Source organism: Polypterus senegalus, chromosome 10 (assembly GCF_016835505.1).
Source record: "Polypterus senegalus isolate Bchr_013 chromosome 10, ASM1683550v1, whole genome shotgun sequence".
Lineage (NCBI taxonomy): Eukaryota > Metazoa > Chordata > Cladistia > Polypteriformes > Polypteridae > Polypterus > Polypterus senegalus.
This window is the reverse complement of record NC_053163.1, coordinates 128,683,705-128,755,793: the sequence shown is the minus strand read 5'-3', so window position 1 is coordinate 128,755,793 and position 72,089 is coordinate 128,683,705. Positions and strand designations below refer to the sequence as shown.

The following is a 72,089-nucleotide window of genomic DNA, read 5'->3' as shown; positions in this document are numbered from 1 at the left end:
TATAAAAAATACATGTGATTTGTGGGTTTGTTATCAATAGTTAAATTACTTTGTAACTTTTGCAATTATAAATGGTTGGATTGGCATCCCATTTGGGACGGACAGAGAAATCTTACCGGCTGGGAGACAATAGTAGATGGATAAGTGATACACAAGTGGATGTGCAGCCCAGCCAGATTAACTCTTAAGTTTGGGGCGATTACATAATGGATGGGTGGGGAGCAATTGGTTAACAGGGGCTGTTTATCCCGCAGGTGGCAGTGTTACTTTGTAGGGTGGTCCAGATCTAATTATGCAACTTTTAATGCAATGCAGGAAAACCATATAAGACAAAATAATTGTTCGAAATATCTTGTAATAAATGAAATGGACTTACATTGAAATAATTCACTGATTTTTCCATGTAATGTCCCACTTGTCCTCCATTCAGTTGTGAATTCTGTATGTAATAAACTTAAGTTATATCGTAATGAAAACTGCATAATTAGATCTGGACCACCCTGTCGTATGACCCCTATTTAGACTCCTGCAGGGTTTCATGGGACCTTTACCTCGGAAGGACAACCATGTCGGGATCCCAGGGTACCACCAGAGGGCGCTGCTGGCTGACAGTCTCCCTACTTTGGGGAGCATCTGCCTAACCCAGAAGGGCGTCTGTTATGCTCCCGATATAATTGGCATCTACAGTAACCAACGGTGGACAACAGAAAATGGTATAAAAGCACCCATGGAAAAAAAAATAGCGCTACTTGTGTTACAAAATCTACACGTGAAGTCATCCACTAAGCTCACAACATCCCAAACCATATTTATCCCACAGGTGCCCACAAGCACAGGGCACTCAGAAGGTCTTTATGTTCAGACACATTCGCGGGGTGGGTGTCTTAAGAATTTGCTGGACTGACCTTCACCTCCAAAGCAGGTTGCTGACTGGTCGATCAGCCTTTTGTTTTGTTGGAGATGAAAGCGTCCATTAACAAAATACTCAGCAGAAAGCGGAGCCGCTGGCGTCCCTCTGTCATGCTAAGCTGTCCTTGTATCATCACTTTCGTTTTTGACACCGAGTAAGCACAAATGCCGGCGTTTTAGATTATTTCATGACATGAAGGAATGCCTCTTTGAATGACCCGGTTTAATTTTCCATCCATCCGTTATCCAACCCGCTACATCCTAACTACAGGGACACAGGGGTCTGCTGGATCCAATCCCAGCCAACACAGGGCGCAAGGCAGGAAACAAACCCCGGGAGGGCGCAAACACACACACACACACCAAGCACACACTAGGGACAATTTAGAATTGCCAGTGCACCTAACCTGCATGTCTTTGGACTGTGGAAGGAAACCCACGCAGACACAGGGAGGACCTTACTGCGAGGCAGCAGCGCTACCCTCTGCGCCACCATGCCGCTCCCTGTTTAATTTTTTCTTATCAAAACATTACAAATCTAATTTGGGAAGTGAAGCTCTCTGTGGACAACTAGACACAAGGAAGGAAAAAAAGAAGGAAGCGTCTCGTGGTGGGGCATGAGTTGCGACAATTCTAAGAGCCTCTTACTGACAGAAGCCCTCACACGTACTGTTTTACTTAGCAATTAAAAGTAATGTGTGTGTTTGTTTTTTGTTTTTGTCAAAGGTAACCGTATTGACCAGGGGTCTCCAACACGTCGCTCGCGAGCTACCGGCAGCTCTCTAAACAGTTAATGAATCCAACATAAATTTTAAAACTTCATTAGTCAAATTAGGGGTGGTGGATCTTTCCAAGAAAATCATATCACGATCCAAAATCTGAATTGCAATCTTTATCTTTTCAAAGTGGCATGCACTTAAGAGAATATCCGGACTCCAAGTCATCAAGACTTAAGTAACACTTTATTTTAAATATCAAACAAAGTTGAATTCAATTGTTCTCTCGTGCGTTACTTAAGCGGGGTTAAGGAACATGCCCTGAAGCTGGCAAGTGAGTGAGGAAGGCCCCTCTCCTCGGTCCGTTGTGTATCTCTGGGATTCGTGCAAATAAATCGGTTCCGCCCGATTTTCCTCATCTCGCACCTTCCTCTATGCTGGAAAAAATATTGCTCAGTTTGGAGGACTCAGAAAGCATTTCTGCAATATATAAAATTATTTTACAGTCCCACCCTTTCAAAGATCCAGGAGGACAATGGGAAAAGATCTCTCACTCAACATATCAGAAAAGGAGTGGAAGGTATAGCAATGCAGAGAATTCACTTGAGCTCAATATGCGCAAAGCATACAATTATTCAACTTAAAATTATATATCGAGCACATCTGTCTCGCTTAAAACTGCCCAAAATGTTTCCAGGGCAAGATCCAACCCGCGAATGCTGCAACCAAGTCCCAGCCTCACTGGGTCACATGTTTCGTGTCTGCACCAAATTAACATCATTCTGGACAAAAATGTTTAAGTGCCATTCAGACAGCCTTGGCGTCACAATCCCTCCTAACCCATTAACAGCTGTGTCTGGGGTTCTTCCAGATGGGCTTAAAGTGGAGAAGGACAAACAAAATGCGATTGCCTTCACTACGCTCTTGGCACGAAGGCGTATTTTGCTAAACTGGAAGAATCCTAAGTCTCCTCTTTTAAGTCAGTGGGTAACTGATGTTTTATGCTATTTGAAATTGGAAAAGATCAAATTCTTACTTGGAGAATCTTTGCAGAACTTTTTTCAAAACCTGGCAGGATTTGATCAATGATATTGTAGAATTAGATCTTAAAGCACTGAGGAAATAGATTCTCTTCTCATTTTTTTTATTCGCCTGTTAAACTCATCAATGTATGTATTTTGACCAGCTTTAAGTTTGACTTCGTTGGCCATGCTCTGTTTCTCATGGGTGGGAGTTGGGTTGATCTATCTGTATTGAATGATTACAATAAAAACAAAATAAAAAAAACAAATGGATACCGCAAGTGAACTATGATGCATAGCGAAATGAGAGAAGTCATCAACCGGAATGTTCAAGCAAATTTTAGAAAAAAACCCCGATCCAAATCATCTATTTTTTTCTGAAACAAAGGTAATTTTATTAATGTTAGTCCTTTATCCCTGTAGTGCCAAAAAACACTTTACGGGATCGTTCAACAACCAAAAGATCTAGAAGAATCTAATTAGAAGCCAGTTCAACTTGAGACACACAGGTACTGTATATGCTTTACAAGAAATAAACTGCATTGAACGAATTTCAGCCTTTGGCATAAACGTTACAACGCAGTTCAATTACAAGACGAGTTTTTTTTTAGAAACCAAATGCAGCTAGTTTTGGTTGCATTTGAAATTCTATTAGTGATGTTATAATCTAATCGATTATAATGTGTTGTATTGATTCGGGGGTTATGTTACACGGCCGCTGTGCAGGGTTAGTTTCGTACTGGTTAATCGCCCACTACGATATCCTTTAGGGCCCAAAATCATTTACGGCGCCCCTGATGCGAGCGGACTGAGGCTGCGACCGCGCGCACGTGGCAGATTTGAGCGCAAGCGCTGGATTCTGCTGAGCCGGTGTAAGTCACGTGACTTTTGGCAGCCTTCAGGTCATCGCAGTGATTAATTCGTTCACATGATGAAAAACTAAGCTTTGGTATATTCTAACTTAATCGCAGATATAACGTTTATTTTGCTAGCCTGGTAATGATTTATTCTTTTGTTACGATTTGATTTCCTTAACTTTTATTTGAATTATTTCCTTTTGGCAAGGTTAGTTTCATTAGACATTCAACCTAACTGTGACACGCTGTGTTCTTATATTGTCAACTTTTACTGTTGTAGAGGAAGGTCGATTCCTTGCCCTGACTATTGGCGATCTGTCAAACTGAGCAAATCATACAGGCGGAAGCAGAATGAAAAGAATTCTTCAAGTTCAAGATGACGATTGGAGCGGATGGCACATTTCTTTTTTAAATGATACCTCACTTTGATTGTAAGAGGCTGCTGAGACTTTCGTCAGAATATCACGCGTAGCTAACAGCAAGCTCTCCCCATCTAAAAGCGAAAGCTCACTGACTCATTCATCACTAGATCTCCTAAACCCAAGTCCTAGAATTGTGAAATTTGGCATGGAGGTTTGTCTTATAGGGTTTAGGTGAGAGATAAGAAAGGAGTTTACGAAACCCCTACCATAAGGCGGTGAAACTACCCATCCGTGTGGCCGACAATAAAAACACTTAGACATAAAAAGATCATATATGAGAGTCCAGTTGATGGGTGAATTGAAAGCACAAGAGTTTAACGAGCTATTATTGAAATTAGGAGACGGTAGAATAGAGGAGAAAGACGGAAAAACAAAGAGCCCAGATAAATTAGACGACACAGAGATATCAATGGAGAAGATAAAACTTACTTTCTAAACCTTTTTATTAACGCTTTAAAATGACAAAGTCGCCGAAATTAAAAATTGTCGTTCAGCAAAGCTAAATACACACGAGATGCCGTATGATTCAGTTGACTCGGTAGCTGAGATTGTTCGCTGTTCAGTGGAGACCCTGCGGATCCTCCTTCGCACAAACTTATTTTGAAGACTGGAGCGCCACTTGTCTTTTTGAGAAAATTAAATCCTCCTAAACTGTGCAGGGGCACAAGACTGCAAGTCAAAATACAGTATAATTGAAACCATATATCTTTACTGGCTCTGGTCAGGGAGAAACTGTCTTTACAATGCGTATTCCCATTTCCTTTTCAATTCAAACACCTGAAATTTCCAATTAAAGTGTGTTTTACAAAGACTCTCAATAAAGCACACAGTCAAGTCTCTAAAAGAGTGGAGTGGATTTAAGGGATGATTGCTTTTCTCATGGCCGGCTTTATGTGGCTTGCTCCGGACTGAGTTCACCTCGCTCCCTATTCATTCTGACACCATACAGAGAAGTATTGTAGATGCTTGCTCAGTATATTCGCTCCTTTTGTGTGATTCTCTTATACAGCGCAGACTTGGTGCATACTCAAAAACTGAAATAAAACTGTGTCCTTATTTTTATATCAGCCAGTTTATTAAAATAGATCTTCACGAGCGAAACCGCGGGTATTAGTTTGCCTGGTTGGATTCTTCAGGTTGCCGGTTCCATCAAGTGTTGCTACAGAGCGACGGGGTGACGCCACTTGAAGTGTTGGCGAATAGCTTATTCCATCCCATCCCACAGAAACTCGATTTGGCTGTTGGACTAACGCCATAAATACGACCATTCCAGGACACTCCTGACCTTGAACCTTGGGAAGAAAAAAACAGTCGCGGATTGATACTCGGCTCTGACGAATTGATCGCCCGATCGGAAATGATTTTCAAAAATTCTGCAGTATTTAGCATTGATCTGGTCGTACCCGCAGCCCAAACCCCTAAATCACACCGTATATCGTTACATCGCCTCCTTCCATACAGAACACAGCTCGAACCAGACAGGACAGACCCACACACTCGTGAGGTTCGCGGATTAGCGTCAGGCGTTAGGCCCTGTGATTCATCCAACCTTTAAAAATGTTCCAATCCTGACTCCCACAATTCCTTGTATTTGAGTTGTCGACGGCGAACTCTCATTGGCTAATGCCCCTCTTTGGCACCGCTCTTGTTTTTTGTTGTTAGACGACTATACAGGAAACTCCCCATAAGCACCGTGTATCGCCGGTCTGTCAAATTTGTTTCTGTTGGATGGATTTTTTCCCCTCCATGTTGCCCCTCTCTTGATACACTGGTGACACAGCAGGTCTTATAAATTGGGGAGTGAGGCGTAATATCTTCTGGGTAATAAACTTAGGAGGGTTTGCCAATTATATGCAAGTCTACTTCCTGCTTCCAGTGTCCCACTGCAAAGGCAGCCTCCCACCTCAACGGTCCTACTGAAAGCAGGGGGCTGAAATCCCAGATAATTATTTACACACAATGATGTACCAAGAAAGCCTGTGGTTTCAATCCCGTCCATCGAATTTGAGCTTGCGTGTCAAGTGAATGTTGCGCATTCGTTAATGTCCTCACAACTGCGAAACTTCTGAGTCACATTCTGCAGAATTACTGCCGTTTGACAGCACCTGCTGCTTACTACAGTAGATCTGCATGACATAACGTATGAAGGATCATTTGTTGCATTTGACTTCCATACAAGCTCATTGCAACTGGTTCGCACCAAATTCGTCCCGTTAAAATATCGGCGCAGATTTAGGTGCGCCGACTCCATTTCTGGAATTTGACTTTTACCCCAAACCCTTTCCGCGAAATACATATTCAGTGAACAACGCCATTTCGAATAAAACATTTCCAATAAGTTACGTTTGTGTTATGGCGTAAGCACATTTCATGCCCAAAATAGCGATTTCAAACATATTTTGAGTTGTAAATGGCGGTCTTTCTTGTTCTTAAAGTTAGTCGAGGTGTAAACAACCATTTGCTTCGCATTTGTTGCCTTGTCCTGGGTACGATATTAAAAAGTGCATCCGGCCCTGCTAGCGTTTCTCCAACCTGCAGCGAAATCATGGGGGTGGATGGCAGGATTGGCACTCCAGCCTCCGTTACCGATTCCGAGATGACAGGCCGGACTCCCTTCAGCTCTCCGCGGGAGTAGCTCTGCTGCCTCGCACTATTAACGGCATGGGGGAAAGTCCTTGAGAGTCTCATCACTGGAAGAGTCGAAACTGCCGGAGAGCCAATGGGATCAAGCGTGTCGGGGGTCAGAACTGGTGTGGTGCTGTGGGGTCACCCGCTGTCCGGCAGCACTCGGGTCCTAACTTGAGGAGGCCCATCCGGGTAGTCGCGTGGAACGTCTTGTCTCTCCGGCGAGACGATCATCTTCATCTGCTGTCGGAGGAGTTCCGTAAACACTGCATTTCGGTGGCGGCCCCCTCTGAGGTGCGCAGACCTGAGACTGGCCAGATCTCTGCACGTGGGGTGCACCTTTTATTGGTCTGCTCGGTCTGATGCTGCTGTGGTAAAATGGCTTTTTCCGATGGTGTCCGATGTCACACCTTTCAAGGAGCATATTATGAGACCCGGATTAAGACACTCTCTGGGTGCCTTGTCTGTTGTCTCAGTGTATGTTCTGACCACGGTGAGTGATATCTTGGAGAGGGAAATATTTTATTCGCCACTTCGTTGGAGGTGACACTCCTCTGGTAATGGGTGACATCATAGTGACAACTGGCGCAGACAGGGCTGGCTATGAGGATTGTCTCTGTCCCAATGGGTCTGGCGACCGTGGTGAAAATGGCTCCATGTTCTATGAGTTTGCAAAAGGTCAGGGGCTGCGGTTCGCTGGACCCTGGTGCCAGCACCCTGAGCCACATCATTGGCCTTGATGTTCCAGTACTGGTGGTGCAGTGAAGAAGATCAATCATATCTGCTGGAGGCTCTTGCAAACCTGTAGGGTCTACAGAAGTGCCCAGTTTGTGAATTCTGACCACAGACTTGCTGTTGCTTCTCTGAAGATCCAGCTTAGGTCCAGCAGGCTACCACCTACTAGGAAAATGAGCCTGGATCTGGCCAGACTCCAAGACCAGGCTGTTTCTAATGTGTTTTGCATGCAGTTTTTGTCAGCAACTAACTGACTTGGGTGCGACTGTTGATCTTAATGTGATGTTGGAGGCCTTCCATGATAAGACCCTGAAGGTTGCTGAGGGTTGTGTTGGTGTTACCAATGTTTCCAAAAGGAGGTGTTTCATCTTGCAGGGCACCCTGGATGTCATCGACGGGAGTCACAGCACATGGTTTGATGGCAACTCTAGTCTGTACCAGGAACTGAGAAGGACGGCTTTGAGGGCAAATAAAGAGGTGTTTGTTAGAGGAACAGGTAAAACACCATCTGTGGTCTAGCAACCCACGCCCTGCTTACAGAAGAGATAAAGCATTTGACACATCAGAATCTGTTTGGATGACACTGCAGTTGTGACCTGCTGGGCTGGCTACTTTGAGCAGTTGTTCAAAGCTGATCCTCCGACTAGGACGTTGGATGTCTCTGGGTCCACGGATCTTGAGGCTGATCCTCCAATTAGGTGTGAATCACCCAATCTCGCTGAGATTGCACAGGTTGTGAACCAGCTAAGGGGGGATTGAGGCTGTAGGGATCTGTGGTATCCGGGGTGAACTTCTCCAGGCTGGTGGTAAGGCTGTCCTCCTGGCATTGCAAGCAATTTTTGCTTCCATTTGGGAGACTGGCATCATCCCAACAGACTGGAAAACAGGACTTGTCATCCTTATCTGGAAAGGAAAGAGTGACAACTCTGTTCTAGGTGCTGGGTAAGGTCCTTGCTAGAGTCATCCCCAATAGGATCCATGATCATTTGCTCACCTACCAGCGACCGGAGCAGTCTGGTTTTACGCATAAGAAGTCTACCATCGACCACATCTTGGCACTGAGGGTTCTCATGGAGCGCAAATGCGAATATTGGCAGAGTTTCTTTGCAGTCTTTGGCGATTTTAATAAATCATAACTCTGTTGATAGAGTTGCCTTGTGGGACATCCTGAGACTTTGCGTGATCCCTCAAGTTTGCTGGATATCATGGGCGGCCTGTACACTGGTACTGTGAGTGCTGTGCAGAGTGGAGGCAGGACCTCTGTGTTTTTCCCAGTTGATTCTGAGGTTCGTCAGGGGTGTGTTCTGCTCCTACTCTGTTTAATGATTGTATGGACTGGGTGTTGGGTAAGGTTGTGGGGTCCAGCGGCTGGGGGGCATCTGGTGGTGAAGAAAGATTCATGGATCTTGACTTTGCTCACGATGCTGTGATCTTCGCGGAGTCAATGGAGGCTCTGATCAGAGCTCATGAGAGACTGAATGAGGAGTCCAAGTGTCTGGGCTTGCGAGTGTCCTAAATAAAAAACAACATCCAGGCCTTTAATGACCTCTTCGGCAAAGCCTTCAGTAGTGTGTCTGTCGACCTTCTCAAGGGGGTCACGAGGTTACTGGAAAGGAGTGTGTGGCGCTCCCAATATCTATGCAAAATGACGAAGGTCCAAGTGTTTAGAGTCCTGGTGCCTCCCATCTTGCTATACGGTTGTGAGACATGGATGCTATCCAGTGACCTGAGACAAATACTGGACTCCTTCACTACCGGGTCACTTCAGAGAATCCTTGGATACCGCTGGTTTGACTTTGTGTCGAATGAGGCACATTACCTGCATTGTGAGGGAGCGTCAGGTACGGCACTACAGCCATGTGGCGCGTTTCCCCGAGGGTGATCCAGCTCGTAGGACCTTCATTGCTGAGGACCCAAGTGGCTGGACCAGGCCAAGGGGTCGCCCACGTAACACCAGGCTGCCGCAGATAGGAGGGTGGGACTGGGTCACGTGTCTGCCTGGGGGGTTGCCAACCGGGATCCTGAGCTGTTTTGTCGTTTGGTGGATGCAGCAACGTGATGTACCAGTGCATGCTCCCCAACCTGACCTGACCTGTTGCCCTCAGTCAGAATATATACAGTATATTATTTTTTTCTCTTTGTATTCTTTTGAAATAACCAGGTGTTTATATTGTCTTTTTATTGTCCAGAAAAGATGAAGTTGCTTTTTAAAAGCATTTTTCATTTTAAACTTTCAAAAATGGGTGGCACGGTGGCGCAGTGGTTAGCGCTGCTGCCTCGCAGTTAGGAGACTCGGGTTCGCTTCCCGGATTCTCCCTGCGTGGAGTTTGCAAGTTCTCCCCGTGTCTGCGTGGGTTTCCTCCCACAATCCAAAGACATGCACGTTAGGTGGATTGGTGATCCTAAATTGGCCCAAGTGTGTGCTTTGTGTGTGTGTGTGTGCCCTGCGGTGTGCTGGCACTCTGCCCGGGGTTTGTTTTCTGCCTTGCACCCTGTGTTGGCTGGGATTGGCTCAAGCAGACCCCCGTGACCCTGTAGTTAGGATATAGGGCGTTGGATGATGGATGGATGGATCTTTTAAAAACTGGTTATGACAGAGCAATTCTGGATTCTGCGCCCAGAACTCTATGAATAATACCGAAGACTTTAATGGGCGCGCATTTTTTTTTTTTCTGTTAATGCCGACAAGTGTAACGACATGTGGCTTGAAATGTGTACAGTATGTGTATATTGTGGCGTCAGCGCCGAGAGCCACCATGGCTGGATTCTCTGTTCTCTACAGCAGTAGTTCCCAAACTCAATCCTGGGAACCACTGTGGGTGCAGGTTTTTGTTCCAACCAACCTCCGTTTTTCGTTGGATTCTTAGCTTAATTAATCCAGCCATCCATTTTCCAACCCGCTGAATCCGAACACAGGGTCACAGGGGTCTGCTGGAGCCAATCCCAGCCAACACAGGGCACAAGGCAGGGACCAATCCCGGACAGGGTGCCAACCCACCGCAGGGCACACACACACACACCAAGCACACACTAGAGCCAATTTAGAATCGCCAATCCAACTAACCTGCATGTCTTTGGACTGTGGGAGGAAACCGGAGCGCCCGGAGGAGACACGGGGAGAACATGCAAACTCCACGCAGGGAGGACCCGGGAAGTGAACCCAGGTCTCTTAACTGCAAGGTAGCAGTGCTAACCACTGCGCCACCGTGCTGCCCGCTAGCTTAATTAAGTCATTATTATTTTATTTTATTATTTTTTATTAAAATGTAATAAGCAGTTATATGGGGAAGTTGTAGTTATATTGTTAACAGTATTTTCATCCTAATTTTCATTCTGCTTTTCCCGGTGTTCTGGTTATTTCATTGATTATTTACTAACTAGCGGGTCTGACACAGAAGTCATTGCAGCTTTCATCATCCCGGGTGCTGGTTTTTAATTGTCACTATTAGGGTTAAATAAAGGGAGCAAACTGCACAGGAAAAAGGGAAAATAACAGGAAAGCAACAAAAAAGAGTTAAGTATTTGTAGCATTAGAAAAAAATATTTCAAAATGTCTTATAAATGTAAAAACCACAATGTTGTGTTTTTCTGAATGCAGAATAACGAGAAGAGTAAAAATGACCAGCTAATTAAATGAGATCAGTTGTTATTGATTATTATCACCGATTGTGAATCTGGTTGGAACAAAAGCCTGCAGCCACAGAGGGTCCCTTTCATGAAGTTTGGGAACCACAGCTCTACAGGACTCTGGGATGGCTGGCTATCCTTATTTAAGACGACTGCTTGCGTTTTTCCGCGCTAGTTGGACAAACACGTGCGACTGTGCATAGAGCTGCCGTTTTTGTAGGCTCTCCTGCTGTTGATGGTGCAATGCCAGCTCGCTCTTATCCCTGGCTGATGTAACTGGTCCAGCAGCGCCGTTGCAGTATGTATACACACACGTAGTGGTAATGTTTTGCATTCGGGTTGAAATGTTATCAGATTAACTCGTTGCTTCTGTGCCTGACAGTGCTGTTAAATGGCCAGTACGTTTGGCGGTTGAGGAAGGGCCCACAGGTACAGCTCTGTGTTCTGTCGTTTTGTACCGCCTTGGCGAAATAAGCTACACATGCAAATATTTACACTTCTAAAAGTGAAAACGCCGAAATGAATATAGCATCTTTATGGTATTACTCACCATCAGCCTTTTTTTTTAAGGTTGCACATGCCAATCCTGCTTGTTTTACACTCACAATGCTGAGAGGAAAAAAACAGATTAACATGGGAAAGCATTGGATTGAGGCATTGGATACCTTTGCTCCTAGTGGCTTAAACGACAAATAATTTTAATACGGTCCGTTTTAATTAACTTTATTTATTTATTTATTTAAAAAGGTCACTTTTTGACTCTTGGATTAGAATAAAAGTATACTGCGCATGCCCAGAAGCACATTTCGCTATTTTGCGTGGTTCTGACGTGTAACGGCGCCCCTTTGCTGATGTTATAATCCCAGACCAGAACGACTGGTGCCCATGAATATGCTGTGTTCAAATGTCATTAATTAATCCTATCCGTTATCTGCTGATCTCTGCAAACCCGCATACTGTTGCTGATAAAGCGGTTGATCAGGCAGGCTTACATGGATACTGGAGTTAATGCCGTCTTTTACTTGTATTAGCAGTGGATCTCGCACGTATTGGGGTCTCGCCTTCTTCCATCAGGTTGGTCAGAGTTTGTATCGGGGAGAAGTAAGGCCAGGAGCGCAATAAAACAGGAAGCTAAAATTCAGTCGTATCAGTGGTAGTTCATAGAAGCGTTTCCCAAAGTCTCTTCATAGCAATATAGAAGCTACACATTCTGAGGAACTTAAAAACAGAAGTGAAAACTGACTAGCGAGCTCGTGATTCGAGTTGGCTGCAGTTTGCGCAGCTCCGGCCCGGCCTCTGGAGATCTGCTCTGCAGAACTGCCGGCTTCTCGTCACCTCGCGCACAAGGGGCGGAGCTCGCGGCAGCGGTACAGAAAGCCCCTGGCGAGCCGGTTTCGTTTTCAAATCGAGTTGGACGCTGATCTGCCATGGGGTATTTCTTGGGACTGTTGTTGTTTGTGCTTGTGGCGGCTAAGTGTAGCGAAGGCAAAGGTGTGTGCGATCAGTCCCCTTTTAAATGGTGCCGCTCACAGGAAACCGTCTCCGCCTGCCAGGTGAGTTCAGTTTGACAACATGTTTGTTTTGTTGGGACGAGTTTCTGGCTAAAGAAACGGGGTGCATGAATTCCAAAGACGTCATCGGCCCCGAGGAACGCGATCCTCAGGGTTATGAAACTGTAAAGTTAACTTTAGTTTACATTTCCTTTGAGCGGGTGATGGTACTAAGTTAATATTCTTATCACTATTAACTAAACATGTTCTTCGTGCATTTTTTACAGTCGAAACCTGCCCGTAAACATTAACAGGAATATCATTTTGTGACCTCCTGTAAAAGCAGGAAATAAAATATGTGAAGTGACATTAAATGACATTTGCCCCTTCCTCCGTCTTATCCGGCTATCTTCATATCTGCTCAGTCTAATTTTGTCCTATAAAACTTGTGTACAAGTCGAGGACCAGTCCTGGACAACATGCTGGTCTCTTGGGGAGGACGGACCATTCTCTCACATTCCATTGTCAGTGACATGGGGACAATTTAGAGTGCCCCCATCTGTACCTTGTCAAACCCACCCATTTCACCTTGGGTACAAGGACAGGACCAACCTGGACCACATGCCAGTCTATCGCTGGGCACAGAAGCTGACCTTTAGACTCCATGCTGTCTGCTGACCCGGACCAAGGAGCTGTGAAGCAGCCCAGAGTCTTCATTCCTTAATGATAGCCTAATTAACCATATCCCGATTCTTTAATATGGCTAATGTGCTGACAGTGGAAGCAAAACAAGGTGACATTCTGTTTATGCCAGAGAGGAGAGGGAGGAATCAAGAGACTGAGACTGGACAACCTTTGCAAGTGCTGCTGCTTTCTGGTGTCCGCTCAGTTTCTGTCATTTATCCAACTCACATAAAATGCCCCCCCCTGTGCTCCGTGTTCATCTCCTAATAGACGAAGGAAAGCCCATGGAGACATGTAGGAACCTACAAACTCTGCAGCCGATGCAGCATCAAACAGAAGAACTAACCACTCTGCCACCCCACCTCCAAATGTCACTGTTAGCGGTGCATTCCTGTTCATCCGTTTTATAAAACTGGATTATTCAGATTGCAGTTCAAATTCACCGAGAAATTCTCACTTGCATGCGTGACCAGCGGATTCAGTAAGCAGACAGTTGGACGGATGGATCAGTCCGCTCATTTTCAGGCTGCTGGTTATGGTAAAAAAAAAAAAAAACAAACAAAACTGGGGAGTTATTTTTTAAAATGGACGTGTGTTAGGGTCTTACATGATGCCATTTTCATCCCTCGCTCACTCACCTCTGTATGGAGTTTGCACGTTCTCCTCGTGCCTGCCTAGCTTTGGTCCCAGAACTCCTGTTCGGTTCATTGGAGACTCTCAAGTGGTCTGCTCTTGCCGAGTCTCCTGTGGTGGACGGTTTCCAGTCCAAGGCTGGAATGTGAGGCACGTTAGTGGTCTGCTGGGCACAGTAAAATGTCAACTTAATGAATGTGTGCCATGTCGCCACTCTCTGGCTCCCTCATTAGTGAGTAGGACGGTCTTACATTCAATCTTCTGACTTCCTTACTTGCCTAAATCTCAGATGCCAGTTAAAGAAGCAAAGCGAGCCGAAACAAATGATATGCTGTAGTATCTCTGGCAGAAGAGGTCTTGTCTAATGGACAGTATCACTGCAAGTTCAAGCCAAGTCCTCTTGATTTAACTCATTTTTCATAAACAGTAAAAGCTTGGTCTGCGAGTGTTTTGCAAGACGAGCTACAGTTTTTAATACATTTTAACAGGATCAACGAGCGAGGACTTGCAATACCACTACGTATACGCTTTGTCCGCGAGCGTCACGTGGGGATTGTGGGTAATCGCCTCCCATGCTCGGTCTCAGTCGGCGTGCGGGTGAGCGTAATAGCGTATACTGCTTAGCTTACCATAGCATGGTGGCCACGTGTGTGTGTGTTTGTGTGTTGTAACGTGTGAGTCCCTGTCATGCACCCCAAAACACGAAGCTGAGTCTCAGTACTTTTCGACATCAGCTTTATTCAGCCTTAAACAGGAACAGCACGGTTATTTATTGTAGCGGGATCTGCCACGAACTATACACAGACACCGCAATCCTGCAGGGTCGTGGCAAGTTATACTGTGCTCTTGCCTTTATAATATTCCTTGCATCACCCATCGACGGCTGGCGTTTATAGCACGACCGCGATCTTTTCTGATTCACTTTTACGGCGAAGTGCGACAGTCCCGTTTGGGGTGGGGTTGTGTGGAATCACAAAAGAGTTTAGAAACCTTACGGTGCGTAAAGTATTTTTTTTTTTAATTTGTGTCCAAGTGTAGTGACTCTGTCTCCAGCTGTCGTTGAAGAGGCTCCTTGTTAAAGTCGCAAAAAAAGAAGATTCCAGTGAGCCAACAGAAAGCAGGGATTCCGTTAGTTATACTGAAAGTCATCCGACACAATAATCCTCCTCCTCCTCTCCCTCACACCAGCCACATTTCTTTTCAAAGTTAACATGCAGATTAATATGTTTTACTTATTTTTACTTTATATTTTGCATTAATTATTTTTATACAAATATTTGTGGGGAGCGGCATGGTGGCGCAGTGGGTAGTGCTGCTGCCTCGCAGTTTGGAGACCCGGGTTCGCTTACCGGGTCCTCCCTGCGTGGAGTTTGCATGTCCTCCCTGTGTCTGCGTGAGTTTCCTCCCACAGTCCAAAGACATGCAGGTTAGGTGCACTGGCGATTCTAAATTGTCCCTAGTGTGTGTCCTGCGGTGGGCTGGCATCCTGCCCGGGGTTTGTTTCCTGCCTTGCGCCCAGTGTTGACTGGGATTGGCTTCAGCAGACCCCCGTGACCCTGTAGTTAGGATATAGCGGGTTGCATAATGGATGGATTGATTGATATTTGTGGGTTGTGAAACAAATTATCTGAGTTTCCATTATTTCTTATGGGGAAATTCACTTTGATATACGAGTGAGTACTTTGGATTACAAGCACATTTCCACAAACCGAGGTTCCGCTGTATATAATTGGGTCTTCACGTGCTTCTTAAAGTAGTTTAAGTCGTGTGTTTTTCAACTTTGACGAAAGGCTTAACAATTGCTGGGCAGCAGTAAAGTACCCTCTTCAGAGAATATTTCTTTGTGAAGCTCTGGCTGATATTGCAGGCCTCGACCAATGTATCTTGGCATGGAATGGATGGGTGCGAACCAGGCGGCACACAGTGTAGTGCACGGGTCTTCAACCATTTTCCCCCTGAGAGCTACTTTTACAAAACAAAAATGTCTGAGAGCTACTCCTGTTTTCTAACGTTTATTCTCATAGCTCATTTCAACCCAAACAAACTGAATAAACTGAATAATCTTGTTTTGCCTGAACAGTTACAAAATGTTGGTGCCCACAACTCACATTTTGCATTAAAACATCACAAAAAATATGTAATTTACCTGCAAGTTCATTTTGTATGTCTGTATGTATTTTCTAGTGTATTTCTCACACTATTGAATTAAACATGAATGCTGTCAAAACAAAACAATGCAATTCCAAATACACAGATATGATTATTCATTTGTCATTTTGTTCCAGGTCACTGTTTCACTTCACAAGAGTATTCACATGTCCAGTTGCATGTGTGATGTGTTTTTTAGTTAGTCAGAAGACTCAACATGAGGTGTATGGTGGAGTGGAGCCACTGAGGTTCACTCTTATGGAGTCATTGAAATGTTCATCTGTCAGTCTTGATCTGAACTTTGATTTCATGACATTCATGTCAGACTCACAGAGGTATGGAGACCCAAACAAAGCAGACATTTTCAGAGCTGCTTGGTGAAGATTCTTAGAGTTATCTGGCTCTACTAAGCTCCAGATATGCTGAGAATGCTGTTGAGACTTTAACTGCACATTATTTTGAAGGTTTACTAATATATAATATGTAAAACCCAATCTCTGTCTGTTTGTCTGTCTGCTTTTCATGAGAGAACTGCTTAACAGATTTAGATCGGGTTTTTTTCTGTAATTTGCTTGAACACTCCGGTTGATTTTGCGACTTCTCTAATTTCGCTATGTATCACAGTTCGCTTGTGGTACCAATTTATTTGTGCGAATCTGAGAAAAACATAGCGGGCCGAGGAGAGTGGCCTTCCTCACTCCACTTAGCTAGTGAATTCAACTTTGTTTGATATTTAAAATAAAGTGTTACTTAGATCTTGATGAGTTTGAGTCCAGATATTCTGAATGCCACATTGAGAAGATGGATTGTAATTCAGATTGTGGATCGTGATATGATTTTTTGGAAAGATCTCCCACCCCTAATTTGACTAATCAAGTTTTCAAATTTATGTAGGATTCATTAACCCTTTGGTGAGCTACTTGGGGAGGGGCTGCTACCGGTAGCTCGCGAGCGATGTGTTGGAGACCCCTGGTTTAGTGCCACAAGAAACCCTGACAAGACAAAAATGACTTTGGCATCCTGGAGAAAAGGAGACTAAATCAGTTGTTCTCCAAATGATAGTTGGTTTTAGTTTGAGATTGAAGATTTAAGTCCAAAAGGGTAGCCTTGAGGTACATTTCCATTATATTAGTGTTAAGAAGTGCTTGGGAAATTAAGAGTGATGAAAGTATAACAGAATTAAGAACTGGTTACACTGGTGTGAATAGTGGAAGAGCACCTCTCTGTGGCTGGAAAATGAAAATGCAACTTCATTCGAAAAGTGTGCCTGTTCTATTGGTGTTAGCGGTGGGATTGTGTCTCATATTCGCATATCAGAAACGTTTTGAGAACAACAGGCTGTTGAGCCTAACAAAGCCCATGAATCCTGTCTCCCTAATTTCTCCAAACCTACCACTTTGAATCCTCCTGAATATTGCATTATAGTATAGGGATAGCGTAACTTGATTAAAAACCGACTGGCAGAGTAATGGCTTCCCAGCAGAGGAGAAGAAGAGCAACTGTAGCTACTATCATTGGATTTTCAGATCATTTATGATGTGCTTTTCTCAGCCATCATTTATAGGAGATCCAATTCTGAGCTCAGTTTTTATTTATTTTCCTCAGCCGGTGCCAATTTATATTCTCGTCATTCACATTACCCTCCGAGGTCATAACCCACAGGAAATGATGCGATGAGTTGAAAGGTCATGCTAGGGCAGTGTTTTTCAACCTTTTCGCTGGAGTGGAACCCTGCGCGAATGGTTACCTTGCTCACAGAACCCTGTGCGATTATCCACCAGTATGTCCTGCATCATTAGGACTTTTTCGGTGGAACCCCGGTTGAAAATCATTGTGCTAGGGAATTCTTCCTCACCTTCCTTCTTACTTTTCAAAACCGTTAATGTCTTTGACTCTCCAACTTTCTGATCCGTGCCCGATTTTATTTTATGTCTTGTGTTTTAGTTTTGGTACTTTGCTGGGATAGGCTCCAGCACCCCCCCGTGACCCCGGATGCGGGTTAGAAAATGACGTGACGTGACTTGGCAGCTCTCTTTCCGGTGTTGACCCTCTTTGGTTTCCTGACTACTACTTCTGATTGTGTCTCAAACCTTTTTCTATTTATTTATTTGCTGGTGTTACTGGTATAATGGCAGCTTCCTCCAATACACGCGTGTCCTTCATTAGCTCAGTAGGCTAAGCAGCTCATTTATTCTCTCTGCGTCCGATCGGCACCACCTACAGCGGCCATAAAGCACCCTGTTGTACTGTGGCAGCTCTAAGACTTGACCTTCCTCTTGTGTTAGGGTCAGCACCGACCTGTTTTACTTTTTAAATGCATAAAACTACTACCTAATTTTGTTTATTGCATCAAGGCTTTTTGACTTTGTCAGGAATCTGTATTTAATTAAAATAAAAAAAAAATAAAATAAAAAATGGTACTAAATTATAAAATGCTCTGGTGAAAATTCGTACCTTTGTGTTGGTAGGGTCAGTTTTGACCCAGTTCTAATTTAAGGTTATAAAACAATAGTTAGGGTCAAAACAAAAATCACAAACACACTTTGAGGGCCTTCTCTCTTGGCCTGTGTGTCTCCTTACCTGAACAAACAAAACAAACTAGAGAAAAATCTGACAAGTTTGCTCCCATCAGGGATGTCTGGGAAAGGTGGGTGCAGCTCCTTCCACCGATGTTCAAGCCAGGGCCAGAGGTAACAGTAGATGAACGTTTTGTCCCTTTCCGGCAGTACATGCCTAGTAAGCCTGGGAAATACGGCATAAAAATTTGGGCAGCCTGTGATGCAGAAACCAGCTATGCATGGAATCTGCAGATTTACACAGGCAAACATGCAAGTGGCATTCCTGAGAAAAATCAAGGAAAACGTGTTGTCCTCGATATGACTACTGGACTGCGGGGTCACAATATCACATGGGACAGTTTCTTTACCAGCTATGACCTTGGACAAGAACTTCTCAGGTGGAAACTTACCATGGTGGGCACAGTAAAAAAATAAATAAATAAATAAACCTGAGCTGCCTGCCGAAATTTTGCAGGTGAAGGACAGAGCTCCACTTTCTTCAAAATTTGCTTTTACAGACACCACCACGGTTGTTTCATATTGTCCAAAAAGTGTGATACTTATGTCCACTTTTCACAAAGACGCAGCTGTGTCATCAGCAAGTGACAAAAAGCCCATAATTCTCTTGGACTATAATAAAAACACAGGTGGAGTGGACAACCTGGACAAGCTGACTGCCACCTGCACTTGCCAGAGAATGACCAGGAGATGGCCAATGGCTGTGTTTTATAACATTCTAGATGTGTCTGCATACAATGCATTTGTGATGTGGACCCACATTCACCAGAAAAAACAAGCGGAGAATGTTTCTTGAGGAGTTAGGAAGTTCCCTTGTCAAGGCACACATTGAGCGAAGGAAACGGGTTCCCCGAGACCCAGCCCTGCAGCCTTGGTCAGACCGCTGCAGAGCTCACGTAGCACTCCTTCCACACCATCAGCAACACAAAGAGCACCAGTGCCAGCGTCCTCTTGGGCCAGCACTGCCTCGACATCAACCTACGCAGCCACAGCCACAACCCCACTGAGGCCACCTAATTCTAAAAGAAAGAGCTGTCAGGTCTGCCCTAGACAGAAAGACAGAAGACAAACGTACTCTGCTTGAATATATTTGCAAAGAACACACTAAGAGTGTCACTTTTTGCACACACGCATGTTCTCGCACACAAAGACGTGTTTTGGCACTAGTGCCTCATTTCTATTTGTTTGATTTGCTCGATTGTTCGTCGTTTGTTTGACCTTACAAATCCACATCTTGAGATTTGCTTGTTTAGCTTTCCATTTATATTAAAAGTTATTTTTGAAAATACTTTTTTGCCTTTTTCTTTGAAATAAATATATATGGGTCAAATTTGACCCGTAACAACATAGATGTTACTATAGTAATTAATATTATAATAAAAACAATATATATAACAAATTTATTTAAGAGATGTGTTCTAATACCCCTCAGTAATAGTCAGGTAACATAACAACCTTTTATTTATTTAAATAATTCTCTTGAGGTTCATTTAATCATTTTTTAAAATTGAAAACGAGAGGTATGCTGTTAAAGTAAAAGCTCATGAGGTCACAGCAAAAATAATCAAAACATTCTTTTAATGGACAAGGAAGCGTAACAAAGTAACCAAGAGGTAAGAAATCATTGTTTTGAGGGTAATATGGCTGATTAAAGACACGGGTCCAAACCGACCGGTTAACATAAGAGAGAGTGACAGAAAGCTAACATACATAAGAGGAAGGTTAATAATGACTTTATCACAAGTCCCAGACCCCCATATGTGAGTATGTGTGCCTATCAGGTAAATAAGTGATGAGTATACGTACAAGTGCTCCAAGCAGACCCTTCATGCTTTCAGGATATTATTTCTAGACTGTATTGTAGTAAAACAGAACTTTGTTTCATTGCTTTTCAGCTTTTAAGTGCTCCCTTCACATTCCAGCTGCAGTTTAACATTCTAGTCTTGGCAGCGAGCTGATCCGATGAGGTGCCCCCATTTTACAGATTTCCATTCATGGCGTCGGGAGTCACCAACTCGTCTCATGCAGCGTTGCAGTTTAAGCCACTTTTGCATTATTGCATCACGGGTTACTAGAGCCCACCTCGACAGCGAGCAGTGCTGGACGAGACCCCAGTCTGCAAAGGGCTACACACACCCACACTGCACCGTTTCAGCGCTGGGCTACCTCAAGCCTGAATTTTGATGGTCTAAGTCAAGAGTTCCCAAAGTGGTCGATATCGTCCCCCTTGGGGTGGATTTGAACTTTCTAGGGGTCGATAGTTTCAATAAATAAATCTGGGGGTCGACAACAGCAAAAATAGACCCTCTTACTACTGCTATTTGTTTGTTACTTCACAATATCTATGATTCCGATAGGTAAGTAAAATAATTCAAAAAAACATTTTATTGATAAAAACACATTGCATACCAAACTTGCGGATGAAAAGGTAAAATGTGTCATTAAAAGAGTCGCACGTACGAATGCATGAAAATACATGTGGCACAAACATGTCTGTGCATCTGCGGTGGGTTGGCGCCCTGCCCGGGATTCGGATTCAACGGGTTGGAAAATAGATGGATGGATGGACGTGCATTGTCTTATCGAACGTAGCAAAGCAAGTGTGGATATGAAAAACCGCTGCATGTCCGCCCTTTGCTCGTGGTGGGACGAGACGACGGATATTCGATATTAGCAGAATCTTATCAGTCTTTCATAAAACACTAGAAATTGGTTCTTATTTGTGATTTGAACTTTGAATATAATTATTTATTGAGGAGCAGTACTACGAAAAAGAAAATTGGAGGACACAGTTTATGTATTCGAGTTTGAACAAAAATCTTCTGTTTTAAGTAAGTACGTACTTTATTGTTTTAATTTTTTATCACAGGGGCTGTCGAAATTGTTTGTTAATAAAAGTTTTTCTTTTTTCCGATTACAATATGACTGAACCAAAAAAGAAATACAGACAGTACAGCTTGGACTATTTGTACTTATTTTGAATTTACATATTGATTTCATAAATGTCAAAAATGCAAAAAAACTCTGCTCGTATTTTTTTGCTTTAATTTTCGTCAGTGCAGGTTTCGATATTAAATGTTGCACAAGACGATGCCATATTCCGTAGTATTTTATCTTTTTCAATCATTACATTACAAGTGAGAAAATGAAAAGTTTCATATATAGTGAAATATTTAATATCGAGTACTGTACAAATGTATTACAGAGTGCGGCAGAAATAACTCCCACATTTCAGAGGGGGATTGAAAAAAGAAACGTTTTTGGTGATACCTCGTAGCATTATTTCCCAAATGTAGATCTAAAAAAGTTTTTTTAATTTAAGTTTTAAAAATTCTATCGTCCAAATGGTGGCCTTGACGGCTGATACACATTTGGAGCCATTCTTGGAAGTTTTCCATCACTCTCACTAGCATGTCGGGTGAAATTCCTTCAATTTCTTCTTGAATAGCCTCCTTTAGTTGGTCCAAGGACCGAGGACGATGTTTGAAAACCTCCTGTTGCCCTCACTCTTTGAACCCAACAGCAAAATCGTCTTTCGGTCTGGAACACTTTCATTAGAACGTAAACCAAACCGCGTGCGAAACACCCTCTGTGTCGCAGCTACAGATTCGCCATTTTGGGAAAAAGCCTTGATGCTCACCCGACCACGGCATGGTGACGACTGAAAACTTTATGATGTACCGTACCTAACGGAACGGACCGCACCCCTCTACCTGCTTTGGGGACCCCACAGTGATTTTTCAAAATGTGGGAGTTATTTCTGCTGCACCCTGTAGTTTGAGTAAGTAAAGTAAATGACTAGGGGGTCGATGGTTTTAAAAGTTTTTGGTAAAGGGGTCTGCGGCCGAAAAAAGTTTGGGAACTCTTGGTCGAAGTTAAAGAATAAATGGATAGATTTGATCTTTGAAGGTGGGAGGTTTGTCTCTCCAATACAAATTGCTAGAAGCCCCTGCCAGCCGTGTCGAGCAAGTCCTCCAGAAGAAAGTGGGGTTGTAAGCCAAGGTGAGGCAGGTCCATGTTGTGCCTGCTTCAGCCACTAGGGGGCACAGGGGAGTTGTGTCCCAGTTTAAGAGCCGCACTCCTCTGCTGCAGCCTAACATGCCAAGCAGGCCTTGTTTCATTCAGAGTGGAGGGAACAACACAAGCAAACTGTCTTTTCTAGCGCCGTCCTCTTGTGAATATTGTCCTAAGCCACTTTACAAGTACTGAACAAGTCAGGTTCGAGCGCACTTCTTAAAAGATGGGGTTCAGGCAGGTGAAACGAGTCACTCGGGGACACACAGGGAGCAAAAGGCAAAAAACGGAATTGGCAGCCTCGTTGGCTGTGCTCTAAATCCAGCAGCCCTGGGCTGCCCAGAGAAAGCGAGTTTTGGAAAGACAACCTTTGAAATGAATGTCCACTTAAAAGCAGCAGGTGTCCTTGGAGTTGTAAGAAGAGGACGAGCCCAGAGGTGGATGATCTGCCACATGAGGGGAAGAAGAGAAAAGGAGGAAGTGCAACAAGGAAAAAAAAAAGACCTACGACTCCACATCCAAACTGCCACTTCCTCAAAGAATAACGGCGTACATATTTAAAAAAAAAAAAAAGAATGGTGCACTACAGAAAAGAAAAGAGAAGAAAAAATAGCAGGCAGGCCCCAACTCTCCTTTAGTGATTGTTTGATATTCATCGAGTGCCTGTCCATTAGAAAAACATCTGATTTAAAAATGTTTTCATCCATCCCTCACTTGTAATGTCAAGGTCGCATGGAGCCACACTCGTATCCCAGCATGCAAAGCAGAAACCAGGCCATCGCATGGCCAACACAATTGACCGAAAAAGAAAACCTAAAATAATTAAAACAACGAGAAAGCTTTACCTTTGGCATAGTTCAGGAAAGTGGAGATGGCAGCGTGGCTTCGAGGTTAAAGCACTGGACGGGTATCCAAATCTTATTATGTGATATCATCTACTGTTTTAAATCCTGCTCCGTACTTCTAAAATTTTTATTTTTATGCTGCATTGAGGGTGGCGCAGTGGGTAGTGCTGCTGCCTCGCACTTAGGAGACCAGGGTTCACTTCCCGGGTCCTTCCTGCGTGGAGTTTGCATGTTCTCCCCGTGTCGGCGTGGGTTTCCTCCCACAGTCCAAAGACATGCCAGTTAGGTGGATTGGCGATTCTAAATTGGCCCTAATGTGTGTCCTGCGGTGGGTTGGCACCCTGCCCAGGATTGGTTCCTGTGTTGGCTGGGATTGGCTCCAGTGACCCTGTGTTCGGATTCAGCGGGTTGGTTCTGTTCTGTGTATTGTATTGTATTGTGTTGACTCCCTTCTGTTTGACACCCACTGCACGGCCAACCTCCCTGGAAAGGGGGGTCTCTCTTTTTTTTTTTTCCTACAAGGTTTTTTTTTTTGGAAGTTTTTCCTTTGTCTTCTTAGAGAGTCAAGGCTAGGGGGCTGTCAAGAGGCAGGGCCTGTTAAAGCCCATTGCGGCACTTCTTGTGTGATTTTGGGCTATACAAAAAATAAATTGTATTGTAAGCTGCACGCTGCCTGAGCGAGTCAAGGTGATTCCTCTCGCTCCAGTGGTTGAAGCCTTCAAACAATTGTACGCTGGCTCCAAATGAGCGCCTTGTAAATTGTTCACTGGCAGGATTCACTGAAATGAAAGGCATTTTCACTGCATGAGCTGCACCATTTTTCAGTTGCAGTGTATGTGTACTGTGACCACTCGGGGGCACCCAGGAAAGCATCCCACAGTCAAGCCGTGCAAAACGTACATTTTAGAATCTTAAGTCTCAGAAAGTAGGGTGTTGTACCGTGTTAGCCATTATGAGTGTAGTGAGAAGTCAAGCAAATGACGCCTTTTATTGGCTAACTAAAGAGATTACAATATGCAAGGTTATGAGGCAACTCAAGCTCCTTGATCAGATTGCAAGATGAAGAAGGGCCTGAGTTGCCTCGAAAGCTTGCATATTGTAATCTCTTTAGTTAGCCAATAAAAGGCGTCATTTGCTTGACTTCTCACTAAGTCTCAGAAAGAAAGACCAAAAGATCAGTAGCAGGCACCAGATCCACCCACGCTGCGCTTCCCCCTTCCCGTCAAAGTGGGCCAAAGATGGCGGTAGTTAGGCTACAGGCTACTACTTCAGGGTGTGTGTCTGTCAAAGCTACCCACAGCACAAGGTGGCGCCATCCAGTGGCAGAACACTACATCAGGGTTAGGTGTTCGCTCCCCTCAGAGTGTAGAACATGGCGCCGACGGACTCCCTAGACCACAAATCAGTTAGCTTAGCTTTATGTTACACGGCACCCTTAACAGTGAACTGGATAAGAAAGACAGACAACAAGAGGGAGGAAGAAAAGGTTTTGATGCTTTACAGTGAAAACCCCAGCACGTCCGGTCACCCGAGTCTTGCTCACTTATTGAATTCTGTCTTCCTTATCACTTCTGTTCCAGATTATAAAAACATGAAATGGTGGCATTTCTCTTGCTGGGGGATTTCCATAATTAGCAGTCTGCCCTGGCATGGCTATGTGATGAAACAGGCAGGCTGAGAGAGCTGGCGAGCCCGAGTAAAGTTCACATCCACTTCAGACTCAATGTAAATAAGAGGTGGACAATCTGCTGATATGTCTGAAGAAACTGGTGGGACTCAAAATGGCTCCATTTAAAGAGCCAACGGACACCAACTTGAACCTGACATCGCCTAGTCAGTCCTGGCTCTGGGCATCAAGTGAGCACCTTTGGCTTGGTGCTTCACCTTTACTCTCTTACTCTCCCTTTGCTCATCACCCAACTGTTTGTAGGTCCATAATTGATCATAGTGTTGTGAATAATGCAACACAAAATAGCAAAACGGGTGATGACTTCCAAAAAAATCGCAAACCAAGAAAGAATCTTCACTGACCTGCCAAAAGAGAGCCTTGCAACAGGCAGGCTTTGACCTACACAGGCCCAAAAATGGGCAACAGGCTTTATAAAGTTCAACATACTTCACAAAATACACGGAAACTGTCGCTGAAGGGAAGAGAGCAGATTACACATCTGGGTGAGAGCCTTTTGTTAGTTAGTAAGGATTTCTGAAACTGGTAAGAAGTATTTTCCTAGTTATGTTAAAATGTTTGCCTCCATATTAATGCATATTAATATCTATGGGAGATTCTATCATAACGACCACAAGCGAAACTAAAGTAGAATATTCAAATTATGTCTTGTTCCTCTGACGGCCATACCCTGCTCCAGTTTTATTAGTTTATTAAGGTGCATGCAGAGGATGGGCTCACTGGAGCTTGGGGCAGGTGAGGCCTCTCATTTGGGGTACTGAGTGCCAGCAACTGCAGCAGGTGATGCCTCTCGTTCCAGTTAATGAATGCCAGCTTATTGGGTGGGTGATGGCTCTCGTTCCAGTTAATGAATGCCAGCTTTTTGGGAGGGTGATGCCTCTCACTCTGGTTAATGAACGCCAGCTTATAGGGTGGGTGATGCCTCTCATTCCAGTTAATGAATACCAGCTTATTGGGAGGGTGATGCCTCTCATTCCAGTTAATGCATACCAGCTTATTGGGAGGGTGATGCCTCTCACTCCGGTTAATGAACGCCAGCGCCTGGTGCTTCTCGTGGTTACTGGCCTCTCATGATAAAGTCCCTGCAGGAGTTCTTGCCACCTCCTCTACCTGCATGTACGTTGTGTAGACAACTTTGTATTTAAAAGTGAACTGTAAAATGGTACAGGTAAGTGGGTGAATGTGCCCCTGCGACGAACAGGTGGTTGGTTTCCACCTTGTGCCCATGGCAGTGGTTTCCAGATAAGCGGTTTAGAATGCGTTTGCAGTAGAAGGTATTTTTTCCCCTCATGAAAGACACTTTGATCTGCATTTTGAATAATAAAAATACCCATAAGATATCCATCAGGAGCGTAAATGTGAGCAAAAATAAAGTTTGATAGGGACAGTGGAGGTTTATTTTCCTCGCATACACCCCCAGTTTTGCATGTTTCATATTTTAAGTACAAGCACCATGTTTTTTCATGAGTTTACCCGCCAGAGCATTTAAAGGGTGCCATTGAAGGAGAGTTCAACGTTTACTGAGAAGCACACGTCAGGTGCCTCTGGGGTCTTAAAGCGAGCACCCAGCTCACCTCTTGCAGGTCATTTCTCGCCTTTTGTGTCATGGTGGCTTTATGTTCCTCATCTTCTTGTTTACTGTCTCAATTCTCCCAACCCTCACATGGCAGCCGATTTTTGCCACGATACAGAAAGTGGGTGTGTATGGTAGCAGCTCCTTTATTTAACCCGAGTGTCTGTCCTGGGAGACACAAGCAGCCACTCAGAAGTGGCCAGAGAGTCGACACCACCAGAGCGCCACTAACACACCATCCCACCCTGACGTGACGGTGTGATAAGTCTGAGGGGGACAGCTGTGCCCATCTCTCTTGTGACTTGGCGTGCTTTTCAATGACCCTGTAGTGCACCTGAGAAGCTCAGGCCTTGGAATTGCATTTGTGTGCTCTTTGTAGAAGTGTTAGATCAAGGGGGTCCCTGAGGCCGTTGTGCCCTCCGGTTTTTACTCCAGCCTGTGCTTAGGCCTGTCAGTGCTGATAGCAGAACTTGTCATTTATCGTATGGCTTGTTAGTGATTTTTATTGTCCCACATCAGGTCATTTTTATCGTATTGTAGATCATTCCCTTTCAGAGGATATCGTCCTAATAATTTGTGGCCCAGAATAGATCACAGATTCTCAGTTTTTTTGTTTCTCCTCCTTCGTTTCTTTCCATTTTATTGCCGTATATACTCACATATAAGTCGGGTCTTGAAACCCGAAAAAAATCGATCATAAAATCAGCCCCCCGACTTATACGCCCATTCAAAATTACGACACTTAAAATGTTTTCTTTTTTTACATCTTCTTACCTCCCCCAATCTCACACCACTTTCTCAAGATTTTGTTGCAGCAGGGCAGTTACCAATTTCTTTTGCTACTTCAACGACATTTAATTGAAAACTAGCTCCATATTTTCTTCTGATCGAACGCTCCATCACAGACGAGGGATGCTCTTACGATAAAGGTGTATGAGGGTGTGAGACACAAAAAACACAAATCAGTGCTAACGTCACTTCATAATAGTTTGGGTATTACCGTGGGGTCACGTAGGCACAATACATAGGAAAAAAAAAAAAAAAGGGGGCAGTGCGCGCCGTGGTTACTCTCTCAGGTGGGCGTTAGCATATCATAATCTCTTGTACCAATAGCGTGAGTTTTCCGCACTCGATTTATACAACCGACATTCTAAAATACCAGAAATTATACTTTAAAATCAAGTCCGACTTATCTACGGGAGAACGTAAATGAGCGTATATACGGTATATGAGATCCTTCATGATGGACGCACACTGGTGTGAATGGTACCAGGTTAGCCGGTGAAATGCTGGCTGTTGTGTCATTTGAACCTCGTTGTTAACTGGAAGTCAGTTAAGATAACAAGAAGAAAATGGAGGTGCTAAAAACTAAGTTGGGAATTTTAACAGTTGAGTTAACAATGATGAAGCACTGATGAATGATTAACACTGATCGGTCGCCAGATGATCGTGGTGCTGAACGCGTTTGTGTAGCTGATTCTCCTATGGCAACGTTTGCCTGGGAGGACCACCACTTGCAATGACAAGAGGTACAAACCAGATTGGGTTGCAGTGCGACCTCCACCGCTGCCCCCGAGCAGCTGCTGCCGTTGTAGTCAGGGATGGTGAAGACGCGCCGGGAGTGGCTACAGAATCACCAACCGACATTTTGAGTTGATTAATGTGTGAAGCGATTGCTTTGTGTGCTTTTCAGAAAACGGACTGGCAGCCGCTCACCCGCCAACTTGCTGCCCGCGACTTTGCAACCAGAAATGGCTAACACCCGCCGACAGTGCACCGCACATAGCAACAGACAATTTGTGTTGATTTATGAGAGAAACTATTATTTTAAAATGATGTCTTGTGTATAAAGCGCACCTCCAGTTTTAGCAAACTAAAATGAGTGAAACTTGCGCTCATTATAATGTTACGATTATATTCTTGAGATGATTCATTTTCAACATGTCCACCATCAGAATCACATCACGGTTTGTATACGTTGGTTTTCAGTAATCCTCCGAGTCACATTAGTTATTATGGTGTGCAGTTCATCTAAAGGATGTCGTTTGGTTGTGTGTTCCTGTAATGGGGTTCTAAGTCGTCTTTGGACCCCAAAAGGCCGCGTTTAGCTCGGCCAACCAAAGGATGCAGTTTTCGTTCTCTTCTGTTGAAGATGCTGGTCTACTGTGATTCTGAAAAGAGTGTGATGAATAAATCAATGAACTAATTAAAATTAATAAATTATTACAAATGTATTATTAAACTATTTGAAAACAAACAAATCATGCTTCACAATGTTCTTTTCACATTGATTTTTATCATCCAGTTTTAATAATTTCATCAGCGCAAGGACTTTATAATGGACCTCATTTTTAGCAACTCTAAAATGGCCTCTGATGGGTGTGGGTGTCCACATGATTGGGCGCTGGCATCACGTCACAGTTTGTGTTCTGCCTGGTTGTCTCCCTGCAGTTCTGTAATGGACATATCGAAAGGAAAAATGGACGGTTATGTGTTAATTGTAACCAGAACATGTAGACTCGCCACCCACTGTAGTGAATAAAATGCATGAAGGCCAAAACAGAGTCAGCGTGGGGATGTTGAAGGTGGTAGTGAGCCATCTGGGCAATCAAGGTGGTCCGTTAAAGACGGTGACTCAGCACCCTGCTAATTCTGGTGCTGTGAATCGGATGAAGATAAAGGCTTCCACAGCCCCTGCAGCTGCCACGCCACCTTTCTCAAATCCTCTTTTTGCATACATTTCACTTCCATCCTGATGCTGAGATTCAGTTGTTTGTACAAGTGGAGCTCATCAACTCATTGCCTTCTTGAAAAAGTCATTTCCATGTCAGTTATTTAAAACACTTTCTCCGCTTCATTGATGCAAGACATGATGAGAATGTAATCAGCTGGCTGCAGCAAATGACTGTCTGAGTGATCTGGGCTGCAGTTTCTTCATTTATGAGAGCCATTGTTGAAGTCCAGTGCCTTTCACGGTCATCACCCGTGAATAGTGTTACAGCTCGATAGTGGCTGTGTATTTATACAGGCAAAGCGCAGGCCGGCTATGTACTGCGGAGCGCCTGAGCCTGTCCCGACAGCTTTGGGCTCCACGTGTGATCTGGCCCAGGACAGGATGCCAGTTCATCACGACGTCAACTTGCTCTGCACATGTTTGGGGTCTGCAAGATAGCCAGCGTACCCAGAGAAAACAGAGAGATTCAGGGACAGTATGGCTGGCAATCGAACGCAGGACGGTGGGAAAGTGAAGTAGCATCTCTGACCACTGTGCCACGTTCATTACTATTCCTATGGACTTATATGGACTCTGCTAATATTCAAACTCTAAGTGAATGAGATTAGCTAAGGATGCGCACGCCAGTTTATCATTTTAATTCTGCACAGCTTTGGTCTCTGTTGAGTGTGCTAAATGGATGGATGAATTTGGATGGATGATCTAACAGAAGTGGGTGGCACAGTGGGTAGCACTGCTGCCTCGCAGTTAGGAGACCTGGGTTGGCTTCCCGGGTCCTCCCTGCATGGAGTTTGCATGTTCTCACAGTCCAAAGTCATGCAGGTTAGGTGCATTGGCGATCCAAAATTGTCCTTGGTGTGTGTGTGTGTGTGTGTGTGCCCTGCGGTGGGCTGGCGCCCCACCCAAGGTTTGTTTTTTGCCTTGCGCCCTGTGTTGGCTGGGATCGGCTCCAGCGGACTCCCGCGACCCTTTAGTTAGGATAACCGTGTTTGGTTCTGTTGTCTCACAGCTTGGAGGGTTCAGGTTTTAGCCTGACCACTGTCTGCGTGCCCTCCGAACGGCCCACTCTTCATGTGTCTTTGTTGATTTTCTATGGAGATGTCAGAAACTTTGTACGCACCAACAGCACGCCTGCACGTGCCTCTGATTTGGCCCAATGTGTGTGTGTGCTCTTTCCAGGTGCAACCGTGAAGTGAACAAATCAAATTAGGAGCATTAATAGGGGAACTGGAGAAGCCTTTGGCCTACGGTACAACTTCCATGGCTTCATGTGTGCCCACATGCCAACAGAACCAACAAAAAGGTCTCCTTGTTGAAAACTAATTTTTCCTATGGTGTGCAAGTCTTTCATATCTAAGACTCTGTTCCCTTAAATGTCAGTGTGGCATTATCATCGTCATTTGAGAAGCCTTTCCACACATCCATGTGTAAAGTTGATTTTGATTTTATCTCCCACTCAATTTTGATTTTTTCTGCCATCTCCTTCCAGGCTGAGCAATGGTGCCGAGCTTCAAATGACACTGAACCGCCGGCAGCAATGGTGGACGTGAGCCTGTACTACGAGAGCCTGTGCCCGGGGTGCAGGGCCTTCCTGGTCTTTCAGCTGTTCCCCACTTGGCTGCTGCTCTCCGAAATTATGAACGTAACTCTGGTTCCTTATGGGAATGCAAAGGTGAGATATGATGTCTGTCTTTCATTTATTTATCTTTGCCCTTTATTTTTTATAGCGCCTTTTGGTCATACTAGGGTTGGCAGTGTTATCCTAAGCTGCAGTAAGGATGAATTCTGTCACACAAATGTAGTGTCAGTTTAATTAGTGTTAGTGTGTGAAAAAATGAATACAGAAAGACTCCTGGATCATAAACTACAATGACTGCAACACGAGTTGCTCCCAATCTGTATAAATGTCCCCTTCTTGACAAAAATATAAAAGTTAAAAGATTTGCTTTTATTAAACAGAACATTTGATTTAGGATGAACAGGAACACTGACTGACATCAGTAGGTGCCAAAGTGGATGGACGGGCATCTCGGCCAGGCTGGTCATTGGAGTCTTTCCTGGCCAGGAGGCCATAGTGAATTGACGGGGGGGAGATTGTCTATCCAAAATAATTTCTCCCCCAGCTCAATAGATGGCAGTGCTCGTCTGGCATGGACCCAGTATGGACACCCGCAGGCATCCTTGAGATTCGTTGTCCCTGTTGGAGTCTTTGGGTGCCACCAGAAGGCGCTGCAGAGAGAAAAGCTCCCTTTTTCGTGGGGCATCTGCATGACCCAGCAGTGCTTCCACCATTCAGTGCTATGGCACCAGATGTGCTCCAGGGTCCAACATAAAAGCAAGCCATCCAGCCTCCTCCAGTTAAGTCAAAGTCAGGAGGCAGAAGGCAACACTCGCCTGGAGGAGTGGAAGGAAGGAAAGGAGGGAAGGAAGGAAGGAAGGAAGGAAAGGAACAATATATTATCGGTGGCCGTGTAAGTGCATCTCGTTCATTTGTAAAGGTTTAATAGACAAAAACCTTTATTTGAACCTGGGACCGTGTTGCTTCCGTTTGATGGCTGGGGGTTTGGGGTTTGGTGACACCCCCTAGTAGTTAAACATCATATATGCCTTCCTCTTTATCCTCATCAAGGATAAAGGCATCATATGAAGTATCTTGATGGTTGTGACAAAAGAAGAGCCAAACAAGACACAGGGGCCCGCACAATAAGAAGAGGCACACTACAGAGCTGCGTTTTGATGTTGTTTTTCACAGACGTTTCACTGGTGTCAATAAGCACAAAACAAAGCTCCGGCACTGCCCAGGTTTAAACATATCATCGGACGACGTACTGGGAGACGGCAAAATGGGCTTAACTGAGGGATTGAATGGCATTATGTTGCTTGTCAAATGAATGAAGTTCTTAGGTGCCACCTCGTGTCCTGTAATGGGGTGTGCCTCCCTTTTTCAAGGTGTTTGTGGCTCTGCCTCTTCCATCTTAAGCCCTGTGTCTCAACAGCCTAAGCACAAATTAAGAGGCTAAACTGAGGAGGCCCACTTCAGTATAGCGCCTTTCCACCAAAGACATACTTGCATGTAGTACAGGCAGGCCCACTCTTTCCAGGTGTCTGGCCAAGTCATTTTCGGGGAGTTTCATTTCACCTCCTATTATTGTGAGCATAACCATTTTGTCAAAGATATTTTTTTGCATGCGCTATAATTACGAAGAGATCCTTGAAGAGGCAATGAACTATGAAGACAGCATATTTTTACAGCGGCATCTGTCCATCTGCCCATGACCACTTAGATACTACAACAGATTTCATTTCATGTAGCACTTCTCATCTGTCTGTTTATCCAGTTAATCGCCATAAATACATCCATTACTTTGGTCATTTCTAACAGACTCACACAAACACAGTCCTGTCGCCTAAGACTAGAGATCCTGTAGATTATCTCCAATAAGCATACAAAGAGAGATATGCAGAAACCTTCCAGCGTACACCACTAAAAGGTGCAGGCAGACAAATGGCTTCATTTCTCGAATCATCTCTGACAAGCCCTGATTGACTGGTCCACAGATACGTTCACTCCTGTAATCTTCTCTAGCCAGCTCATATAGTTTGAGGGCTTCCTTAGCGGCCCCTGTGATGGCCTGGCGCTCTGTTCAGGGCTGTTTCCTACTTTGCACCCAGTGCTGTCAGGATAGGCTTTGGCTACTGGCTACCCGGTAGCGGATAGAGCGGGTTAAGAATCAGATGAGGTGTGTCCCGAGAGTCATCTTGAACAAGGACAGATTCACAAACAGTTTCATTATTATAATATTCATAACACAACAGTCAAAGCATCACCGCTGAATTAAGACCTTCTGTAATTATACATACATCACAGTAGAGCGCAAGGCCACCTTTTTATATAAAATGTAAATATCATTACACTCAAAAATCGGGAGTGTGCTCGGTGAGGGACAGTGTTGTGTGTTTTGTGTCTGGTATTCCCATATTTAAGCTTTGTCTTTTAATTTCAGGAGCAATTTGATGGTAAACAGTGGCAGTTCACATGTCAGCATGGAGAACAGGAGTGTCTGGGAAACCTAATTGAGGTGGGTCATGCCATCACCTAGCTGTGAAAGTTACTGGGAGCTGGTTGGGAAAGGAGGTGACACCCTTGACTACGGGGCACCCAGCACCCTGCCCTCCCACTGGGTGTCTGCGCCTTTGTTACTGTCCTTATGCACTTTGATATGGTTGTTAATACCCATTTCTCTTGGCAGACATGTCTCATGAACGTACTGCTTCAACCCTCCGAGTATATTCCCGTTATCTTTTGCATGGAATCATCTGAAGATGTTGTCAACAATGCAGAAGCGGTGAGCCTACAGGATTTCTTCTGAATGAGCAGGAGAAATCATCTGATAAGTTGTTCATCTTTACAATTTATGTGAAAAGTAACTCAATTCTTTTGACTGAAAACAATTTGCATTATGTCAAAAGGAATCTGCTGTGAACTTAAGAAGACACCAGCTAAAAGTGTATGGTGCTGCCATCTACTGGTGTCCTCCTTAATCAGTTTAAGTTGCTCTCCATTCTGGGCCACCAAGTGCCCATCTTAAATGGTGGAAGAGTGGAGCAAAGTAAGCGTCTCTCTGGACAAAGATGGGTGAAGCATTCCACCTCCTGCTCCTCCAATTCCTCCCTAAGCTGTACTCAAGTGTTCCTTCATTCCCAACATCCCTAATTTCTCAATTACCAGATACAGCCATGTGGGCTGCAAACGCCTGCGCCTCACAAGTTCTGATTGGAGTCTATTGATGAGGAGCAGGCTGCCTGATGTTGTATTCACTGTGTGTGCTCATGGTGTGTTGTTGGTACTGTACTATTGTCAATAGTCTCTGGGAGACCTGCAAGTAAGAATTTCTAAGTACCACAGACACATAACAGCAAATGTTAACTATTATTGGCCAGTTTCAAATCTCTTCACTTTAAGTCTAAGATGGCTGCCTCTCAGTACCAAATGGTTGCTCTTTCTTTTGGGTCATTTCAGTGTCTGAAGCTGTACCAGCCTGATGTCCAGTGGGATACCATAATGAACTGCGTGAAGGGTGACCAGGGTAACAAGCTGATGCATGCTAATGCGCTGATGACTGATGCCCTCAAACCACCACATGAATATGTGCCCTGGGTAACGATCAATGGGGTAAGTGAACTCTGCTTCGAAACAGAAGGGAAACTCGCAGAAAAATCATATTACACCTTAAAAGATAACATCTACTTGCACTTTATGGCTTTATAAAGAACCTTTTAGAAACACTTACAGTTAAAAACTGGTCAGGTTGAGAGATCAGCGCCAGTTTAGACACTAAATGTCAGCTTCCTTCTTTAAACTCATCGGTCTGGAAATCTGCAATGTCCCTTTGTGTTGTCACCTCATCCACTTCTATGTCCTTCATTTTTGTATTCCATATTCACGTTAGTGTTTGATGTGTTTTCTTGCCCATTCATGAGTAACAACAACAGTAACTTCTTTCTATAGCAGATTTTCATACAAATGATGTAGATCATCAAAATGTCGAAAAGAAAAACAAGAAATTAAATTATATAAAAATAATAAGGAATAAATACCAAAAATAAACCAGTATGGGCTTGCATAAGACAGAAATATAAGTAAAAGATAATTGGAGACCTTATATAAAGTATTCAAGACATTTCATCTTCATAGCCCACTCAAACCTGGCTAGATTGCCAAAGTGGATAATGTGATTAGTGAGCCAAAAAATCCACTAGTTATCTGTTTGCTTTTTAAATATAATACCACCACCACCACCACTACTACTACTACTACTACTACTACTACTACTACTACTAATAATAATAATAATAATAATAATCACCTCTGATGATCACAGGGTCCATGCTTTCTGCCTAAAGGATAGTCCGTTATCCAGGACACCACAGGCTCATTCACTTGCATATCTCTTGAGCTTACCCCTTAACTGGGATGGCTGGATGGTGAAGGTGCTGGAGGATTAAAAAAAAAAAAAAACACACAGTTCACACAGTGCTGCCAGCTTTGTTCAGGTAACAGTGAGCCTTGTGGAGCAGACAGATCATTGTACCCTTAACTAAAATATCTGACTGATAGACCACCAGGACCCACTGCAATCTGCCTACCACATGAGGACTCTTAAGTCCAATACTAGTCTCTTAAAGGTCCTCATGATTCAAGACACCATCAGACCTTACTCTTATTCTATGTTAATTAATGTCTTATTTTAATCCTTACTTTGTCTTTTTTCTCTTCATCATGTAAAGCACTTTGAGCTACATTATTTGTATGAAAATGTGCTCTAGAAATAAATGTTGTTGTTGTTAATAATAATAATAATAATGTTGTGTGTGTGTCTGTCCATCCTGGAAGTGAGTAGTGGAGTCAGGGTAAGGGCTCCACCTCCGAGGAAACAGACAACTCTCTTAGCTGCTAATAACACAAGTGAGGTGAGCACATCAGCAAAATTAAACCTCCAAAGAAAGATAGTTGCTTAGCCGCTAATGCACAAACAATGCGAGCACGTCGGCAAAACAAATCCTCCCAGAAGAAGATGCCCAGAGTAGTTCCTTTCAATTACCTGGCATCTCTGCGTTTTAATTTTTTTTCTGATGATTTCAGTAGTCTCTAGGACCCCATGCTTTACACAGCTAGTAATAATAATAATAATAAGAAGAAGATGTAAGATACCTTTATTGTCAATGAACAATATAATAAAAATATCATTTGGAGTAGGCCTATAGATGCCTTAGATAAGAGTAAGATATTAAAGAGTAGACATTAAACTACAAGAAGCACAAATTTAAAAGTGAAAATTAGAAGCACAGTTACTGTACTATTAACAGTTTCAAATATACACAGAGTAAAAGTAAAGGTAAATATTTAAGCATAAATAGAGAAATCATAAATGAAGTCACAGTGAGAAGTGCAGTCAATGCAATGGTCATGAGTTCCACATGGGTAATGTATAAGTGTGTGACTATGTGTGGTTGATGCAGAAGTCTCTGTTACTGGAAGGTGCATTGATTGCTGTGCATTTAATAGGCTGATTGCTTTTGGGGTAAAAGCTGTTCTTTAGCCTGGTGGTGCAGGCATGCAGGGCTCTGAAGTGCCTGCCAAAGAGACAGAGGTGTAAACATGCTATGGCCGGGGTGTGTTGGATCTCAACAAATGTTCTTTGCTTTTCTGCTGCGGCGGCTAGTGAAGATATCTACCAGGGAAGGTAGCTGAGTGCCAGTGATTGTTTGAGCCGTTTTAATGATACGATGTCGGGCCTTTGTGTCCTGAGAGATGCAGCCAGAATACCACACTGTAATGTAGTATGTGATGACGGACTCTATGGTGCACCTGTCAAAGTTAACCAGCCGCTGCTATTAATAATAATAATAATAATACATTTTATTTATTTATCACTATTCCCAAGCTCAAAGTACTTCACCCAAATTCAAAATGAACAACAGTGCACATACAACTTTGGGTACAAATAATACCTATCGTGACAGATAGGGGGCGCTATCGCTCCCTTGAACCCCTGTCCACGACTCCAGACACCAAAAGAAGAGTTAGAGTATCAGGGTAAGTTAAGTGCCTTCCTGAACAAAAGTGTTTGAAGTTGTTTCTTCTAAGAATATATCAAGTTAGCTGATCTCATTAATTTAGGGATGACATTCCAAAGTCTGGGTGCAATAAAGCTGAAGGCCCTGTCACCCAAAAAGCACAGGCTGGTTTGGGGCAGAACAAAGTTACCACAGCGGGCGGTCATTGGGGGTGAAAGGGAGTGTAGTGATGGAGGTGGTTACTGATGCAATACAGTACAAGGCCGTTTGTTATAGGTTAATAGAATTTTATATTCCGCTCTATAAGTGTTGCATTGTCTCCTCTGCGTAAGGACCCTTGCTGCAGTGTGTTGAACTCCACTGGAGCTGCGACAAGAAGGGGTACCTGCCAGTAGGGAGTTTCAGTTGTTGATGTGGGATGTGATAAAAGCATGGACAAGTTTCTCAGCATTAGAAAAGGAGAAGAATGAGCAAACACATGATATGTTATACAGAAAAAAAAACTTTCTTAATGTGAAGAAAAAGGAAGAGAGGAATCAAAAATGACATCAAAATTTGCTGCAGAAGATGAAGGTCTTATGAATTGCCAAGGATGATTGAAAAGCAGCTCATTTTCTTAAGCTGAGCTTTAGTGCCAATTGTTAGTTTAAAGAGTTCTGTTCCTTCCAGGTTTTAATTTCATTGAGGTAAGTTGTAAGCTGAGAAAGCTCTGATAAATTTTCACTTTTAATATTGACATAGATCTGAGCATCCTCTGCATAAAAATAATAACCCAGTCTAAAGCTACAAATGATATGGCCAAGGAGAAGCATGCAGACACAGAAGAGCAGAGGGCTGAGGACAGAGACTGAACTGAACCTGCTGTTGCCAGAACTACTGGAGGGCAGTGCCAGAGATAAGCAGCATGTTCTCCAGTCTGGAGAGTAGAAATCATGCTTGACAGTATCAAATGCTGTCTAACAGAATCAAAATGCTAATCTGTTTACGGTCTGCCAACATAAGCAAATTATTAGTTAATATAGTCCAGCCTTCCATTTTAAAACCTTCTTAACCAAGTTCAGGTTTATTATTTATAACTGTAGACAGGCCATGGACATATTGGTTTTGCTCTTTAGTTGTGGTCAGAACTGGCTCTAGCATTTAGACAAAGATGTAAATGGTGCCTGCCATTCCTTTTGCTTTGAGTGGAATCATCACTGCTGGATCCACACATAGAAACCTGGATACACGAGAGAGGAGACCGAACTGGGGACAGCGAAATATTGATGGTTTGGATACCAAATTTGAGAATACAAGTCTAAGAATAATAAGCTCTTGAGGGGTGCCATTTTAGAAAACAAGTAGATATTGAGGTAATAGCAAACTTAATTTGTTTATTTCTTGCTTTTATGGCTTTTGTATAGAAAAAAGATTTTTTTTTCACATAATTATATTTCCACTTAAATGATTACATTGTGTCCTATAGATGTCTTACCAAGGCAGACAGAACTCTCTCTCTCTCTCTCATATATATATATATATATATATATCAATATAAATACAGTGAATGCTTTAAACAAGAAACGTTTATTGCAGTGAAAGATTTACAACTACTAGTCACCCTCAAAATACTCTCCTGCATTTCAAATGCACTTATCCCAACGCTCCTGCCACTTTGCGAAGCAGATCTGGAAGTTTCTTTAGTTGGGCTGTCTGCCTGGATATCCTCAATGGATTGAAATCGTTTGCCTTTCACGATGATTTTCAATTTAGAGAACAGCCAGAAGTTGCATGGTGCCAGATCAGGCGAATAAGGTGGATGTAGACGCAGCGTAATGTTTTTATTTAACAGAAATTGTCGTACTAGGAGGGATGTGTGACAAGAGTGTTGTCATGATGAGGAATGAAACCTTTTCGACTTTTCCCTCGGTTATTGATGTTGAAGGACGTCCTGATCTTTTCTCGTCTTCAGCCAGTCAGATCCATTACAAAATCGACCAAACCACTTGTAAACAGTTAATTGTCGGTGCAGTGTCATCATAAAGTGATTTTAACATCTGATTGGTTACCTGAGCTTTTTGCAATTTGAAACAAAATTTCATGTTAATGTGTTGCTCGATACCCATCATTAATGACAAACTTGAAAAACATACTTGAACGTAACAGTGGCTCACAAACGATTGACCGTATCAAACAAGTTAAAACTTGTCACAAACTCGGCTCTAGGATGGACGTGTCAGAACCTTCATTGAATTGTTTTGCATTGCTCTTGGATGGTGCTCTGCATCAACATTCACCGCACTTTTTGATCACACCTCGTATGTGTATATATATATATAAAATGTCATTCAAATTAATAAAATACATTTACAGATGTAAATTCAATGAAACTGAAGAATCTTAAGACAGGAATTTTTACTGTATCCTTGTGTATGTAAATAATGCAATTTAACTATCCAATCAGTCCACAACCTTTATTCCTGCAAGAAGTGGGCTGTGGGGAGCTGGTTTTAGAATGCCAAGAACAAATCACATAGATGGTAGGGAACAACAGAGAGCAATATCTGCCAAGTTTTAATGTTAGCCCATTTGGAAGATCTTTTCAGTTTGAATTAAATCAGCCTTAAGCAATCTGTTGAAGAGCTGCAATTTGATTGTTTAATTGAATGGTGTTTTGTCAAGCCTGTGTCTTCTGTGCCACAGTTTGAGGATTATTATTATTTATCATTATCATTGGTGGTGTTGTTCATGCCATCTTTGGATTGTGTAGGGTCATCACTAGTATGCGAAAATAATATAAAGCAATACAAATAGACAGTCATATTGAGTCTGGATGTTCATAGGTGTGTATTGCTTAAAAACATCCACCCACCCTAATTTGGCTAGGTAGAACCGGTCCTGGCTGAGGTTCAAATCTTGGCCAAGTCACTGTTTGTGTGTGGCATTCATGTTCTCTCTGTGTCTCCAAGTCTACAGAGTTTGCCCTCTGACATCCCAAAGATAAGTAGGTTGGATTGCTTGCCATTTTGATGGACTAACGGTGTGTCCAGGGTCAGTCTCTGAATTGCCAAAATAAGCAAATGAACCTGTAACAGAATAGGCAGGCTCTGAAAGTGAAGAAATCAAGACGTATTTAACTATTACTTATAAAAAGTGAGTGTTTGTTTTTAAGATTTATTTCTTAGATGACAGTGTTTGCTTGTGATTAAATGTTCAGGAGACAGGGCATCATTTGATTGTCTTTATTCTTATTGCATCAGGAGCACACAGAGGAGTTACAACAGGAAGCCATGAATTCACTTCATACTTTGGTCTGCAAAACCTATAAGGTGAGTATTTATGGATCTCGGATCTCTTTATCAGAGTGATACAAAGAAAGCAATGTAGATGTGGAGTTCAGGGGGGCCACAACAGGAGAGTTTGAACTAAAAAGAGAGCACTGGAAGCTGTAGGGTTAAGTTGAGAAATTCTAGGGGAACACTAAAAAATATCAACTGGTTTAGCCATATGTGACCTACAGCCAAAATGTGCTGAAAACAATGGCGTCTAATAAAATGAACAATTATTATCTGCTGTAATAATAACATTCAGCAGCTGAAATCTCACCCAGATGCATTCCAGTGTGACATGCAGTGGCTAGTTGAAGTTTATGTTTATCAAAAATGATACAATTGACAGAGAAGTGGATATCAGATGTGTGAATTGTATACCAGTAATGGCGTACTGCACACGATAACGTGTAGTGAATACACTTGAGTGTAGTTTTCATCCTCTTTCTGTCTCTGTTTATCATTCGTTTGCTCAGATGTTGATGCGCTTGCTGCTTCCTGAGCAGCTCCTCTTTCCTCCACCTTAGCGGCCCGCTTCTTCTCTTCTTTCGTCTGCATCTTTTTGCGTTAAAACTGATTAAGTCAGTGTTTGTGTTGCAATTACTTAGTACGTTTTCTTAAATTTTTCACTTAAGCTGGCACTTAAGTGTTCAATCTGTCTCAAGAATTATTTAAGATATGAAGAGGTAGGGGAAGTGACGGTGAAGGTGGTAGGGAATGAGAACAGCGCCGATACGCATGCACTGCACGGCCACCCTTCTGGCCACTTCCGAGAGTTGAAAATAAAAAGAGGAATAACCTTGGAGGTTAATCATCACCCCGAAAGCGGATAGTAGATGTCACGTAGTATATGTGTACCAAATTTCAGGGCAATAGATCATATGGTTTGCGAGCTACAGGTGATTTAAAATCCTGGACAGCCACAGTAGCGTATTATATGTAAAGATACTGCTATTCCATGGACAGATCATAGGTACTTTATGAAAAACTGAAGAATACAGTCCAAGAGCTGTGTGATACTCCCCATCTTCTCATGTAATGCCTCTGGGCCCAATGAGTCCTCTTCTTCTTCTTCCCAGAGATGTTGGTGGGGCACACTGCTTTTATATGTGGGGTACAGCCTCTTTGTAGGCCACACTCCTGTTATTTGTTAATCGTGCACACCTTTGACCCGTCTACCGATGAAGTAGAAAGAAAGCAAATGACCAGAGTGAAATCCACAAAGATTAAATAACCACTTAAATGACAGCTTAATACAAGAGAGCTCTAAAAAGAACCAAAATCTGAGATGCCCCTACAGCCTCAGTAAATGTCACTGCTAATTTGATGGGTTCAAGAGAACATGGACCTGTACATGATGACACCAAAAAATACAATGAAAAGCAGTGAGGCTATTGTATCTCATGACAGCTGTATGCACAGGAAAAAGAAAAGAAAGGAAGGAGGAAGACGGGTTATAACAGACAGGCTGAACTTACATACAGATCATAACAGGTCAGTTAGACAAACGGTAACAGAACGTGGAGAGGAGCTCACGCTCTAAGTAACTTATAAGTGTCTGAAGAGCAGGATGAAAAACTCACCAAAAAAAATAATTCTAAATAATTTTATCAAATGTTAAAGTAAATACAAATAACCCAAAGTGGGATTTTGGTTGAAAATTGACAATGTACAATAACACTATGTTAAGCTAACAGTTGTTAATGGAAAGACGATACAGTATGTGCAGGTTCAGAGTTCAGAAGCACACTTCTGCCAGTTTCCTGGTCCATGCAGCATTTCCGATGGTCTGAGTGCTGGCCCTACATGGATCCTCAGTCCAGACACTGACAGTCCTCTCTGAAATGGTGGGATTACACCTGATATTACACCTAGCATAGCACTCTCTTGCTTTTTCTGTCCTATGTCTTCACGGTTTGTGTTTGAAAATAGGTGTTGAAGTAGAACCTCCTTGTTAAAGAACACCCATTATTGGATGAGGTTACTGTATCTTTGGGGGAGCCTTACTCTAGAACAGTGTTTGTCAAAAAGATGTCCATGGATCATTGGTGGTCCATGAGCGTGTGCTTGGAGGTCCACAAGCTAACCTAATCATCTTGGCTCTGAGACATTGACCACACAGCACCCCGTCTGACTTTCCTGCAGATATAAAAGGTATTTTAGTTCTACGCCACTCCTTCCAAAGTGGTCCTTTGGGAACCCCCTTGCCCTAGAGCCCTGATAGTGTCACTGAGCCATTAAGTAATTCACCACCACACATGCTAAATGACACTCTTAGAACACACACGTGCCAACATGATAATGTGATCCAAATAATCACAAAAACACAAGACTTAAGAGGAACTCTAAATGGCAGCAATATACAATTGGTGTATTTTCAGTCGTAAAGTAATTACATACAATTATAGCTTTTTGATGGTGCTCTACAGGAAACACACTATATAAAATACATTTATATGGCACATTTCAACATGGAAATGCACAATATAGCATCATGGCTTTCTGGCTGTATTCTACAAGGAAAGTTTAATGTGTACAATCAGAACATTTTGGCAGTACTCTGTAGGAAAGGCACTAGCAGCAGTCATAGCTTTGTGGTAGCACTCTGTGAGAAAGGCACTATATCTCATCTAGGAAGACTAACTTTTGGTGAGCAGTATTTCAAAAGATTTTCCTAACACATCCTTCACTTATTTTTTCCTTCAGGGGCCAAAGCCAGCCGAGTGTGGAGGATCCGCAGTCCATCACAAAAATTACTGTCTTAGTTGAAGTTCCTTTCCAAGATGTATTAATTAACAGAAAGCTCCACCATTTAACACCACCTTGTTTAATGAATCATAAAGACAATGGTCATTTTTTTAAATGAATTCTGCTCTGCAACTGGACACTACTAAGAGTTTAGGACAAAACCATCGCCACTTGCCTGTGGCATCAAATTAATTGATAAACCTTTCAGGTGTTTACTTTTGCCAACTGTAATGAATTTACCAATGACAATAAATTCTGCCTATGATTTTTTTTAATCAAAGTTTTTCTTAAGTATTGTGGGTGGACTACTTTAATAAAAACAGTGGGGAGACATGGGGTAGGATTAATCTGCTGTGAAGCTGTCTGCTGTAAATGCCATTTGATTTGGGCTCAGTTCATACCTTTTGGCCATTGCTGCCATGATTGGCTCCACCTCCCTGGGACACTGGATGAGAACACAGGAGTTCAGATAATGAATGAATGAATGAAAATACTATACTTTAATAGGACCTCTGGTTGGGCTGCCCACTATGTATTAGGTGTCTGTAGGTGGAATCCACTGAAAACTCTAAATACAAGTCTATTTGAATTAGGTGTCTTTTGAAATGCATTGCTTGTCAAGTATTTTTTTTTTTTTGTAAAGCTCTTGCCATACATACTTTTGAGAGTTAAAGTATTGAGAAAGACCAACAGCCTCTTTACACAAAATTGTGCATGAAGAATGTATAACTTATTGATGTTCTGATGTCAGTAGGCAACTTACCGGTAGTTGTATTCATTTCCCCATTTGGTATCTAAATATTCTCAAGCTACTGCCACCACTTCTTTCTATTGGAAAGATACAATTAATAGGTTAAACTAACATAAACTTGCTAGTTCAGGAGTGACCAAGCTATAATTCAGAATGGCTTCCTGGCCAGGCTTAGCTTTGGACACAAGTCGGGAACCATCAGGACAGGCCCGGGGCCTAAGAGATGGCCCTGTAATTAAAAAAGGGCTTACAAATGGAATGAACAAAAATGTTCAGGTGAGGCCTACATCTGGACTTAGAATTTTGGGGGAAGCTAAAGGAAACTGACATGAACCAGAGTTACTGTGCAGAGACAGCATACTGGACATTTCTAAACCAGCCTAGAGTTATCTGAGCAGGTGGCATGACTTTCTGACTTGCCCCTATTCTTGACAGTACAATATTCAGTGCTTAAGAAAGACAGGGTTTAGAAGGTGGATAGGAGTGTGGGTGGACATCTGCAAAACTGTGGTCAAACATATGTTGCAAAAGCAGACGACCAACACGGAAATCAGCTCTAGGGGGGCAGTAAACGATCACAAGTGCTAACATGGCAGATGGCGAGACAGCATAAAGTGTGATGGGGTGTCACCAAGGGGATGTGTCTGGGCTTTTTCGCTGCTAATTTGATGATGTTTTATTGCTAAAAATGGTTGAGAAAGGCTCGGATGTTTTCAACAAATAATGGACATGTTTTATTTTTTAACCATTCTTCTAAAATATAGCCCCAGAGTGGAATAGCAAGACCTTTTTCACTACATTTAAATACAGAATCACAACAGGTTAGAGATGGTTTACAAACAGACTTAATTTGTAAATGTTTTTACTTTCCCACAACTTTTACTTGATCCATTTTTTTTAAAAGGAAAATTTTACATTCATATGATGCACTTGCTTCTTCCTGAGTAGCTCTTGTTTTCTCCACTCTAGCGGCCCGCTTCTTCTCTTCTTTCGTCAGCATCTTTTTGCGTTGTGTTGCAATGACTTAGTTCATTTTTCTTAATTTTTCACTTAAGCTGGCACTTAAGGTCGGGGTTATACTTCATGTGACGCGACGCATGCTGCAGCGGATGCTCCTGCTACGCAAGCGTTGTACTGTTTATACTTGTGCGCGTACTTTACATAAATCTAAGAGGAATCCACCAGGTGGCAGTGTGAGATATTATCACTGTGAGAACAGGTTCGGCATCGCTGAGTTGTGAATTGCCTGGAACACCCATTAAATTCCGATGACGCCTTAACGCAACATCTCTGAAAAGAATGTTTAATGATTAAATTCATCAGTCCAGGGATGTGTCCATTTCAGCTAGCATTGGGCATGAGGCAGAAACAATCCTTGGGCGAGGCATCAGCTCATCGCAAGGTGAACACAAGCACACACATACATTAGCGTCATTTTAGTGTAACCAAATCTGCATATCTTTGGAAGGAAACCGGAGTACGCTGTGGAAACCCAGAAGGAAAACTACATGTAAACTCCAGGCAGGGAATATCGGCGACGTGACTCCCTGTGAGACAGCAGTGCTAACACTCCGCCACCGTGTCACCCTAGAAAAGCCCTAGAAAAAAGACGGCACAGAAAACGGTAAGTGAGACGTTTAAAACGTATCGTGTCATTACGATCTGGAATATGCGACGCTTGAATATAAAAGCACCATGAATACATCTGTGTGTCGCCATTTTGCTTCACCACATCGAACCATTCATCAAACATCGAAGAGCGCACACTGATCTCGTAGGATCTGCAAAGCAGCTTTCTGTCACTTGTAGATAGTAAACAGAGACTCTGACGTCACATTCCAACTTTTTGCACACTGCGCCCCCGACTTTTTGCTGATACTGTAACTCACGCACGCGCTGCATTAATTTCCGAGGACCTGCTCAGAGGACGCATCAAATAAACGCTGGGAACGTGTGGCAGCCAGGATGCGTGCGAGTATGTGTTCTGAGCATGAAGTATAAATGAGCCCTTAGTGTTCAATCTGCCAAAAGAATGATTTAAGATATGAAAAAGTAAGGGAAGTGACGGCGAAGGTGGTAGGGATTTGCACCTGTTCACATGGGCTGCAGGGAGTTGATTCTACAATAAAATAAAATAAAAATAAAAAGAGTAATAAAAGTCATCACCCCGAAAGCGGACAGTAGACGTGATGTAGTATATGTGTACCAAATTTCAGGACAGTAGGCCAAGCGGTTTGCGAGCTACAGGTGATTTAAAATCCTGGACAGACAAACGGATAGCCATGGTAGTGTATAAAAAGACAGGTATGAACAAAATGTAATTAGTGCTATAAAATAAAAATTAATAGCCAATTTAAACAGCCATACCCAGATGTTAATAAAAGGCAGTAAAGAAGAATTAGGAACAAATCATCATTGGAGTTAAAAGCCAAAATGAGGCTGAAGTGTAGAAATGCCTAGAAAACAGCGTAAAGCATTTCATGGCTAAAACAAGAATGAGGCATGACTTTACCCAGCAACGTGGGTATCTGATGATTGTCAGAGTATGCGACTCTTCCAGCAATTTTCAGTCATAGCCTTGATTTACACAATCAGCTGGAGGCAGTCAGTCATGAAAGGTGACATATGCAGTGACTCACTTCAGCACTCTACAATTCACTCTGATACAATTAAACAGGTTTGACTTTGTCTTTATTCATAGTGGGGAGCTCTGTGTGTGTGTGCATGCCTTTCCAGAACCACAATGCATAGAATACAGTGACAAGGAATAAGGAATGTGGGTGTTTAGGACCTCACAAATAGAAGAGAAGCTTTTGTGTCTGATTTCTTGTATTTTATGTCACCAAAAAAACGGAAGAAAGATTAAGAAAGGGCAGAGATTACAGCTGAATTTGAAATACCTGTTAATCCTTCTTACAGTGCTGGCTCTGTAGGGCAGCGTGCTATTAACTGTCACAAAAAGAGGCCTTCACAACTATGCTCAATTAATAAATGTGACATGAACAGCGATTTGCAGTCACCTAATTTGACATGGTCTGGTGACGAGATCAACGCTGTCGGTACATCTGACATACCCGTATGTGACATCAGTTTTAGTTGGCACTAGTCAATGTGCATCCTCTTGGACTTCTATTAACCCAACAGACCAATGACTTCAATGGAAATAAAAATGCTAACGCACAGCCTGGAATGACAAAGGCCTGTGAATGGACAAAAGAACAATGGCAGCCACTTCCCAAATACGGCATTTCTGTTTCTTCTGTTCCTTGTGGAAGAAAAAATAGACTTAGAGGTCACATAGTCATTCAGGAAAAAGTGTTTTGATATGTTTTCCATATTAAAATATACCATTCATCTAAAAGAAGACAAAGATGTAATACACAAAGTGTACTAAGAGATAACTAAGAAATCATTAGATGATGATTAGATAAACAGCCAGAACAGACAGTTGTTGCATACACAGAAAGTTCAAGGGTGGCAGCTCCACCCAAAGGGTATAAGAAGAACCAGAAAATAATAAAATAGATTTTTATTTTATATAAGTCATTTTGGTGTAAACCAATGATCCAACCAGAGTAAAGTATATGCATTGATTGACACTGTGTGCAAATCCAATAGTTTAGAAAATGAACTTTTATCCTTTGTTCCTGTGACCATTCTCATCATACTGTAAGGGACTGCTGTGACGGATGCTCCCTCTTCAGCATGGTGCTGCAAAAGTATTAATAGACGAAGATGGACGAGCTTTTCTCCTGCCTGATTACTGACTCAAAAAGGTTAATCAGACTTATCCTAATAGAGGATAAGTTTCTTTCTTTAATTAATATATTTGATTTCTACCAAATTCTTCAATCAACTTAATAGCTCTCGGAGTCAAGACACACTAAACACATTTTTTCATAGCTGTTCCCTGTTAGTGTATGTGCCATTGTGATCTGCAAGGATCATTTTCAGTTATTCTTAAACTAGATGATTACCTAAAACAACATCTACACAAATGTCATTAGAAAAGTGCTTAGAATCTAGATATAGACTACCTTTTCTAATGTACAAATTAAATGGGAAATATGTAAAAAAAAACAACAAAACAACAAAGTCATTTAAACAGTGAAAATACCAGATAACAAATCAAAATGCTAATCAAAACCATTGTCAAAATAATGAATCCGAGGTCTTAACCATTACTTAAGTGCCTGGCGAACGCTGATATCAATTAAAATTCGTCTGTTGTCATATGAATCCAAAAGTGCTACGTGCTGCCATCATAAACAGGAAATATGTGATGTTGTCAAATATAACCGTACGTGACCAGTAATAATATGCGGCATATTAAAATGGTAGTCCTGTGATAGAATACGGTGTCAAAATGCCACAATAAAAATTAGACAATAATGAGAAATTACCTAGATGGAATGAAAACACATCTTTTCAACAAAAGCAAAGTAAAAAACATCTGAAAAGCAACGTACTTTAACAAGCAAAATGAGTTACGGATGAAAATAGTGGTAGAGGCTGAAGAAGTGTGGGGATACGTTTTAAATCAGGGGTTGCCAACTCCGGTCATGAAGGACCACCATGGCTGCAGGTTTTCATTCTAACCCTTTTCTTAACGAGTGACCTGTTTTTGCTGCTAATTAATTTCTTTTGAACTAATTTTAATTGACTTGCTGTTGAAAACTCAGACCCCTTAATTGTTTCTTTTTCCTTAATTAGCAGCCAAACAATAATGAGATACAAACCGAGCCAAAACAACTGATGTCCATCATACAATATCTGAAAATAAAGAAAGAGATCACAGGAAAGGTGATCTGCTCAGGTCCACAAAACATTTCAATAGAGCTCTTAGAAAGAGAAAATCAACAATTTTGGAAATGTCTGCTAATGCACCACAAGAGCAGCAACAAAGCCACAAAATTAAAGAACGGGTTTAATTAATGACAAGACTCATTGCCTCATTAGGCAGCTGGTTGGAGTCTGAGGTCCTGACTCAGTTGGTCTTCTGTTGGTTCCCTCCCTCCACATTTCATTTTTATTTGGGTGCTATTTAAGAAAAGAAATGAAGCAATTCAGAGGAACGATCAAGAAATTCAGGGGAACAAATCTTAAAAAAGCAATTCAATTAAAATGAATTCACAAGTTAATTAGCAGCACAAACGCGGCACTCATTAAAAAAAGGGTTAGAATGAAAACCTGCAGCCACAGTGGTCCTCCAGGACCAGACTTGGTGACCCCTGATTTAATTCAAGTGCATGAAGATACTGGATAATTTTACAAATGGCAGCAAAATATACTGCTCAAAAGAATTAAAGGAACACTTTTTAATCAGAGTATAGCATAAAGTCAATGAAACTTATGGGATATTAATCTGGTCAGTTAAGTAGCAGAGGGGGTTGTTAATTAGTTTCAGCTGCTGTGGTGTTAATGAAATTAACAACAGATGCACTAGCGGGGCAACAATGAGATGACCCCCAAAACTACAGTCTGGCTACAGTCAGTGTCACTACTGGTAGCATGAGGCGATACCTGGACCCTACAGAGGTTGCACAGGTAGTCCAACTTCTCCAGGATGGCACATCAATACGTGTCATTGCCAGAAGGTTTGCTGTGTCTCCCTGCACAGTCTCAAGGGCATGGAGGAGATTCTAGGAGACAAGCAGTTACTCTAGGAGAGCTGGAGAGGGCCATAGAAGGTCCATAACCCATCAGCAGGACCAGTATCTGCTCCTTTGAGCAAGGAGGAACAGGACGAGCACTGCCAGAGCCCTACAAAATGACCTCCAGCAGGCCACTGGTGTGAATGTCTCTGACCAAACAACCAGAAAGACTTCATGAGGGTGACCCAAGGGCCCCATGTCCTCTAATGGACCCTGAGCTCACTGCCCAGCAGCATGCAGCTCGATTGGCATTCGCCATAGAATACCAGAATTGGCAGATGCACCACTGGTGCCCTGTGCTTTTCACAGATGAGAGAAGGTTCACCCTGAGCACGTGACAGAAGTGAAAGGGTCTGGAGAAGCCATGGAGAACATTATGCTGCCTGTAACATCATTCAGCATGAGCAGTTTAGTGGTGGGTTAATGATTGTCTGGGGAGGCATATCCATGGAGGGTCACACAGACCGCTACAGGCTTGACAAAGGCACCTTGGCTGCCATTAGGTATCAGGATGAAATCCTTGGACCCATTGTCAGACCCTATGCTGGTACAGTGGCTCCTGGTGCACAACAATTCCTGGCCTCATGTGGTGAGAGTATGCAGGCAGTTCCTGGAAGATGAAGGAATTGATACCATTGACTGGCCACCACACTTTCCTGACCTAAATCCAATAGAACACCTCTGGGACATTATGTTTTGGTCCATCCAATGCCACCAGGTTGCACCTCAGACTGTCCAGGAGCTCAGTGATGCCCTGGTCCAGATCTGGGAGGAGATCCCCCACAACACCATCTGTCATCTCATTAGAAGCATGCACCGATGTTGTCAGGCATGTATACAAGAACACAGGGGCAAACATACAAAGTGCTGCGTACAATTTTGAGTTGCTGCAATTAAATTTTGGCAAAATGGACTAGCCTGCCACATAATTTTTTCACTTTGATTTTTGAGGCGTCTTTGAATTCAGGGCTTTGTAGGTTGATCATTTTCATTTCCATCAAACGATGTGGCATCCTTTCATTCCTAACACATTACCCAGTCTATATCAGTATAGATATCCAGGAGTATTTCTTTTTCCCATTGAGATCTGATGTGTTTTCAAAGTGTTTCTTTAATTTTTTGAGCAGTTTATATTAGCTCAAATTGGTATCAATATCGATTTGATTGTGAAAAACTATCAAAACAAGTGAACAAAATTCTGAGGATGAGACAAGAAGCAGAAAATATCAACTTTACAAAGACATAATTTTTATGTTGCCTTGCTCAGCTTCCCACCAATTCCTCCTTGCAACATTTGCTCCTCAGTAAATCGGCTGATGAGATGTGAAGACTCTGGTGTTGGCTGTCCTTACTGGAGAGTGTAAGAAAGCAAGATTAAAATGAATAACGTTACATGCAGATCTTTACTTGGTTTTACAGTTTCATACTCTCTTTACTAAGAGCAAACAAATGCTTGTTGGCAACGTTCTCAGTTTCCGAGACAGCTGATACCTCCTGCTGGGTACATCATCAGTATACATTAGAACATTAGAAGAACAGGCCATTCAGTCCACCAATATTATCAAACTAATTCCTCCAGAGTAACATCAAGTTGCATTTTGAAGGTGAGCGATAAGAGAAAACAACCTTGGATGAGGTGCCTGCCCTTCATAGGGTGCACTTGTGTACAGACCACTGCACGGGACCAATAATCAGCCCAATTCACATGTCTGATGGACATGTGAGGGGAAACTGAAATGTCAGAGGAAATGTTCAAAGACATTGGGAGAAGGTAAACGCTCCACACAAACGATGCCAAGGGCAGAATGCCATCACACCCTCTGGTGATGCAGTGAAGTGGGCCATGACGTTGGTGTGCTGTCTGGCAATCTACCCAGTAGATCTGAATGGTTTTTGTGCTTGTTCCCTTAGCAGATACCATAAAGGAAAATAAATTAATGTTACACCGTACTAATAGACTGTATTTGTAGGAAACATGTTGCAAAAGGAAATTACACATGCATCAGCAATACGCTGCTGTTTGTTTCCAGGAAAGAAAGAGTTTCCCAGGATAAAGCTGTGTTTTTTATGACACTATACTGTTTCCTCCCTATTTGTATTTCTTGGCAGAAAATGGAACTTGCATCAACTCTTTGAAAGATTTTATAGTCACACATTGTTCCAATTGGATGAGCTTTGATCCCTGATTATCTTTGGCTTCAGAATATATTAAAAAAATAAGTTTGTACAAATTCTGTCTTTCTGGATGCATGTCCTGCATTTCTGGTGGTCTTAATTTTGCTGTTTTTATAACTTTATTCTGTTACTGTATATAATTTTAATATTAGTAAACTGTTGATTATTGCACAGTTTATCTGCCTGCTATCATTGTAATTAACACTGAAAATGCAAGCCCCTGTTACTGTGGGAGGTTCACAGTCTGAGTACTCATAATTGGTATTACTTAATAGTTAGGCTTTGAATTAAATGTAACGTCTTAAGTTAAGCTGGAAAACAAACGCTAAGGAATAGCGCTTAGCCTCTGAGGTTGCATGTGAGGTGTTATTCATGTAACAGCTTAACCTCTAAGGTTACATATAAAAAGGTGACTATTTTTGATAGTCATATTGCTTTTGAGAAGTATACGATCTAAAGCTTTACAAACAATAGAATGACAAGCCGACTCAAATATTGCTGTATTTTATAACCAGTTGATCTCATAAAGACAATACTGGCCTTTTAGACAAAAAGCAACAGTTTGGAATCCATGAATGCTTCTGCAGCATTGTTGGGTAAGAGACCTGAGGCCATAGTGAAACAGTGCGAGTTAAAACTTAACATCTGTCTAAACTAATTATAATTAATGCAAAGCAGCAGTCTACAGAGAACAGAGTAAACACAACATAAAGCAGCATTTTGTAGTGTAGTCAAAAAAAAAAATACACAAATGTAAAATGAATGATTTTTGAACTTGAACTCTTCACAACTATGAATCTCTTGTTGCTTTGGCCCTGAGAGATGCTGTCAACGGACCAAAAATAAATCTCTGGTTCCACTTCTGTAACCCTCCTCACATACCCAGCTCAACTCCCCCTTCTCTCTCCCTCTACCCTTCTTTGCTGTGCCTCAAACCATCCAGATATCCCTGCCTTTGTCCCTGCCTCTCCATTCAGCATGCCACCCTTTTCTTCCCTTTACTGTCAATCATATTCCTAATGTCAGTCCTCCACACCGTTCTCTGTCGTCTTCGCTTGACCTAACAGTCACTTTCCTTCCGGGTTTCACACTGGCCGGGAAGCTACGCTATATACAGGGTGCGCACAAAGTCCTTATACCCCTATCTTTAGGAGCATTTACAGGAATAACCATGACAATTTGGTTCCTGTGGACATCAGCCCAAGTCTTCCCGGTATTTCGAGGTGTGTTTCCGAAATCCCATCTGGTGCTGCCACCTGCTGCCGCTCAAGAAATCGCAACAACGTGGCAGTCGTTCCAAGACGAAGCGATGGGTGACACAAGTGTTTGCACAATCGAGGAACGTTTGGTGGCCACTGTGTGGGTTTATGAGCAGCCTGTTACTGGGAAATCAATCAAAAATGTCATGGATGACTTTGTTGTGCGTTTTGGGAAGGCATCACCGACAAAGAGGATGTTGTTGCAGTGGGAGAAGAAGGCTTTTGCAACGGGCAGCGTCCGAGATGCGCCGCGAAGTGGAAGACCATTCAAAAGCCACGAAACGTGTGCAGATGTGGCACAGCCTGTCCAACGATCCCCAATGAAATCCACTCGTAAACGTGCTGCTGAGTTAGGAATAGCGGAATCGACACATCAAACAGGACTTGCAAATGAAATGTTGGCATCCATTGCACGTTAACGAGTAATCAGATGCCGAGTTGGCCAGACGTCAGGAAGCTTGTGACCTGATGCTGCACCAATTTCCAACAAATGCTGAGAAGGAAAAGGTTATGTTGTCTGACGAGTGCGCGATTTATTGCAGCTCCCGCAATCGAAACGTGTTTTTTCTGGGGAAAAGAAAATCCACATTTCTTTGAAGAAATTGAGCATAACCCACCACATGTGCTCATCTGAAACATGTGGTTCGTGTAGCATTCCAGAAAGTCACCCTGCAAATGTTGCAGAACATGAGCAGGAGAACCTGGCGGCGCATTCGGCTATGCAGAGATCATGGAGGGACCCATACAGATGTTTTGGATTCCTAAGAGGTAACCTTTAGCTTTCAAAATCCTCCAAAAGATAGGGGTATACGGACTTTGTGCGCACCCTGTACTGTAAATGTGCAGTAAGTGGTGCAAAAGCATTAAAAGACAGATGTCAAACAACCAGTGTGGAGCCATTTGGTCTGGGCTCCGATTATGAAGTGCAGCTTCCCAATTGAACAGATTAGGTAAATTTGTTTGACTGAATTTTTGCTTTTTGCACTACTCAAATTCTACCAAATAATGATTGTGCTTGAAGAGTGAATCCTTCATTCTCATTATTCAAATGAGGACGACCATTTTTTTTTTTTACATGTTTTTGCACCTTATTTTGAGCTTTTCCCTGTTAAGGCTATGCAGCACAAGCCCCCTACTTGTTACCTCTACCAAAAGAAACTGCAGTTTTAGAATAATAAAGGTGACTGGGAGTAGACACTCCAAAAAAGTACAAGCCAAAAAGGTCACAACAGAGTGTGAGTCCCATCTTCGGTCAATTTTAAATGCTATACCAAAAGTCAAAGCAAGAAAAGGTTCTAAAATCATAACAATTTATAATAATCACAATTGTGCAGACAAGTCAGGGAAGTGCATGGTGCTGAGCTTTTAATCCATTGTGGCGAAACATCAGCACTACACACCTCCAGGGATTGCTCTATAGCAAGAGTTCCCAAAGCAGTCGATATCGACCCCCGGGGTTGATTTGAACTTTCTAGGGGTTGATAGTTTCAATAAAAAATGTTTGGGGTCGACGACAGCAAAAATAGACCCCCTTACTACTGCTTTTTGTTTGTTACTTCGAAATATCTATGATTCCAATAGGTACCTAATTAAGAAGTAAAATAATTCAAAAAAACACTGATAAAAACACATTACATACCAAACTCCCGAACGAAAGGTAAAATGTGTCATTAAGAGAGTCACACGTAAGAATGCATGAAAATACATGTAGCACAAAAATGTCTGTGCATTGTCTTATCGAATGTATCAAAGCAAGTGAGGACATGCAAAACCGTTGCATGTCCGCATTTGCTTGCGATGGGACAAGATGATGGATATTCGATATTAGCAGAATCTATCAGTCTTGCACGGTCATGCTTTCATAAAACACTATAAATTGGTTCGTTTGATGTGACATGTACTTATTTGTGATTTGAACTTTGGATATAATTATTTATTGAGGAGCAGTACTACGAAAAAGAAAATCAGAGGATACAGTTTATTTATTCGAGTTTGAACAAAAATCTTCTGTTTGGGGCTGTCTAACTTGTTTGTTAATAAAAGTTTTTATTTCTTCAGATAATAATATGACTGAACCAAAAAATAAATTCAGACAGTACAGCTTGGGCTATTTGTACTTATTTTGAATTTACATATCTATATATATAAAATTCTTTTCGAGTTTGAAACAGGAATAACATATGACCACGCTAAACGGAAATTACATATGACCACAGAACATATTACAACACAGGAACTAATCACATTGTTTGTGGACGACATTTTTATATCGTCTTTACGAATTGTTATTATTTGTCTGAGAATTATTTTACTGATATTGAAAAGAAGTAAACATAAACATGCCGATCTATCCCACAGAAGTGTGCCCCGCGTTGCCCTATCCCAGCTCTCCTCTTTAGACTCCAGCGCTGAGCCGTCTGCCTCCAGGCACATTCTGACAGAGAAGTTTTATTTATTCGTCCACGTGACTGTCACAGAAACTGCCACATTATAACTTTTTGTTAATTGCCAGTACCTGATAGTAGAAGAGATGTGGAAAACAGCTTTGCGTCTTTCTACTTTTTAACTGTGCCAAGCTGTAAACAATGTGAAGACGACACTGCCTTCAGCGGCGAGGGGTCCTGAGAACAAAGTGGATGCTCAGAGGCGTGAAATGTCGGGCTGCTCCACTAGGTCGAGAGCTTCGCAGTTTCGGGCAGCATCCTCGCTTCTTGCACTGTTTGTGACACTTCGAGTGCCCCGTCGGCTTCTGGGAGAGTGGAAATCTTTGCAAATGAGTGTGATCGGCGCCATCGAAGCAAAACTCTCTTTGTAAATTGCACTGCACGACTGTCCCTTAAGGTGAGTTCGAGTCACTAAAACCCCACAACATTCAAGGTTGCTTTTGTGATGGATTCTTTTAAGAAGATGGAGGGTTTACATCTAAGATTTTTTTCTATTTTTTTTCCCTTGCACTCAGTGAGCGAAGCCACTGGGTAATCGGCTAGTTTATTTCATAAATGTATAAAACGTAAAATAACTCTGCTCGTATTTTTTTGCTTTCATTTTCGTTAGTGCAGGTTTCGATATTAAATGTTGCACAAGATGATGCCATATTCCGTAGTCCTTTTATGTTTTTCAATCATTAATTACAAGTGGGACGGCACGGTGGCGCAGTGGTAGCGCTACTGCCTCACAATAAGGAGACCTGGGTTCGCGTCCCGGGTCCTCCCTGTGTAGAGTCTGCATGTTCTCTCTGTGTCTGCGTGGGTTTCCTCCCACAGTCCAAAGACATGCAGGTCAGGTGCATTGGCAATTCTAATATTGTGCTTGGTGTGTGTGTGTGCACACCTGAGATGGGCTGGCGCCCTGCCTGGGGTTTGTGTGGTTATATGAATCCAAAAAAACTCATATTGATACAAAATGTAACTATGTCTATGTCATTGATACAAAATGTAACTATCAGAGCTAAAGGAAATTAGAAAAGCATTTGAAAATAAATCCAAAAGATAACACCACTGAGGAGGCCCACCTGATGGCGCTAAATTTGAAAAAGCCCCCAAGGAAGACTACATATTCTTCTGCCACTTCATGGAAAGAAAGCCAGCAGTTTGATGGCCCTCTTTCAAAAAGCAGAGAGTGCTGGGGCAGAAAGATCAGGTACGTAAAAGATATTGTGTCTAACTGCTTGTTGGCCAAATGCTGTCCAGTTCACCTGGCCACACCGAAAAGAGTGCTGCTGCCGAGCAGCCCCAGGGTCTTGTGCTCCAGGGTGTGGTCAGCATATTCTAACTGTGGTGCTGTGGTTTGTACTTTTTCACCTCAACGCTGTTGAGTTCTACACCTGAGGTGTTGCGGTTTCCAAGTTCAGAACTTGTAGAGTTTCCTGGGAAACAGGTGGCTGTGAGTTTCTTATTTGACTTAACTCTCTATTGCTGGTGACAATGTCAGAGGGTATCACAATGATCTGTTTTCAATCGAGACAGACCAGGTGCCAGCATTTTTTGTGATGTAAAAGGTGCATGAACTTGCATGTTTCTTTAATCATTACCAAAATAGGGACAAACATTATTAGTTAAGTGAGTTCATGTCAATGTTAGAGATGTCTGTGCACGTGTAGAAACATTCTGGTATGCCCCCTCCACAATGCCACTACTCTGATTTCTTGTTGCTCCTGTACACAATATGGCTGTGTCACCAAGTGCCAGGGACCTCAGCTCACATCTAAGCCCGGTCCTTTTCTCAGTATTCACATGGGATACTTTAGGTTGAGCGCCAAGCTTAACTTGGCCTTGTTTGAGTCTGGGTGGCATCACAGGTTTGTGGAAGTAGCATTTGAACCAGCATAGTATCCCTAAAACAGGCAACAACAACAAGCCACCACATAAAAGCCTCAACCCAAAATGTCTTCCAAAACCCACAACTGTGACAACCAGGGATGAGTCCACCTTTGTGTCCAGTTCTGCTGGGGTGGTTTCCAGCTTCCTGTGGGAATATCAATGGAATAAGTAGGTCCAGAATATGATGGATGAAACTTAATGATACCCAATCCTTAAAATTTGATGGAAAGTAATATCTGCACTGGAAACTCTGACCAGCACAAGGAGAACACGGCAGCTCCAAGGGGAAGGCATGAGATCTGGGGGGTCTCACTGCTGTGAGGTGTCATGTTTACTCAAGTGTTGTACCAGCCTACTGGCTGGTTAAATTATTAACTATTCTCAATATATTCAAGTACTAAGTTAATCGTCTAAAAATGTGTACTATTAAATAAATCCACCCATTAATTCTGTCCCCCACTTAATCCATCTCAGCTAATTCCTATTCTACTAGCAGTCAGTTGGACGCCTGCCTATCTTATAACACAGAACCACCAATCAACCTTAAAAAAAAATCTAATGCCACTAAATTCTTACTGTCCAAAGCTTCACATAACACCTTCCATCATGGATAATCTCACTTTATATGCTATTCTTGATACTTTCTTAAAAATTCACAGGAGGCGTTCACAAAGTGGGCCACTGGAGACACCAGGTGTGCTTGACAGGATTTGTGAAAAGGGACAACAGGGACACTCCTGAACAGCTGGTATAGTGACATCGGGTTACATAGTTATTGACACAGCAAGCTCTTAAGAGCAGACTAAGAATAGATTATGTTAACAATATGATAAATCAGAAAGATAAAGACATTTAGTCTTTTCTAACACCCCTTCTTCGTGGAGCTGTAACCCATCTAAGAAATACTGGGCACAGGGCAGGAGCCAGTCCTTGAAAAAAAGTGCCAGTCCATCAATAAGTCACGGATTGCATTTTTAACATGTTGGAGGAGAACAGACAACCACATCATAAGAAGATCTTGCAAACTCCAAACAAAGTGAGACCAGGTTGGGATGTGAACCCAGGTTCAAGGAGTTGTGATATGTATGCCACACATATAAGACTGATACCCACACATACACTAGACATAGTGGTACTATGAAAACATGAATGATGAAGAACTGCTTTGCTCCTGAACCTCCAAAGCACAGTGGGAGGAGAATGAACCATAGCAGCATACCCACAGCACCTATGTGAAGGAGGACCTGGGGAGACCATCCAGGCCAGACGTGGAACATAGATGGGGCATTCACACAGACAATCAAAGCACACACTTAGACATACAAAGTCCACAAAGAGAGCTATGGGATATAACACTGGGAGTCCAGAGGAACCAGTGTTAATTGCTGCTCTCAAAGAAGTAATGATGCAAGAAAGCTACCAAGCACCTCACAGGAACAGCAAAAAACATTTCTTAATTCACAGCAACTGTAACAGATACTTACATTTTGGGGTCCTGATGATTGCATAGACACACAGTATATTTTCATAACATGCAAGAAACAGAGTGACCATAAGGATTCAAGAAGCTTTGGGAATGTTGACTCGGAGGCAGAATGACGTTCATACGATGTTGAAGTGCACGTCTTGTTGCCGTTGCCTAATCACCTGCTCATTTTCTTCAAAATGCATGTCTTTCTTTGGCCCCTGCTCCCTGAGAAGTTGGATGCACTCTTCCAGTTCCCTGACCCTCTGGCCATCCTCAACCATCTGGCAGTCTCTTCTCTGCACTTGCACCCTGAGTAGGTGAATATCCTCTTCCAGTTCCCCAATTCTTTTCTCATTGTCACCAATCTGGCCATCCCTCCTTTGCAGGTGCTCATTAAGAAACTGAACACCCTCTTTGAGTTCTTCTATTCTCTGTTCATCATCTCTTATCTGGCTGTCTCTTCTCTGCAGGTGGTCACTCACATAGTGAATGTCCTCTTCCAACTCCATGATCCTCCGTTTGGTCTCTTCGTGTTGGCTATCTCTGCGCTGCCGCAGCTCGTTAAACTGGTGAATGCCCTCCTCTACCTCTTTGATTCGCCTTTGGTCCTCTTTGAATTGGGTTTCCCTAATCTGCACCTGCTCACTGAGCAGCTGGACACTCTTCTCCAGCTCTTCAATTCTCTGCTCATCTTCTGAGACCTGATCATCCTGCATGTGCTCAGCCTCTTTTACTTCTCCAGACCTATCTTTGCCATTTTTCAGACAAGCCTCCTGGACCTGACAGATTTTCTCCTCCAGCTGATCGATTTTGTGCTCATTGTTCCTGATCTGATTGTCTCTGCTCTGCTCCTGTTCTCTGAGAAAGTGAAAACTTGCTTCCAATACACTGAGTCTCTGTTTGTTTTTATGGATCTCACCATCCTTCACTTGGGCCTGTTCACGTAAAAGTCGAATGCCTTCCTCTACCTCCCTAATTCGCTCTTTGTCCTCCCTGCTTTGACCTTCTGTCTTTTGGACTTGACCACTGAGAAACTGAACACCCTCCTCTATTTCACCAATTCTCTGCTCTAAGGTATTAATCTTGCGCTCCTGATCACCGAGAGCATTCATACTCTCCAGCCATCTGTTTCTTTCTTTGTTATCCTCAATTTGTGCCCATTTGGTCTTCTCCAGCTCACGGAGATGATGAATATCCTCCTCTATTTGGCTAATTTTCCAACTGCTTTCTCGGATCTGACCATCTCGCCTCTGCTCCTTCTCCTTTAGAGTGTGAAGACCCTTTTCTATCTCTCTGATTCGCCATTCTCCATCAGAAATCTTCTCGTCTTTCTCATGGTTTTGCTCTCTGAGGAAACGAATGACATCTTCAAGTTCCCTGTTCCTCCTTTCGAATTCTTCAATTTGAGCCACTTTCTTCTTCTCTTCCTCCCTCAGATAGCGAATATCCTCCTCCAACTGGCAAATTTTCCATTTGCTCTCACGTAGCTGATCGTCTCTCCTCTGCTCGTGTTCCCTGAGATTGCACAGGCCCTTCTCCACCTCTCCAATGCGTCGTTCACTATCTGCCAGTGTGGCATCTTTCACTGGCTTTTGCTCCATTATAAAGCTAATGACTTCTTCCAGCTCTCGATTTCTCTCTTTATTTATTTCAATCACAGCAGCTTTTGTCTTTTCCAGCTCCCTTAGATAAAGAACATCCTCTTCGAGTTGCTGAATCTTCCACTGACTCTCCTCAATCTGACTGTCAATCCTCTCCTTCTTCTCTCTGAGATGGTTAAGGCCCTCCTCCAACTCCTTGATTCGCACTTCACCATTAGTGATGGTGCCCTCCTTCTCTGGCTTCTTTTCCCTGGTACAGTGTACTGAATATTCCAGTTCACAAAGTCTTATCTTATTCTGTGTGATCTGAGCATCTCTTCGGCACTCTTGCTCCTTGAAGACCGCCAGATCAGAAATGAAACCCTGTAAGATTTCTTCTTGGAGACACAAAGTCTCTTTGAGCTTAGAAATCTCATCCTGTGTTTCCTGTTCATCATACTTCACAGCCTTCACTTCGGGGCTGTCAGGCAGGGCTGACCTTGTATTCCTCTGACTCAGACCCCAGAGGCGACCCTTCAGAAGGTCTGTAAGGGTTGAACACTCTGGCAAGGGAAGCTCCATCATTCCAGTCCAAGTAGCCAGTGAGTCCAGGAGGCTATGTGCAGTGCGGTAGAACTTGAGCATCGTGTAAATTAATGGAAAGTCTTCTGAATGATTCTAGACTGAATTCAGCAAAGCTCTACAAAAAGTGAAGAGCTGGTCAGTCCGACGAGACATTTATATCTGCTCAGTTGCTAGGAAACAGCAAATGACATGAGATTATCATAACAAGGTATTTGTGCAAGTGTATTTTTAATGGGTCCTGTGATAGACTCGCCACACTTGAACATGACCCCACCATGCATTAATACATGACCACCACAGGCCACACTTGAACATGACCCCACCATGGATTAATGCATGGCCTACACAGGCTACACCATATGGTCACCCCTTCATTCTGCATGAATTCACGGGGCTGGGCAGTGCAAACGCTTAGCGACTGGGATCAAAAGCAGTCACCTTTAATTTTAATTTGAGTGGGACCAACCAAACCCTTGATGCCTGTCTAATGGTGACAGGGCATTGGCAAGAATTATTGGGGCTGGGGAAAATGAGAAAGTACAAGAATTGCAATTCTGTTCATAATTAATCATATGGAATTGTTATTCTATTTTGGGGTGGTTCAAAGTCTGAAAGTTCCCTCATGGTGGTGTCTGTAGATGTTGAGTTGGATACCAGCATGTCAGTACCAGGGTGGGGTGTCTCATTGGTTGATTCACAGCTTAGGCTGCATTATAAAAAAAATTAAATCTCCCCAGCCACCAGTAGGCAGTAGCAACATTTAACTACAGTGTCTCAATGTCTTCCAGAGACTCTTGGGAAGTGTAATCTTTGCACAAACCTCTTGTGGGAAGACGACTGATCCAGAAGATGTTATTGGAGAGCTTACAGCAGGGAAAAAAGTATGGTACACGTCAACATTTTTCTCAGTAAATATATTTCTAATGGGGCTATTGACATGAAATTTTCACCAGATGTTGGTAACAACCCATGGAATCCACACATACACAGAAATCAAAACAAATAAGTTCATAAATTAAGTTGTGTAATAAAGTGGAATGACACAGGGAATAAGTATTGAACACGCTTACTGAAATTTATTTAATACTTAGTAGAAAAGTCTTTGTTGGTAATGACAGCTTCTAGATGCCTCCTATATGGAGAAAGTAGTCGCATGCATTGCTCAAGTGTGATTTTGGCCCATTCTTCCACATAAACTGTCATCAACTATGGAAGGTTCCGGGGGCCTCTTCTATGAACTTTGATCTTCAGTTTTTTCCATAGATTTTCAATTGGATTCAAGTCGGGTGATTGACTGGGCCATTCTAACAGCTTTATTTTCTTTCTCTGAAACCAATTGAGAGTTTCCCTGGCTATGTGTTTGGGATCATTGTCTTCCTGAAATGTCCACTCTCATTTCATCTTCATCATCCTGGTAGATGGCAGAAGATTCTTATCAAGAATGTCCCGGTACATTTCTCCATTCATCCTTCTTCTAAACTTCACTGTTGGTATGGTGTTTTTGGGGCGATGTGCAGTGCCATTTCTCCTCCAAACATGGTGTGTGAAATGACATCCAGAGTTCAATTTTGATCTCATCTGACCAGACTGTATTCTCCCAGCATTTCATTAGCTTGTCCAAATGTTGTGCAGCAAACTTTAAATGAGTGTAATCATGCTTTTTCTTCAGCAGTGGAGTCTAGTGCGGTAAGCATCCATAGAGGCCATGGCGGTTAAGTGCTTTACTTAATTGTTTTCTTTGAAACACCGCCACACTCCCCCCATTTAGATAATTGCACTAACACACTGGAATATGAGAAACAGGGTTGTGAAACCACAAGGGTTGAGAAGCACCAAACTACAGTAGATTTTTTGTTGTTTCAGTCCAAAGTGATTGCTCAACACTAAGAGTTCAGGGGAAAAAAAATTCCTCGATACCAAAAAAGGCAACCAAAGATCTCCCAGATGTTGAATAAAACAATTGAAATTGACCTATTTGTACTTGGAACCACATGGCTGATCAAAAAGAAATTCCAGGTCCACGCAGATGTTCTGCCATTTGCCCTCAGTCTATACAAGCTTCAAAAAGTGGCATTATTAAGAATAATGTAGATGCTATAGCGAGGCTTCAAAGAGAATGTAAAAAAAAAAACCAATGCAACAACATGTAAAGATAAGTGGGTGAAGGTAACTGCTATCAAGACTAGTTCAAAACAGGCCATCTTGTTTTTAGGAGTGTAACATGCTCACTGTCATAGTTCAGTCCCTTGACAGTGATGGGCAGGTGGCCACAATGCTTGGGGAACCAGCTACAAACACATTGTACATAGAAAAAGATACATACACATATACAAAGTAAATGATCAACAATGTTAACATAAAAAATTAACAAAACACACGAGTCAGAAATTTGAAGCCCAGTCGATTTGCAACTCTTGCTGAAATATAATAGTACAGAGGAAAACTGAAGATCGTAGATACCGTCGTTCTCAGCAAACGGTATGCAACAGCCATGTCCCGGATACGCATGCCTCCTTCATACTTTTCAACAATCAATTCAAATTTACATGAAAAAAACACAAAATCACGTTGTGACGATGCAGGTTTGGTGTATGCTCCCATCTGCTGCCGGGGAGCCCTTGAACCCTACACCGTCGGTAATGTGCCTCACTGCTAACCTCATCGGTAACAACAAAGCAAAGGGATGGTGAAAAAGTGCAAAGTGCTTTTATTAACACAATTAACAAAACAAGGTGTTCAAATTAAAGTCCAGTCTCCAAAGTTCCAATAAATAATCCATAAAATCAGAAGTGAAATGTGGAGGTTAAAAACAATAGAAAAAAGTCTTCTTAAAAACAACAAAGTTAAAATAGAGCAGGGAGCATTCTTTAAAAAAAACAAGAAGAAGCCGGTGCCTTTTTACCTGGCAGCCCCCCTGCTTCCCAACAGGGGAGTCACCCTACTTGCAGCTAACGTTAACTCTGCCTACTTCAACTACTTCGCTCGCGCTCTCTCTCTCTCTCTCTCTTTCTCAACCTCCCGTCCATTCTTTCTTTTTACTCCCCTTCAAGCCGACTCGCGCTTCTGTTTATCAAGATAAGCAGCCCCAGGAACAATCATGAATGCAGACGGTCCCACACAAGTGCACTTTGGTGAGAAACGCCCACATCGCTAATTGCCCTGACAACCTTCAGCCACATAACCACCACACCCCCTCACCAAGCTGCGAGCGCGGTGATTATTTATTTTAAAGCTGGACTTTGACAGGAGTTGTGGACCCGCTATATCACACACATGAAAGTTCACAGAGAGTTATAGCGAGGGTTGTTCACTGAATGCTAGCAAATGGCGCACTAATGCTCGTGGGCAGTCGTGGCTTTGTCTCGAGAGAGGTAAACAAGGTTAGCACGCAAGTCGTATTCCAAACAAAGGTCGTATACCAAGCAAAATTTTTCGTGTCCAAACAGGACGTATACCAAGTTGGACTTATTCCAAAGCAGACGTATACCGAGGTACCACTGTAACTACAACTAATAGAATATAAAGAATCAAAGGCAAAACTGATGTACTGCTGAACCTTCCTGAGCCATCCTGTCTATTTAGTGGGGTGGCATGTCCACTTTTCACATGCCTACCCAACAATAACATTTCATATTTAGAGTACAGACTAGTAAAATTGCTCTCAGCTGTCTCAGGTCTTGCCACACATTGCTTGTTTTAATGGGAAATGGTGGACTCCCTTGTTTATGATAGCAGAAGCCAACTTTTAATGCTGATTGATTTAACATAAATAACTGTCCTGGATCAACAGAATGCTGAGAATATCAGGGGCCTCATGCATAACGCTATGCGTAGAATTCACACTATAACATGGCGTAAGCACAAAAGCAGAAATGTGCTTACGCACAAAAAAATCCAGATGCATAAATCTGTGTGAATGCCAACTTCCATGTTCTTCCGCTACATAAATCCTGGTCAGCGTGAAAAGTAACGCACATGCACGCACCTGCTGTCCCGCCCCAACTCCTCCCAGAATTATGTCTCTTTGAATAAGCAAATCAATATAAATAGCCCTTAAGCTCAGCTTTCTGTGGAAAGGCAATGGCAAAAACACGGGGGAAATAGAAGAAGTTCAGCAAATACCAAGTGGAGGCAAAGAAAAACATACTATTTGTTGGTTTAAACAGTGGTATAAACAACAAAAGGAAGTTGATCGAGTGACATAGAGTGTCGGAGAAACTTGAAAGCTCAAATTCACAAAATCACACAGTGCCCGAAATAAAAAAGAAGTTGTCAGATATCAAGGTCGCTGTGAAAACGCGAGTCATAGCCCACCGTCTGTGTTTCATATGAAAGCTTATTAGGGTACAGAGAAAAAAAAATAGACACACAGTGGGGAAAAAAGCACGAAATGTCAATTTTAATCATGTAGTTTATTTTGTCATTAAAGTAGAACATCATAAACTTCATCTTAAAATCATTTAATTTACTAGTTTCTCAAATCCCAACGTAACTAATGTAGCACGTTAAGTGCTTTGTTTTGTATTTGATCTTCTATGTGCTCTATGTGTGTGAATCACTATGCGCTTCCGGGCTTTCTCTTCCTCCGACAGGACACAGAATCCATTACATTCGTAATATTACAGCTCTCTGAATAATTAAAAAACCGAGATGTATACTTGATATCATTTTCATGATGATAGGAGTTAAAGCATGTTATTAAACATGGGAACACAGTGGCGCAGTGATTGTGCGTGACCTTCAATGAAATAATTTATTGCAGCAATACTGTCTTTTTGAAACATACTAACCCCGAATTCCTGTCCTTACTTTCCTTTCTCCAAATACCCAATCTCCACACAATCATCTCTGTAATAAGCGTTAAGCCATCCATAAGCTTAGAACGGCGATTCTTCAGATCTTTAAGGGAACATCGAAATATCTTCGTAGTACATGTTTAATTATTCTATCCTTCCAGTGTCACGCCAGTCCCAGCAAGCATACAACGCAAGGCAGGAACAATCCGTGAACGGAGCGCCAGATCCTTGCTAGTGCAGTGACACCGTGTCTTTAATTATTAACAATATAGATTATTTAAATGAAGTTAAAGTTTTATCTGTATAATATAATAAACATATTTTGCTGCATTTCATCTTAAAAATGATATCATCATCATCTGTAAATACGTGCTTTATAAAGTGCTTCAGGTTGTGCAATATTATAACTGTAGTGCAAGTTTACAGTGAGGTGATTGTACAAACAGTTCTACAAGGAGCACTTAATGGACTGATTGAGTGTGTTTATAGTTCTCGGGATGAAACTGTTTCTGAACCACGAGCTCCGTACAGGAAAGGTTTTGAAGCATTTGCCATGTGAGAGCAGCTCAAATAGGCAGCATGGCTGATGCAGCGTGTGCTTGATGCTGTATACTGATAATTCTCTTTCCGATCAGCTGCTCCGAGTGGTGCAGTGAGAGTAATATGGAAAAAGATGATCTGCTGTGGCAACCCCTAACGGGAGCAGCTGAAAGAAGAAAAAGAAGGTGCAGTGACAGTAACAATGCTAAATAGCTATGGTATTTGTAATAGTTTGGCCATTCTGTGGACCATTATATTATTACAGGTTAATTACAGTCAGATGCATTAAACTAATAAACAATATGTGGTTAATTTCAGTGTATTTATAAAGCCAAGTCAGCAATGTGGATCTAAAAAATAAAGGGAAACCACACTGGAACAGTAACGCTTCTTTGACGCTGGGTGCTGCCAATCTGCAAAACTGAGCGCAGAACTTGCTAACACCAGGGTATGAGCTACTGTGGAAATGTGCGTGGGTTTACATCAAGTTTAGGTTTTATACATCGCGATTTGAACGTGGAAACAGGCTTATGCAACATTTTTCTGTGTACGCACCGTTTATACATGAGGCCCCAGGTTATCCTACTTTGTCATTTGATCACTCACAGCTGAAGCTGGGTCACATCTCGCGTCTTTTGGCTCCTCCGCAGTGGTTCCCTAGCAACAAAGGAAGTATATAAACAGCATGACACATGCAGGTCTTCACACTTGACATAGCTTCCCAGACGTTCAGGGTGTTCTTTGACACGTCCTTGTGTTTTCTGCAGTGCCTGTTCACGCAATGTTCAGACTTTTGCACTCTGTTCTCAATTTGCCATCTTCACTCGCCAGCTGGACGGACACCTGTCATCTACATTCGCGCTCATTGCTCAGTTGCCTATGGAGTTCAAGAAAGCAGATCCAGGCTTCACCCCAGGTTTCGTCTGATGTTGATGACCTCGATGGTGTAATGTGTCAGTTGGGGATTGGGGACAGGGAGGACTGTGAGCCAACACAAAAGGTGTCTTTACAAGAAGGACTCTTTTCATTCAAGCCTAAGGAACAGGAGTTTAATGATTCAGAACAAATCCCCAGTGTGCATCTTGAGGAAACAGAAGCCATGTCTGAAGGAAATGAAGAGAGACTGGGAGAACCACAGTATGATGAGATTGTCTTTTTGAAAGAACAGATGGAAAGAAAGGATGCTCAGATTAGAGAGAACGAGCAGATAATTTCAGAATTGCTGAAGGAAATTCGCTTTTACCGTGAGCGGGAGCCCAGGAGGGACGCTCGGATCGAGGAGGATGAAAGGATCATTGCCGAGCAGCTAGAAGAAATTCACCTTCTTCAACAACAGATGAAGCTGAAGGATGGGCAAATCCGAGAGAGTGAACGAATTATACGTTCCTGTAAGACGGAAGCTCCAGGCTCGAGGAGCAGGGGTGCAAATAGCCGAAGGAGGAGGAAGCTAAGGGTGAGCGCAAATCAGTGTGCTTACAGTCAGCAAGAATAGCAGTAAGGTAAGTGGCACAACACACACAAATCCTAATACATATGAGATGGAAAACTTTCAATAAGGGTGCAGTCAAACAGTAAGGGAGACCCATGAATCGTAAGCAGCTAGAAAGCAAAGGAAGGTATTTGCCTACCAGGTGTAAATTTTGGAGGGTCTCATTACTTTGTTTGTGTGGTACTGTGCACTCTCTACTTGTTTATTACTCTCTGTTTTAATTTGCATGTTCTCCACATATCCACGGGAGCTGTTTTTGGATATTCTGGTTTTCATCCCACATCTCAAAGTCAAGATTGATAATTACCTCAATGCTATAACCCCCCTAAATGTTTTCAGGGTTTAAACCCTGCCCAGTGGATGGTTTCTGCCCTGCACCTATCCTAGTGCTACTCTTCAGCATTTGGTGCAATGTAACCCTGAAGTAGATTAGATGGGCCTTGGAGGTGAATGAATGGCATTGACAGCACATTGTAGGGGTTCTGCCAGACTCTCTGAGGGTAGCCATTTCTGACTGTTTTGTCTTAGTGTTTTCTCCTCATGTACTTTTAAGTGTTCTTACTATATCCTAAGGATGTGCCCTTTAGATCTTTGGCCTTAGTTTATTTTATGACACATTGTGTATATTATCATTTATGAACATACAATTTATTGATTTCTCCCCATATAGTATTCTTTTCTAGTGTATGCATATACATTATACTAGGGATTGCTATGGTGTCTAAATTTAGTCCAGATTTTCAGTGGACTTAGACATTTTAGAAAATGCTGAGCAAAATCTGACCACATTCTATGTGATGTCTGTATCTGTAGATCTGTAGATCATGATAATCTGGTAATGCAATGCTCAATCCAAATTAAGCTTGGCCCATGTTTCAGTTTTCCAAAATACCAGAGGTCTATAGATTTTGAGTACAATTGCTCTAATAGACTTTGCTCTACAAAAATAATTAAATAAACCTGACACTCAGGTGGCACCCTTCTTGGTTGCTCACCCTCACCTGAAACTGTTGGACATGAACTCAATATGATGCAAATAGTACAGTCTTCCTAGCCAGTTGAAATAAAGAAGAATCGCCACCTTTGAGTTTCTCTTCACAGCAGTCTCGCTCCATTTCAGCTTCGCTACACTACTGAACATTAGATAATGATGTAAACAGACAATTCAGCCTAACAAGTTCATCAATCCTTTTCACCTATATTGTCCAAAATAAGATCAAGTCAAGATTTGACAGTCCATAAAGTCCTGTTCTTCACCACACTAGTTGGTAATTTATTTCATAGGTCAGTGGTTCTTTGCATGAAATTTGTATGAAAATTTGTTTTGAGGAAGTTTCTTACTATTTCCCATGCTCCTGTTGAAGAATTTATTTTAAAGTAACAAATGGGATCTACTATACTTATTCATTTCATCATTTTAAACTCTTCAATCATATCACCTCTTAACAAATTGAAACAGCTCAACTCCTTCAATCTATCCTCATAGCTCATTCCTCTGAGTCCTGGAATTAGCCTCTTTCTCTCATGTTGATTTGCCTCACTATTGTGTTGCAAGTATAACCTCCATTGATTTGTACTCCACACACTGTGCTAAATGACCTAATATTCTACTAGCCTTCTTTATTGCTTCTCTACACTGCCTTGATACAGATTGTGATCAGTCCACTATGACTTCATCTCATTTGGGGTACTTTTGAGCTTCAGACCTCACATTATGTATTTATTTCTAACATTTCCACTTCCTATATGTAATACTTTAGATTTACTTCCATTAAATTTCATCTGCCGTAGCCTTTATACTGTCTAGGTCTCTCTGTAACAATTTAGCTAATTCTACATTACCTGCCCTCAAAGCTGGATTGACTCCCAAAAGGCCCCTGGGTGGCTTGGCTCATAATTATGCATTTATCTATAAAGCTTCTGTAAAAAGTAAAATTTCCCATTGGGAACAAATAAAGTTCTATCTAACTTATCTATTTAGAAATGCAGGGTGGTATTTCTCGCTCTTCATTAGGCTGTGAGACTCAATTGCTTCATCAAGCTATCCCCCTTGGTCATTTTGGTGGCACGCGGATACTTGATCCTTTCATCAAGCATGGGGTGGGGCCCACAGATACTCTGTTGTTTAATCGAGTGGGATTGGGGGGTGTATGTAAAAAAGACCCTTTGACGTTATGGGCCCCAGGTGCTCCCCTTGAACGCCCTGAAGGTGGATTCGCCCCAATTTGCCCTTCCATCTAGTTTAGTGTAAGTGTAAGGTTATGCTGTCTGGCCAGTTAGACAGCAAAGATTTGAAGAAACATTGAGGCAATGCTGTAAGACAAGCCAAAAGAAACAACACACTTAAGACGTGAACCAAAATTGTTGACAAAAAATAACCTCCTTAAATTACCGGTAGTTCCCAATTAATTAATGAGTACACTCAAAATGATTCACAAAACTGCCACAAAATCCAAAGTCTTGAAAGGTTACCTTCAGTGCAATGTTGGCTTGTTGTAAAGATAACCTCCAGTAACAGGCCTCAACAACCCACCCTCGTGTCATATCCATGGCAGCAAAAAATGTCAGTGATGATGTGAAAACAAAATGCCATTGAAAAGTTAAACAAATAACAATTGGATACCATGCATTAATATTGGAATTGCAAGAGAAAAATTTAATTGTGAAAATCATAGCTCCCAGAATGCAGAAATAATTAAAATAATATTAGAATTACAGTTTATTCACAACAATACAAAGTACCCAAAACCAGTACCCTTTTCCCCAATTCATGATAATGAGTCCACACTGTGAGTTTGACAATTTCAGCAGATCTTCACATTGTAGTTAACCTGGCCACAAGTAGGCCGCTTTATAAAGTGATCTGTTTGTGTGTCGTTGTGTCAGGATGCAGGTCTGGGGACAAGATAAGGAATTTGACCTTAGCCATCAGTCTGAACTGTGTGCCCCTTCAGTGAGATAATTGACCACTCTGTGTACGTAACATGGACTTTAGGACACGTATATCCCTTGGTGCCCAGAGCAAGACACACATTAACTTTCCTAATGGATTGACCGGCTCAGGCTGTAATCACCTTTAAGAATTTTTAGGTGCTGCTGCCCTATAACTAAATCCACCACTGCAGGGCCCACTTAACAGAATCATAGGTCCCTGGGCAAAGTAGTACACTGGGGACCCCTATATTGATAAGAAAAACAGAAACATGCATAGGCATCAGAAACACTATACTTCTATAACCCATATACTTCTGGGGCCTCTGGCCATTACCCATTGTGCCCATACATTAAGATGGCGCTGTGCCATTGTCCACTAATGGTCACACTATGCCTAAAACATGTCAATCTGCTGAAACCTGTAACTCCCGCTTTTCACCCCATGTCAATACTTTACAGCCCGTGTCTCTCATTTACTATATGTGGTGAAAGTAAAAAGAGCTTAGTTGTGTGGTGAATTCGGTTGGTGTCTCTAATTGCTCGATTCCTTTCCAGAGGATGACATTCACATTTGTTCATCTCCTATTCCTGTTACCAGATGTCCCCAAAGTATTCATTCTGCTGCTCTGGGGTTGGTACTGGAGTACTGGAGTTCACGATCGTATGCTGAAGATGTGATTGGAAGTTACTCATCTCGACTTGTCCAGTCCTTACTAACACAATTGTGTGACAGCAGGGACAAAAACTGAGCAACAGGCAGTTGGTGTCACATGTCTACCTGAATCAAAGACAACTGAACCACTGCCCCATTGAATTAAAGTCTCAACTTATTATTTCCACTTGTTCCTGGGCAGCCTTTGCAACTGGCACTCATACAATGACATCCATGATCAAGCCCACTTAACTCATTTCAATGTCATTCGGATGAGAGAGCACCAAGTCAGTAATTGGTGCAAGGCAGAAACCACCTTGGGTTGAAGACTCATCAATAAGGCATCTAGATTTTTCTACATATTGTACAGTGTGTCCAGGGCAGAAGAGGGGACACAGTGGTACATGATAGGCAGAAAATCTTGTCTTTTGGACCTATAGATATCTGTATGGATAGTCAGAAAAGCTACTAGGGGCAATGGGCTGCATGTAGGTACAGAACAACACAATTCTATGGTAGGTCGTTCACAACAATTACCCCAGTTCACTGGAGGACAGCAAGTAAGTCCAATAAGTCATTGTAATCCATTCCTGAATGGGTTTATCCATTCCCGGGAATTCGGGAAACCCACATGTCATTCCCGGGAATCCCGGGCTCCCGGGGATGACACAGTGCACGGACATCTCACATGTGAATGGTTTTAGAACGACTGACACTTATTTTTAATAAAACTACTGCAATATGTTGACACCAATAAAAGACTAACCTTATCTACAAGCAGTTCATGTTGTCATATAAGTACATGTATCTAGTTCAGGGGTGCCCACACTTTTTCGGTTTGTGAGCTACTTTTAAAATGACCAGGTCGAAATGATCTACCTGCATTAAAAATGCTATATATATATATATATATACTGCTCAAAAGAATTAAAGGAACACTTTTTAATCAGAGTATA

General features: G+C 42.4%; 2 protein-coding genes across 2 annotated transcripts; one reads left to right on the top strand and one right to left on the bottom strand.

Annotated features, from left to right (window-relative positions):
- Positions 1-12,297: 12,297 nt before the first annotated feature.
- On the top strand, positions 12,298-43,206 carry ifi30 (IFI30 lysosomal thiol reductase). The gene is made up of 7 exons (XM_039766599.1): positions 12,298-12,466; positions 30,787-30,969; positions 33,302-33,376; positions 33,548-33,643; positions 34,318-34,470; positions 40,115-40,183; positions 42,890-43,206. Exons 1-7 carry the CDS (start codon positions 12,341-12,343, stop codon positions 42,950-42,952), a joined length of 765 nt encoding a protein of 254 aa, XP_039622533.1. The 5' UTR covers positions 12,298-12,340; the 3' UTR covers positions 42,953-43,206.
- Positions 43,207-58,691: 15,485 nt separating this feature from the next.
- LOC120538246 (golgin subfamily A member 6-like protein 22) lies at positions 58,692-60,782 on the bottom strand. The gene has a single exon (XM_039767698.1). It carries the CDS (start codon positions 60,780-60,782, stop codon positions 58,692-58,694), a length of 2,091 nt encoding a protein of 696 aa, XP_039623632.1.
- Positions 60,783-72,089: the final 11,307 nt, after the last annotated feature.

Bases quoted from the DNA above. Each gene is read 5' to 3' on its own strand.
- ifi30 (XM_039766599.1), top strand. From the start codon at position 12,341: ATGGGGTATTTCTTGGGACTGTTGTTGTTTGTGCTTGTGGCGGCTAAG. The intron at 30,970-33,301 runs GTGAGATATGAT...TTTTAATTTCAG, and splicing joins TTCCTTATGGGAATGCAAAG to GAGCAATTTGATGGTAAACA. The intron at 40,184-42,889 runs GTGAGTATTTAT...TTTTTCCTTCAG, and splicing joins TGGTCTGCAAAACCTATAAG to GGGCCAAAGCCAGCCGAGTG.
- LOC120538246 (XM_039767698.1), bottom strand. From the start codon at position 60,782: ATGCTCAAGTTCTACCGCACTGCACATAGCCTCCTGGACTCACTGGCT.